Here is a 72,089-nt window from a genome sequence, read left to right as displayed (position 1 = left end):
TCTAGCACCCCATGAATTTTTTACCAACCAGTACTTCATGCCAAAGCTGTGTATATGATGTATTCACCATCACCACAGACAACAACATACCTCCCATTTGGGTTGTGCTTCAAGCTCTGTGGAAAAATAGAAAAGTCAAAGTCCATATGGTTGACTATTTTTAGTTTAAAGGAAGGTAGGAACAAGCATAACTCACTTGTGGATAAAGATCACATGTTCCCAGTTCTTTAACTGCTAAAGGCAGCCTTTCTCCATCAGAAACCCGAATAAAAAATAGATTTTTATTTTTCCCATTTCATTGTTAACATAACATAACATGTATATGGGCTTTAAAGTCCAAACCTCATGATCATCTCCCACACTCTTGATGTTAACAGTTTGAAATTCATTATGTTTAGCCCATATAATTTTTCCACTATTGTCCATGCTGGCTACAGGCTCTTCACGTCCAATTTTCACCATTATGGTTCCTTCATCATAGCCAATAACAATCCTGTAAAAACAGTAATTAAAATAAATCCAGATGAATGAAGAAGCATCAAGATTCAAGACCCACAAAACAAAAAACAAAAAGTGCTATACAAACTTACCGACGTGAACCTTTCATGTGTCCAACAGCCCAAACCCTTTCAAGTCCATAGTTCAAGGTGTTCTCAAGTCTGAATAAAAAAAAGAGTGGCATAAAGTCAAAAAGTTTACATTTTTAACATATGTATAACGAGGGTATTTTGGTCTTTTGATAGGAAATGAAGAAAGAAATTGAATTCCTTCCATCCATCAAACATGGAATTTGAAGGAATCCAACAAAAATTGAATTCCACCCATTTGGAAACCAAACACACCATGGAATGGAATCTAGCATTCCGATTCTTTCAGAATCTACAAAACAAACACACCCTTAAAGGTAAAAAAAACAAGAGCTCACCTGTAAGTGGTTGAATGCCATATACGGACAGTACCATCTTCTGAACCTGTCATTATTATTGGAAGCTCGGGATGGAAACATACAGCAGAAACATTGTGTGTGTGACCTTCTAGAGTTTGGACACAGGTTTTAGTTTGATAATCCCATACCTATTTCAAATTATTTATAACATAAAATGCAAATTGTAGACACATTTATACACATAGCCAAAAAAAAGGGGGACAAACCTTAGCAGTGTGATCATCTGATCCAGTAATAAGATAAGGTTTATCACCACTAGTAAAGTAATCCACACAGTTCACTCCCTTAAGATGTGCATCCAGTGTGAAGTTAGGATCAGGTGAACCAATATTCCAAATCTAAAATTAAAAACATAGTTTTAAACTGTTGGTTATCACTGTATCAGTTACTGGTAGACAATTAAGCATGTTCTAATTGAGATTACCTTTATAGTGCGATCAGAGGGTCATCTAATTCCTGTAAAAACAGAGATGTTGTCAGATATTAGATATATGACAACTCATTGGTAACAGAAGAGGCAATTTGTAAATACTAATTAGAGGATAAGTTCCAAAAGCCATATCTTTAACTGTTTTTTTTAAAATATTCCACCTGTAGTGTAAACAATCACACATTATATATATATATATATATATATATATATATATATATATATTTTCAATCAAGATGAAATCTCTTACCATTTTTTCACTGAGGGGGACAAGTTCTCCATCAATGTTCATGACCTTCAGAATCAGGCTGTTGAGAAAAGAAAAAAACAGAATCAAAAATATATTTTTTATGTGAATTGAGCCATTTGAAGTCTTTTATAAATATTCCCAAAAAATTACCCTTTTTCACACTCCCATTCCCCCATTCCCATTCCACTGTTTTCCTTTTCTTCAATATCAAAAATAACACCACAACCAGAACCAGATGATTTGAACGATTGGTGTAAACAGTCAAATGTCACTCCCAATACTTCAGAAGCATCATTTTGCTAAGCTGCATTTCTGAGAAAGTGAGATGAAGTAGGAAAGAAAGAGATTTTAATCCTTTTTTAGTGTAAAAAACAAAATCTTTTTATAAATGTAACTAACCTCGACAGACAGCTGTTCCTTTTGTTTTTGGATTGCAACTTCTATGCAAGAATCGAACTGATGGAGAAAGTCGTTCACCCTCCAACTGTCTAATTGTGGAGGGTGGCGACATAGAAACACGCCGACAGCCTAGGCTGCCGACCATGGCGGTAGATGGTGCTTGGCGGGGAAAACAAAAAAGAAGGAGAAGAAAATAATAGGAATCGATAGATTAGGTTGGAGAAAAGTTTGTCTCGAAGTCCTATTCCCCCTCTTCCCTCGACGGTGACTCATAAATCCGACAGACCCATACAAAAACCTTGAACAATTCCCTCTCTAGCCTCCAAGACGAATGAACAGGAGATTAGGGTTGTTTTGCGATGCTAATGGTTTGGTTAGAGGGGATGTATGAACTAAATATGAGCAATCGTCCCTAATAGAAGATCTCAATGGGACCCTGATTTCAACAGAAGGCTTTCATCCAAAGGATACCTGATGTCAAAACGTGGCCGCCAATTAGGGTTTTTTTTTCATGTGGAGGATGTAGTTGGAGGTTTTCATGCAGAGAAAGCCCGAGTTGTGTTAGATGAAGGACTAGGGTTGGAGGCGTTGGAGGTGGGTGAAGATGAAGTCGATCCCTAAGGCTTCTTTTTTGCTAATTCAAAGATTAGGGTCGATAGTTGAGAAAGGATCGAACAGGCGGGGCTTTTGATTTTTATGGATTCCATTTCCCCCCTGGTTTTGATTTTTATGGATTCCATTTCCCCCCTTAGCTATTAAAACGCGCGTTTCATTAAAATTATAAAGCGACAGCCACAGACGACGCACGTTTAAGATAAAGCACCCTCCGTGTTTTTAATTTTTTTTCTTTAGACACTAATTCAAGGGCACGCAATAATGCGTGACCTAAATCCTTAAATTTTTTGAAGAGATGACACTTTTTTAACGTCACGCTCTTTTGCGTAACATAAATATCCGAGTGTCGTTGTTTGCGCGTCGTAAAAGGGTCTTTTTCTTGTAGTGAATCTTTGTAACAAATGAGTTAACTAGCTCAAATCCGTGAAACCATCGTGTTGACAAGATCAACACGAGGGCATTCAAGGTTTTATCGGATTATGAGTCGGTAGATAAAAGTAAGACTCATTGTTTTGATGGTTTCCCCTTGCACACATAACAATCAGTGGAGCATAAAGAGGGAATTATCAACAAGAAAAGGACATGATGCCACTATTCATCTCAACACCAAGAGCATTTAGAACATTTTGGATGAATGATCTTGCAAACACTGGAGGAAGGAGGTGCTTATAAATATTAGATAGGCCTGAAGATAGATAAAAGAGAGAAAAGAGAATGCTTGTAAATATTTAGAAGCAAAGCTTAAGCAAACTATGCAAATATCTTTAAACATAATAAAAGAAGCACTTGTTTTTGAGTTTTTGTGTTTTTTAGAAAGCAAATAGAAGCAATGTTAATTTAAACAAGTTAGAAAACAATTAAGTCACTGAAAGCATGCCAAGATCTGCAATCAATTTGTTTAGTGTCTTCTCGTCCAATGCCTTGGTGAAAATGTCAGCCAGCTGATCATTGGATGGAATTCAGGATAAATCTACTTTTCCCTTTTGAACGATGTCCCTGATGAAGTGATGACGGATATCAATGTGCTTGGTCTTTGAATGTTGCACTAGATTCTGTATCATCTAAGTGACACTAGTATTGTCATAGCAGATGGGATCCTTTGAGAAGTTTAGACCATAATCCAATAGTTGAATCTGAATCCATAGAATATGAGCACAACATCTTCCAGCGGCTACATATCCAGCTTCAGTGGTAGAACAAGCCACAAATGTTTGTTTCTTGTTGGACCAGCTCACTAATCTATCTCCAAGCATTTGAGCCCCTCGTGAAGTAATTTTACGATCAATGCCACAAATACCATGGTCAAAGTCAGTGTATCCCACCAGCTTGAACTCAGAATCACGAGGATACCATAACCCAAGATTGGGTGTATGCTTTAAGTATAAAAAATCGTTTTTACATCGAGAAAATAAGATTCTTTAGGACTGGCTTGATAACGAGCACACAATACAGAAGCAAACATAATGTTAGGACAACTGGAAGAAAGACAGAGCAGAGAGCCTATCATTCCTCAATACATAGTTGCATTCACATCAACGCCATTTGGATCAACGCAAATGGATGTTGATGAGTGTTGGATTAGATGTCTAAGCCCATAACTATTATTGGTATGTACTTGACCCGAAAGTAGCATGGTCCATTTGGGTTTCATATCATCAGGACAATTTGTTAGAATGGACTTTTGAGAGAAGGTTATATATGATTTATTAATATATTATGAGTACTAATATATTAATATGAAATCATATGGTTTTAATTAGTATTGATCAATAATTAATTTAGAATTGATTTAGTAATCAAAAAGAGGCTAATTAAACATATGGGGACTAATTATGTTAATTAGTTATATTCATGTGTGTTGGGCTTATGATCCATGTTGGACCAAGTTTATGTATGGATACATAAAGAGTTGGGTCACATGAACCATGAATCATAAAAACCATGGGTATGGATTTGGGTTATATCCATGACCCTATAAATCCCACATATAAATACATACTTCAATGCCCAAAGTCGACACTTGTGTATTCTTGGAGTTCATGGTGGTTTTGGGTGCATGGAGATTCTCTCTCAAGTTCCTCCTTTGTCCATGATATGTTGTGATTCCACTTGAGGCTTCCACACTATTGGGACTAAGCTCTTAAGGCTAGATACATCGACACTTCAATCTCCACCATAAGGTATGTTATCCTAACTAGATTCTTGTGTGGTATATGACAATTGTATGCTAGTCATAGGTTTAATACCTTGGAAACTCCATTGCATGTATAATTAGTGAAAACATAGATCCAAGGTATTTAGGGTTGCATGAACACCTTAGGAGTGTTAGAATGCTCAAAACCCATCAATGAGGACATCAAAGTCTTTGTCGGCTTGCAATCAGAGAAACCATACTTCTTCAACATGTCTACAATATATTTATCATGAAAAACAAAAATTCCATCAGTTATTTGTTTAAACTGTAAACCTAAAAAGAAAGTTAGTTCACCCATCATACTCATCTTAAATTTCATGGCCATGATCTAAGCGAATTCTAAACTTACTTTCTCATAAGTGGATCCGAAGATGATATCATCAACATACACCTGAGCAAGAATGATGTGAGATCCTGAATGCTTGATGAACAAGGTGTTGTCAATCTTTTCTCTTTTGTATCCACTTGCAAGAAGCTAGTTCTCTAATGTGTCATACCATGCTCTCGGTGCCTGCTTTAAGCCATAGACAGCCTTATCAAGACGATATACATGACTTGGAAACTCTTCACTTTCAAATCCTGAAGGTTTCTTTAGAAAAACTTCTTCTAGAAGATCTCCAGGTAAGACGACAGTCTTAACATCCATTTGATAGACTTTAAAGATTTGAATGAAGAAAAAGCAAGAAACAGACAAAGTGTTTCAAGTTTAGCAACCTGAGCAAATGTTGCATCATATATAACCCTTCTAGCTAATAGAAACCTTGAGCCACAATACATCACAAACTAAGCTTCTTCCTAGGTCTCCAAGTTAATCAGACCAACATATGAATCTTTATTCACCAAGAAAAATAAATTTCTAAGCTTCTCAAAAAATATTCGATGGACACCTGTGCCTCTGCAAAGGTGCCTATGGGTTTCCGACACACGATCTTCTCAGACCCATCTGGTGTTGCCGTTGATGAAAAGAAGTATAGAGGAATGATTGGATCGCTACACTACCTAAAAGCAAGTTGTCTAGACATCATATTCTCCACTTGTTTGTGTGCAAGATTTCAAGTCATTCCAAATATGTCTCATCTTTTGGTTGTTAAGCAAATATTCCGATACCTCAAATGTAACGTCCCAAAAATCATGACCAAAAATTTCGTTTGAAAAACATTACTTAAACCACGATTGTCAATCCATAACATAAATACTAACATAAAATCAGAGTGTTAATTCAAAACATCTTCTTATTATCAGAGTAAAACATCCCAGGCTGACTAACTATGGTGTGTGCCACATGATCATCCCGAGCTCTTCCCTCCGCTACCAGAAGTACCTAAAACCAAAATGAGAACTGTAAGCACAAAGCTTAGTGAGCTCCTTCAAACTACCACATACCATACAATATCATATAAAGCACATATTGGGCCTTACCCACTACATGGGACCGAGGTCCGGACTAACTGGGGCCTTGCCTCCTGCATCGGACCGATGTTCGGTCTAACTTGGGCCTTGCCCACTGCATCAGACCGAAGTTCGGACAAACTGGGGCCCTGCCCCCTGCATCGGACCGAAGTCCGGTCTAACTTGGGCCTTGCCTGCTGCATCGGACCGAAGTCCGGTCTAACTTGGGCCTTGCCCGCTGCATCGGACCGAAGTCCGGACTAACTGAACATAGCATAACATGATCATAGCATATAACATAAGCACATATACTGCATACTGCATCGGACCGAGGCCCAGACTAACTAACACATAAACATGCTTGAATCACAGAGACATCAAGCATACTGAACTACTGCATCGGACCAAAGTCAGGAACTACGGCTATCTAAACGGGTCGGCATTATGGCCGTAGACCCATTCCTCTTGGAAAGGAAAACTCACCTCGAAGAATTGACTGCAGAATGCCTGAGTAAAGAATCCCTGACTGTTGTTCCGGCTGTTCCCCGGCTATCATGATCAATTAAGACACTAAATTAGAAATAAGGATCCTTCTATGGGTAAAATGACTATTTTACCTGCTATGGTGTGGGTCAATCATGGACCAAACCCTTTAATTCTTTCTAAGTCCATCAATGACCCACTAGAGGCCCGCTTATGGCCCATTTTTCTACATTGGGCCTAACTCCTCATATGGGCCCTTTACAAGCCCAAAAATGCCCTTGGCTCACAGGATGACTTCTGAAAGGCCCCATCACTAGATAGGCTTCCTAGCCCATTCTTGGCCCATTAAATGGCCCAATTTTCTATGTTGGGCCCCATTCCTTTATTGGGCCTTACCGTAAGCCCAACACCTATACTTAGCCCATATTTACTAACTCCTGATGGCCCACTTATCCAAAAACCCAAAGCATGGCCCAAAGCACAAAACCCAACACAGACAGATTACACAGGGCGTACTCTAATGTATGCTTAGCGTACAGGCTTGATGACACGTACGCTCAGCGTAATACCCTGTTAAGCCAACTTTCTATTAAGTGCTTAATACCTCGATTCAGAAGCTACAAACTCAAATCCAAACCTTATTCCATGTCTTAAGCCATAAAGTCACTGACTTGGTGACTTTATATGGCCCAAACCAACTCAAACTCCCAAAATAATCTTCTACTTCCATAAAGGGGACTTGATCTAATGCATGGACTTAATAGGACCATAAAGGTTGGAACTTTACTGCTAACGGAACTCATATGACTCTAAGGAAGGCAACCCTAGTCTTAGAAACGTGCTTAAGTCTCAAAGGCCCAATCTTGGGATGAAAAAGTCCATAAACTTGAACTAAAGAAGATCTAAGAGATTAATCATCAAGCTCAAAACTTTTTACCTTGAAGAGGTCCGAAATGAAGCACTTATCCTAGATCTACAAGCTCTAGCTTCCAAAGTTCCTCCTTGCCAACCTTCTTCTTTTCTCTTCCAAGCTTTAAACCACCAAAAATGGGTTCTCCAAGGTCAAGATCTCACAAAATGAGAGTAGGGACGTTCTAGGGGTTCTTCTAAGGTTGGGGAGGCTGAAAATGGGGCTAGGATTGAAGCCAACATGTCCTTTATATAGTGCTCAACCCAAAAAAGTAGGGTTTCATGACTTTTAGCGTACGCTGGGCGTACGCCTTGAACATCCACGACCAAGTTGCCCCATTACGTTGGGCGTAACCCAGCTTATGTTGGGGGTACCCATGCGTGTTCCAAGCATGCATGCATGGCCTTCCATGCGAACTTTTCTCCGTAAGGGCCATTATTGCCAAATCTTCAAAGTGTCATAACTCCTTCATTTTAAATCCGTTTCTGACGAGCTTTATATCCACGAAAAGGTGGCGAGAAGCCCTACGCTTCTAATAACACACCCCGGCCTGAAACCTTCTCGAATAATACCTCTAAATTTCATAAATGACTAAAACTCCCTTGACCTTGGCCTCCGAAATCCATAAATGAATATTCTAGAACAGGGCGTTACATCAAAGGTACAAAGAGTCTCGGAATCTGGTACCCAACAAATGAGAGTTTCCTTCTACAAGCGTATTCTGATTCGAACTATGGTGGTCTTTAATTTAATAGAAAAAGCACCTCTGTGGCTGTCAATTTTTGGGTGGAAGACTGGTTAGCTGGTCATCTAAGAATTAGAACTGCATTGAATTATCAACAACCGAAGCGGAATACATTTTTGTTGCTAGTTGCACTTCTCGGGTTCTCTGGATGAAATCACAGCTCTTGGATTATGGTTACCGGTTTCAAAAAATTATCATCTATTGTGATTCTCAAAGTGCCATTCCGATTTCACACAATCCATCTGACGGTGAAATTGTTGATGTCTTTACTTAGGCATTAGACGAAATCAAATTCAATGGTTTTCTGAACAAAATGGGTATGATGTTGCCTGATCCTCAATTATTTCAAGAGTCTTGCACTCTCTGATGTTATCATCATAAAGTGAAATTATCCCGAAGTCAAATCTATTTTTCATCTCGGAATCATTTCCTCTCAGAATAAATAAGATCGTTTTACGTGTCTTTTTATCTAACCTCTTCTTCTAAATCATAAGTTGTAGAACTAACTTAATCTTTGGAAGTTCATGACCAACATAGTCACATTAGTATCTTGTTTGATTTCAATTTGGAATCTGTATCAAAAAGTGTGTTATGAAGTTCATCTCAGAATTCCATTCTGAAATGGTAATGTGCTTTCGTCTCTTACCTTGTACAAGATCAGTTCCTTCTCGTCTCGAAACTTCAAAATCTGTTTAAATATGTCCTCTAAGATCTTCCTTTCTTTTACCTCTGATTTTCAGCCTGAGACTATGCAATCTTGTACTTTATATCATGTACAAGTATTTTCTTTTTTCATCTCGGAAGTATCTTATGACAATCCATCTCGAAACTTTCATGCTCTGAAATCACATTGTAAATCCTTCTCGGAACCTTCATGCTTCGAGATCCATCGTCAAAACACCTTGGAACTTCCTAGGTCCGAGATCATTCTTTTGAAAAGAAGGTCAAAAGGTTTTTCGTCATTTTTTGAAACGTTTTTCTTAATAACTCAAACGGTTATATTTTTTTAATAAAGATTATCCTTTAATCCTATAAAATCACACATTTTTGCACACGTCTCCGTAAAATAAACATCATGTCAATCAAATGAAGATTTCCGTTTTGCTCGTCTTGCCATAGTATTCTTTTGTCCTTGTAGGTCAACTCATACTAAATGTGACAACACATTTAATGTGGTCCATATCCATATCCAGGTATCATCATTACGCTTTTTCAACTCGACCCACTTCTGTTGAACCTATAAAAAGCTTCTAAAACCCCATTTGTCACTTTATGCTCTCAAAACCTTCATCTCTTACTATCCATAAGAAAACTGTTCTTCGAACAATGGCTTCTTCTCAATCCGCCCCCAAAAACACCAAAATTGCTCCCAAGAAGAAATCCTCCAAAGGTTCTGCCTCATCATCCTCAATTGAACTGTTTCTCCATGATACCACTCAACTCTTCTCCTTGGATCCCATGGACTTTGACAAAATCAAGATCGAAGACAAACTCCTCAGGGTTTTAAGGTTCAAGAACTGTCGTCTAAAGAGTTTTAGACGTTTCTTAACCACATTGAGTACACTGAAGAGTTTAAAGCAAATAAATTCAAGAAATCTATAGTTCTTGGGATCTGGACAATCCTTATGCCCTTAATCCTTCAAGTTCTATATGGGAAACATGGAGGTACAAACATAATGAAAAAGGATTGGCTCTATGTCGTCTATAACATCTTTTCAGGGAAGACGAACACTGTCGATCTAACTGAAGTCTTGTGGTAAGACTTTCGGAAGTTTGCTGTGAAGAGAAAGCCACAAGAAATACCTAGTCCGAGAGTCTGGGCTCTTACCATCCAACAACTCTACCGATATAAGCAAGAACCAATCCCAATTGACACAATTCCAAAAGAGGTATTTCTATCCTTCAAAATAATTAAGACTTACCGCCTTCCGAACCAAGCATCTTTCAGACCAATTCGTAGATTTCCTGCATGTTAGACACTCTACCATCTGAGTCCCCTCATTTAAAACAACATTTTGAGATTTCGATTGTGTATAGCCCTACACAGTCCACCCCAGTCTCTGTCGAGCCAATCTTGGGTGTGGCCAAGCCAATCTCTACTGGCGGAAAGGAAAATAAGTATGCTAAAAGAAATACCTCACCCTCTAAACCTAAAGCTAAAAAGAGAGCCAAAGTCAATATTCCTCTCAAAAGGAATATGTCAAGGAAATTTTGACTAACTTTGGTCATCCTCTAACCCCACCTGCCCACTCGTATGAAGTACCCTTTAGAGAGTCAAAAACAACTGCACACACTCACGAGGAGTCTCCTCATAATCCACCCTCACCTTCCTAATAAGGTGATGTCGGTGTTGAAAAAAGTTCCTTGCATCCCCTGGAACACACCCATGAGTCATCTCAGATATCCCTCATTCTTCTTCCACACAAGCACGATTTGAGACCCCTGTCTCGGATCCTAAGCATTCCAAAGCAGAAGTTATCCTTTATGCCTTGGATACCACAATTGGTCTGATACCTGACAAAGTTAAAGGACGACCAGGTACTGACCATCCAGATTGGTTAGACTTTGTTAGCAGGGCTCATACAAGGCATCCGAAGCTCACCAGATCACGTGTTGAAGCAACTCTCATTTCCATGAGAAACAGAGCCATTCAACATCATCTCGGACAACCCTCCGAAGTCTCCCCACCATGATGCACTTCACCCTAATCCTGATAAGAAACATTCGTCCAAATTCATGTTCGATGACGACAGTGCTACCATTATTGCTCCTCCTGTTCGTTCATCTATTCACCTTTCTCAGAAACCATCTTTATCTGGGCCAGCTTATGACTTCAGACTCTCATCGTCCTCGTCCGAACCAGTTGATGAAGAAACTAATATTGACGATCAAGCTCACAACAATATTGAAGGAGAAACTGAAACCAATCTTCCCAAGGATGATCAACCAACAACTGCCAACAATTCTGGCCCTTCCGAACTTACTGTGAATAAAGAGCATGATAAAGCCAATACTGTGAGTTCCTCCTCGGACACAAGATCATCAGCTGGAAATTATATTGATCCCTTTTCCTTATTGGAACTACGAGAAAATGTCTCTGCTGCAGTTTCCAAGGTTGAATCATTGGACAAGTTGGTTGCCCAACTTGACTCCAAAATTGATGTAAAGTTTCTGGCTTGACACTAAGCTGGATGCAATTCTCCAATCTCTCTCGGACATCAAGAAGAAAGGGCCCTCAAATGAAAAAAGAGCTCACCAGTTGGATCAACTCATGTCCCTCCGTCTCAAGCACACCATTGAGGAGGTTGAGCATAAGTATAGTTCAAGCCTTGATCATTATATTGACACCATCACCACCATGCTAAAAGTACACGATGACATGGTCAGTGCCACCAATGATTTGATCAAACAGACGCATGTCCTACATGAGAAACAGATTCAAAGGATGGAGAAGGAGATTAAGAAGAAAGATGAGATGAATCTCATCATGCAAAAAGTTCTCATCAAACTCCTCCGAGCCTGTTGGAATATCGTGGACGTTCTCATCAACAAGTTCGATGAAATGTTGTCTATCCTCGCCTCTTTATTTGACCACCTTAAAGCTCTGGCTCCGACTGCTGAAGCCTATAACGCCCTTACCTTGCAGATGAGCACCAACTTTCAGAAGGTGTTTAATCGTCTCTCGGAATTTCAGCACTATGCATTTCTTTCCTAGGTTTCCAAGCCATCCAATGCAAGAGGGGGAGAAGACCCAAACAACAAAGATCATTTTATCTCCTGTAAGCCAGCCTCGGAGTTCAAACTCCGAGATGAGTCTGATGATGAATCTGTTTAGATTGTTTCCATAGGTACTCCATATGAAGAAGAAGAAGAAGAAGACAAGTATATCACCAATGTTGTGATAGGAATTCAATCTCCAAGGAAGTTTCCAGCCAAAATTCTTTCCGAGGAAGAGCAAAGGATATGGTTTGTTGTCTCATGGACATCATCCTTAGCCGATGTTCTAAAACGAACACGTGAAACGGCTAAGGCAAAGACTGAACGCATAGTTGAAGCTTTTCGAGACACTCAATCGATGTTTCCTCCGGTTCCCTCGCCTAGAATTGCTCCATTAGATGAAGGTTCTCCACTTCGGAAACTTGATAACATTTCTGAAGAGCCACTGATTCCTCCTCCTTCAGAATTTACTTTCGATGAAAACATGAAACATATCATATCGGTCCTCAACAAGCAACAAGACAAGGGAAAAAAGCCCATCTTGGAATTTCAAAGCTCCGAACAGACCACCAGGAAGCCTAATGGTTGGTCTCTGGAACAAATCGCTCAAGCTCTGGAAGAGAGCATCCAGATTCAAGCTCTAAAAGACAACCCTAATCCGATGTTAGGGATTTCCCCACTCTATAGAGAAGGAATAATTAATGACCTGGATATTGTTCTTTTCATGTATTATGACCTCCCAACCCAGGATTCAGACCAACTTGATCTTCCCATCTCTCCATACGGCAAGTTCTATATAAAATTCTCTCTTCTCCACCCAAAAGATGATCCTCAAATGATCATCAGAAGCGAAAGAGAACGTTTGAAAACTTTTTACTCCTTGAATGCACGTCACCAAATGGGAGTGTGGTCTCAGAAGAGATACCAAGTATATATGGGTTTGAAAGGAAGGTTTGGACGAAGTTTGATTTGGACTGTCTTTTGAATCGCTTCTATGTTTATCGGAACAAGACAACACAACTCACCATCACGGATGCTGGCTTCCCAGCCATCAATCCTAATGACATTTTAACCATTGTTGCTCACTTCTGAATGCATCAAGATAGTCAGATGAGCATGGCTGCATATAACGTTGCAATGAGTTACTTAAAGGATTATGTCGTTGAGTTTTGTAGATGCGACTTCGAATTGACTCACTTGTTCGGAACTGAAAAGTTCTTGGCAAAGATAGACTACAAGTTGCCAGAAGCTGAAATTTTGGTAGAAGGGCCAATTGATGAACCAGTGTTGGGGTACGCCTACTTTCAAAAGAAGACAAACAAGAAGGACTTCTTCCGAGTCCTAGATAAGCATCTTTTCCCCTCCAAAGTTCTTAAAAAAGTTCATAAAAATGCAGCTAAGTCTGATGCCCCCGAGCATGTGAAGTCCAAGTTTATAAATCAACTTCAATGGTATCTTGAAGTCCGAGATTGGTTGTTTAGCACTCATATGTTCATCCGAGAGGAAGCCAACTAAGATGACTAGATTGTTAAGTTCACTTAGGGGGAGATTGTTGGGACCTGAAAAGTAAACCTCTATCAATCACAAGTATTGAAGATACGAAGTCAGAAAGTTCTGAAGTAGAGATGGAGTCCAAAGTGAAGACCATTCCGAGTTGATGCAAAGATCCCAGATTGATAGTATGTTTATGCATTTATTGTTTCTTGTCTTTTTAGTGATGTAACATTTCATAGGACTTAGCTTTTTGTATCTATTAGATAATCAGTTGTCATAAGTTGTTTCTCATCCAGTCCTAGGAACGTATTGAAGTTTATATGATGTACCTCCTTTTCCTATATAAGGAGTGATTTTAGTGACAAGAAATACACGAATTGTTCCTCTAAAGAAAGAAAATATTCCTCTTAATTATCTTTCACTTTTCTCTCATGTGAAAACCCTTCACAACATTCTTCTTGTTCATTAATTGTATTTACATTGATTATACTCATATTTTCTTCATTTAATACTTGTGTACTTTGTTGAATCTTTACTAAAAGTCTCGACTGGTTTACCAAACTTGACTGGAACATCAATTAAGAGTAGACATTGATCTTTAAGATTAACTCAAGGTTTGAGTTTTCAAACCTTGTCCTTGCATATTGATTCCTGTACTCACAGTGTGTAACGCCCTGTTCTAAAATATTCGTTTATGGAATTTCAGAGGCCGAGGCCAGGGGCGTTTTAGTCCTTTATTAAATTTGGAGTTATTATTCGAGAAGTTTTCGGGCCGGGTTGTGTTGTTAGAAACGTAGGGTGTCTCGTCACCATTCCGTGGATATAAAGTACATCAGAATCGGATATAGAATGAAAGAGTTATGACACCTTGAAGATTTGTCAAGAATGGCCCTTATAGAGAATAGTTTGCATGGAAGGCCCTGGATGCATGTTTGGAACACGCGTGGGTACGCCCAGCGTAAGCTGGGTTACGCCCAGCGTAATGAGGTAGTTTGGTCGTGGATGTCCAAGGCGTACGCCCAACGTACCAGGAGGTACGCCCAGCGTACGCTAAAAGTTATGAAGCCCTAATTTCAGATTGAGCACTATATAAAGGACATTATGGTTCCAACCCTAGCCCCCATATGAGCCTCCCCAACCTTAGAAGAAACCCTAGAATGTCCCTACCTTCATTTTATGAGATCTTGACCTTGGAGAACCCATTTTGGTGGATTAAAGCTTGGAAGCAAAGAGAAGAAGGTTGACAAGGAGGAACCTTTGAAGCTAGAGCTTGTAGATCTGGGATAAGTGCTTCATTTCGGACCTTGGCAATGTAAAAAGTCTTGAGCTTGATGATTAACCTCTTAGATCTCTTTAGTACAAGTTTATGGACCTTTTTGGTCCCAAGATTGGGACTTTATGACTTAAGCCCGTTTCTAGGACCAGGGCTGCCTCCCTTAGAGTCATATGAGTCCCATAAGCAGTAAAGTTCTGATCTTTATGGTCCAAATGAGTTCATGCATGAGTTAAGACCTTCTTTCATGGAATTAGAACATGGGTTTTGGAGTTGGGACTTATGTAAGTCATGGAAGCCATAAAGTAAGCAACTTTATGGATTAGGGCATGGAATAAGACATAGATCTAAGTTTATGGCTCTTGAGTCGGAGTATTAAGCACTTAAATGAAAAGTGTCTTAACAGAATGTGTATGCTGAGCATAATTGCAGGTACGCCCCGTGTACTCTCTAGCAAGCCAGTACGCTAAGCGTACATTAGAGTACGCCCCGCGTAGCACAGTCAGTTGGGCTTATTGCATTTTGGGCCTCGGTGTGGGATGTGTTGAGACTTAGGGTCCTTGGGCCTTATTGGGCCATCAGAATTCAGTTGTTAAGGACCAAGTATTTAGCATTGGGCTTGAGTAAGGTCCAATAAAGGGCTTTGGGCCCAAAGGAGCAAATTGGGCCATTAGTGGGGCCATGGATGGGCTTAGAAGGAATTGAGGGTTTTTGGGCCATGTTGTGACCCATGCCATAGCAGGGGTAAAATGGTCATTTTACCCATAGGAGAATCCCTATTCTGAATTAGTATTTTATTTTCCCATGATAGCTGGGAAGCAGCCGGAGCAGTAGTTGGGGATTTCTCATTCAGGAGTTCAGCAGTCAGCATCACGAGGTGAGTTTTCCTTCAAGTAGGAACGGGTCTAAGGCCACAATACCGGCCCGTTTAGCTAGCAGTAGTTCCCGGACTTCGGTCTGATGCAGTAGTTAGTATGTTTGATGCATTCGTGGCTCAGACAGGATTTATGTGTTATGTGTTCCGGGCTACGGACCGATGCAGTATGCAGTATATGTGTGTTCATGCTAGTTGATATGTTTATGTTATGTTCTGTTCAGTTAGTTCCGGACTTTGGTCCGATGCAGGGGACAAGGTCCTAGTCAGTTTCCGGACTTCGGTCCGATGCAGGGGGCAAGGCCCCAGTAAGTCCGGACTTTGGTCCGATGCAGAGGACAAGGTCCCAGTCAGTTAGTCCGGACTTCGGTACGATGCAGGGGACAAGGTCCCAGTCAGTTTCCGGACTTCGGTCCGATGCAGGGGGCAAGGCCCCAGTTAGTCCGGACCTCGGTCCGATGTAGTGGGCAAGGCCCAGTATGTGTTTTATATGTTATTGTATGGTATGTGGTAGTTTGGGGGAGCTCACTAAGCTTCGTGCTTATGGTTTTCAGTTTTGGTTTCAGGTACTCAGTTTTCAAAAGAGGAGCTCGGAGAGATTGCGGTGCACACACCATAGTCAGTTAGCCTGGGGAATGTTTTACTCTGATAATGAGATTATGTTTTGAATTTAATACTCGAAAGTTATGTTATGACTTATGATACGTTTTTATAAATATGGTTTTAGTAATGTTTTAAAAAGAAATTTTTAGTCATGATTTTTGGGTCGTTACAAGTTGGTATCAGAGCCTTGGTTTGAGGGATTCGGACATACTTGAGAGTGTGTCTGGACTCAAACTAAGGAAAGGGTAAAAGGTTCTCAAAAGAAAAACATTTTCGAAAGGAAATTTTGGGTAAAAAGGAGTTTGGGAAAAGAAAGGAGTTTTAGAAAAAGGGAAAAGAATATTTAGAAAGAAAATAACTTGAAAAGAGAAAAAGGGTGTGGTGCATGCAATCATCCGAGCTCAAGTAAGTACTCCCAAATTACCCATACAAGTTTATGATTATCAGTTTCAGTTCAGTTTTAGTTCCACTTTCAGTTCAGATTCAGCTTCAGTAGAACAACATGCTAGTATAAGACTAAAGATCTAGGAGGATGCCTTATGTGTCTACTTATGTGTTTCAGCCTTATAAGAATTGCATGCTAGTAGTGAGTAGACAGTAGTAGGATAGCCTATTTAGGTTATGCCTGATAGTATGAGCTTAGCATTGTATGCTAGTACAGTTTCTCGTTATGAGAGTAGATTTGCTTGAGTAGTTTCATGTGTCCAAATGCTGCTTGCTTTGTGCTTTGTGGGACTCTGAATGATGGGAGTTAGCCATTAGGTGAATACGTCACATCACATGTAAGCAGGGTTGAATAATCTCAGAGTGCTGAATTTGGCCCTATTGCGCAGCTCTTGTATGAGTCCAACCGTTGTAGGGACGAGTCTTTTACTCGAAGGATTATCCGAGCCTCATTGCATGTGGTGGTATTCAGGTGGTGGCTAATTGGCATTATAAGGAGGCCTTCAGCAGCTGAGGACTGGTTTGGGTGGAGTCAAAGGTTCCCTAGGGCAAGCCTAGGAAGGTAGTAGCAGAGATCAGTAGCAGGAGAGTGACTTGATGGAGTTGAGGTAACTCTAGAGGAAAGTACGGATATATGTGGAAGGTAGTATGGGCCCGTGCTACTGAAAGTAGAGGATCCGTACTCGATCAAATATGCATCAATACAATAGAAACCAATCACGGCTCTGATACCACTGATGGGTTTTCGCCATAAGAGCATCCTATGTGCTCATACAAACCCTAATGCTTGGATCTAGGTTTCTATATTGTACATGCAAGTTATCCAAGACTATAAACCCTAGATCTAGCATACGATAATCAATATAACATATAAATTAGGGTTTAGATCATACCTTGATTGTTATGTAGCAATAACAATCTCAAATCCTTCTTGTATTGACTTTAGAAAGCTTAGAGTCACAAATGTCACTCCTCTAATGGTTCACAAACACCAAGAGAAAGAGGATGAAGAGGAGAAGAGAAGGAGACACCCAAAAACCGTCCAAAACCCTAATGAGTTACTTGCCCACATTTTTGGTGCTCTAGGGATCTTTAAATAGTGCAGCTATTAGGGTTATCAAACAAGGAAACCCTAATTTGGATGCTTAAGCCCTAAAGCAACCCATGAGCTCCTTCCTTAAAGGCCTAGGGACGATTTCTAATGGGTTTCCCCATAGAATTCATCCACTCCTTTAATATGGAGTCCATTAGCTCAATATTCAACTATCATACAATTGACAGTTCCAGTCCCTTAAGTTTAATTAATCTCTTTTAGTCACAAACTTAATTCTTATTAATTCTTGACTAATATTAATTAAATAATTTGATTTCTCCTTTAATATATTATTCTCATAATATATTAATAAATCATATTTAATCCTTTCTCTCCATTATTCATCCTATCAAGTTGCTTTGGTGAAGGCAACCCAAAAGGACCATGCACCATCGGGTCAAGTACATACCAAAATAGTTATGGACTTAGACACTAATCCAACAGTCTCCAACTTGGATAAGTCTAATAACTATTCTGCGTATGACTTCAGATCCTGATCTACAATCGTAGCTTTCCAGAGCCGCTGTCAACTCTGATCATATCAGATACGCGTGTCCTTAAGATAAGGGATCATATATTCCTCCATTATAGATATCGTATAGACTGAGACATGGATCTAAATCATTCTCTCTGTCTATGTGTTGTTTCCTGAATTCAGATTTATGACGACTAACAATAGACTACAATTGAACATATCAATTAGTCCCGGCTTGGCCAAGCACTTAAGTGCCATCACTAAATCATCGAGGGGCCCACAGATATCGCTTTTATCCTACTTTGAATAAAAGGAACGGATAAACTTTGACTCAATGCTCGCTTGCACTCACTTACCGAATCACACACAAAAATATGTTTTATAACACCAAGTTACTGGTGCGTTTTCATATTATCAATGTGCAACCGACTCGCAAGATACAACTCACACATCTCGGTTTCAAGAATATAAGATGTTATCGTCTCACCAATCACTCATGATACAATCCATGAAGTGATCCAAGTGAGCGTGGGTTTAATCCAATGCTCAAATCATATTCATAAGCACTCATGAACGTTGCAGCAAACATTTGCTTATGTCTAATGCTCTTTAGACAATCCACACACTAATTCACGATAGTCTTCATTCATATCTACTTCCAACATATGAACGACTGTGGCCCGTTCGAATAATTTGACCGTTCTCAACCAATTAAGTTATTCAGGAAGTCAAAACATGCAAAGTGAAACACAAGAATAATACTAATCTCATATGGCCTCAAACCTTTGAGTATAAATAAAACACCTTGTATTTATCACCATATCGATTACTCATTATTTGTCGTTTCGGGTAATCGACTTCTTACTTGAATTATTACCACACTTGTCCCATGCTCCTAACATGCACACAATGTTTACCTATGGTTCTTACTTTGTGAAATGGATCAAATGAACACATTCCCAATCATACTCATTTCACAACTCCTAATCCTTTTCACAAGTGAAAGAATATCAAATTCTTGCCACTTATAGAATTTGTTAGATTCTAATATTTTATGCAATGATCCTTTCGTAATGTCACTGCACTAAAGTCACAATGACTATTGCCAATGAAATTACAAAGTCCTCTATTGGAGATTGTTACAAGACAATTCCTTAGATATGATGTCTCTCACTCAAAGTACATTCCTTTGAACATCTTTTTGCATAAAAGTTTCTAATCTAGACATTGATTCTCAATATCCAACTCCCAATATGGAAACTTTTCCATACTTACCATATGACAACTCATTCTCAATAGAATCTTTTCTATTCATAATAAAGTCGATATGGTCCATCCAATACTATACTTCCAACTACTCACAAGCGACCAATCCTCGACGAACTTTGGATTGTCCTTTGATAGTTGTTTAATTATCTTAGTCAAACCGATTCTTGTCCTTTTCCCTCTAAATGCGCTAGACATTTGGAAAATTTTAGAATGGTCAAATATTATAGCATTTGCAATCGATCCTATACCCGAAGTGTATGGGACACGATGCATAATGTCTTACATGAAGATTTAATACTTTATCAATCTTCTGGCATAATATTTTATGTGCTATGTTCTCACAATTCGAATTATGAAGAGGAATGCCGTAATCATAATCGAAATCTAAGAACACACTATGTATCCTTGACTAAGTTTATTAACATTCCACAACCTAAGCCTTTAGATTTGAAATGAAGCATAATATTCTCTCCCTTAGTTATAGCAAAACAACTATTCAACCCTTAAAACTTTACAAAGTATGACTCTTGTTTTCTATAATTAATATTGCTAACTTGCAATACTTGCCTTAATAATCATGTAATAATAACATTTATGCTCCCACTATCACGATGATTATTACAAACATAACACTTATGCTCCCAATAGCTTTGACATGTATTCAGAAACAGCTTAACTTTTAGATAAACAATGCCTATTGAATTTCTTTAAGTTCATGTTTCTAATACCTAATGTTGTGATAATCTTTTATCAAGAATTCTTAAACTTATACACCTTTGTCTTAGACAGCTCATATGTGTGTCTAAACAATTCAGACTAATTGCCAAATCTCACAATTCGAATCATGGAAAGGGATACCGTTACCATAATCGAATTCGGGAATCCAATTTTCATAATCACTATCTTCTTAAAATCTTTCTTAGTGAAAGCATTTCCTCATAATCATTTTCATGAAGGAGGGAATCTTATGACACTTAGATTTTAATGGTGTATGTGTTCCTATCCATGAGAATTTGTCAAAACCAAAGTTTACGACAAATTCAAACTCATATGGACCGAACTTTCTTAATCTTGATTTCTTGCCTTATGGTAACACAGCTGCCCACCATGTCTTCCAAGTAGTTAAGCAGCTCACCCTTTCCTATCAATGTACTTTTCATTGATCAAGCTCCTTGCCTTTTATGCATTCAAATGAGAACTCATAGGACCCACATGCATAATTAACTCAATTGGAATGGCATAGAAACAAGATAGTGTCAACACGATAGGTTGTAAACCTCAACTCGTGTGCTAGTGATGATCGATAAGGTTTATTCTTGATTTGTTCTTGAAACCTTTCAAGACCATTAAGACTCCCACTGACTCCTTGACATATAAGATTCTCTTGTCAATGACATTTCTTGACAAACAAATATTCAAGAGTTAGTGTAGCCTTTATCAAGACAAAACATTTCATAAAATTGGTCCTAGTTGGTCTTTGTCTTATCCAAGACATCACAACTTACGAATTTCAAATGTGCAAGAATAAGAAAACCTTTTTCCAAATTCTACATTTGATGATTGTTATAAACCTTCTTAAGACTTGTCACTTAATATTACAATCTTAACTCTAAGACTTGTTTTGGAATGAAGTATGATTGACGTCTTGATTTAACCATTTCTCCAATTCTTGATTCCTCTTCTCCGACATACAATTGTACTAAGACTCACTTAGAGGATCAATTGAGATATGGTTCTTAATCATTAAGACCTATCATAAAACATAATAAAAGGTACTCTCCCTTCTTCTTAGAATAGAGAAACTTTTATCTTTCTGCCTACTTGATTCATCTTATTCGTTCTGCTATTGATTTAAACTCTTTTAATCAATTCAAAATTACACTTAGTCTTATAATATTTACTAAAACTTTTAGTAAATCATGACGAATATCTTTGTTACTCTTGTGGTGGACTTGATCAACACACAACTTTGTGTACTCGATCTCTTAGTCTTTCACTTGACACTTTGTCAACGAATTAGTCTAATTTCCAAATATGAAAGTTTTTCATTCATCATACACGTTGCTTGATTCCAGGTTTCTGTCCAATTGAAACTTGGGCGATGAGAAACTCTCCCTATTGGGTAAATTCTTGACATTTCCACTATTAACATAATTAAGAAACTTATCCATTCGTTGTAGAAATATGCAAACATCAATTTTTCATAACGATTTCATTGCAAGGAAATAAATAAATAAGTCAAATCAAAAATTTATTTTATTCATAAAAGCAGCGGAAAACATTTGTCCTTACAATGTAAAATCAACTGAAAACTATGTAGTCAAAAGAAAAAATTTCTAACAACTTTATCATAACTTTCTAAGCTCAAAATCTAATCTTCAAATCCATGCGATCGAGATCCATTTCTTCGTGATTAGACTCATCTTGCTTTTCCATCAAGCTTCCTCTCTTTTCACTGATCCTACAAAACATTCAAATGTAATCTCATCACATTATGTATTAAGAATCAATAAATAGGAACTTAATGGAGTTAGATAGTGGACTTTACTTGAAGCACAACCATACTCTTTGACTCTCCCATCTTCTGGACTCTTCAGGCTCTTAGGGCAGGCTTGTATCCAACGCCCTTTCTCTTGGCAGCAAATGCAGGCCGGTTCTCCTAGAACGTCCTCGGAAGCATGGTTGGTTGACTTTCCCAACAAATACGCTCCATTGCTTTGCCAAATCATTTCTGATTCAGCAGCAATGAGCATGTAAGTTAGGTCAATGAGGTTTTCGTCATGATCCATTATATAATACTTTCTTTCGAACTCATTATATGATTCAAGAAGCGACTGCAGAACCCAGTTCACAACCAACTTATCAGATAATGACGCACCCAACATTATCAACCTATCGATGTGTGATTTCATTTCTAGAACGTGGGAACACATGGGTTTACCATCTTCATGTTTCATTTCCAATAGGGCTTTAGTGACATTGAGCCTTTCAATTCTTCGATCTTGTGGGTTAGGGAGAATGATTGGAGGAGGAGGAAGTGAAGCATAATTTCTTGTTCCTCGATCGAATCGTGGAATATCATCTTCATGTGGAATGCTTGTTCCACGGGATTTGGGAAGACCATAGTTGTTGAACTTTGACATCTACAAAACGGGAGAAAACAAATTCAAGTTAGTTGATTGATTGAGTCCTTAATAAATCACCCAAATGAGATATTAAGGCTAGGACCCAACACAATACGCTACAACCTAGAAAAGGGATGCCGCAATCTAGTTGCAGAATATTTGAAGGTAAGTGAATGATGATTCACTAATTTCCACCATGAAAAACGAAAAATAAATTTAAGTTTTAAAACTATTGAAAATTCCTAGATCTTTTGAGATTCATTGAACTTTTCAATGGCATGTTTAAATCTCGATATGCCCCTCTAGTTTGTGACTGGGATGCCGAGGATCACAAAGCGGGTGTGAATAACCATGCAAACTTACATGGTGCCCCCACATGTTACAGTCACCTATTCGATGTGCCGGTAAACCACACACGCTCCACCGAACTATGACAAACATTGAGTCGCCCTTTGTTACCTTTGCTTAGAACCATGTAGTGTGCCGGTAAACCACACACGCTCCACTAACTTCTTCGCAAGGGCACAAAGTGTAATTTCATGGAATTGCATCAATTCACTTTTGCCTAAATAACTAAGATTGGGAATTTGTAAAACATTTAGTTACTTTCGTACTTCATTATACTTATAATGGAAGGTTTTGTCCTATCCTACCCGTTCGGCTAACGACCCTCCACTAGTCAAGAGTGCGGTGGGTAAGAGTGGATACCCATTCAATCGCCATTTTATAGGCAATTTCCGTAAACACCCCTTATAGACTAGCTTCGTGAATGAGGCCTACTAACGGTAAGACTGACTTTTACTCATACATATATATAATGTTAGAGTTTTAATGTTATATATAGTATAGGGTGTATTTTACACTTTTAAAATACTAGGTGGTCAAATTTAATAATTATACTTTTAATTCAATTAATTTGTAAACCAAAACATTTATGGATTTATTAAACCTCTTTTAATTATACACCTTAATTAATTAATAAAAACCATAAGGGTGTAATTTGAACTTTTCAAAACATCACTAGGGTTTTAGAATTTAACATTCCTAAATTAAACTTTTAATCAACTTTTAAATTCCAAAACTTGAGGGAAATTTTTGAAACATTTCAAAACATTAGGGATTAGAATTTAAATGTACATCAAAATTAAACTTTTAATCAAAATTTAAATTCCAAAACTTGAGGGCAAGTTTTGAAACCTTTTCAAAACATTAGGGTTTCAACTATTTAAATTTCAAAACAAAACTTTTAAGTTCAAATTTAAACTATAAAACCTAAAGGGGAAAAATTAAAACTTTTTCACAAGATAATTCAAATCTAAATTACAAATAATCAAACTTTATCTAATAAAACAAGTGATTATCTAAATTTGACAATTATCTTCTATTTAGGTAAGTATAATCACCAAATATTGATAAAATTCGGATTTAACAAAAACATATTTATGGTAATTATCCAAAGCCAAAACAGGAAGAAAATCGCGAAAACGAGCTGTCAGACGATTTGACTCGTCGAGTCTGGACCTGGACTCGTCGAGTACAATTGACTCGGCGAGTGCACCAAGTGACTCGGCGAGTCAAACACTCAGAAGCCAAAAAATTCGATTTTCAGTGCCGATTTCGATCAAATATGCATCAATACAATAGAAACCAATCACGGCTCTGATACCACTGATGGGTTTTCGCCATAAGAACATCATATATGCTCATACAAACCCTAATGCTTGGATCTAGGTTTCTATATTGTACATGCAAGTTATCCAAGACTATAAACCCTAGATCTAGCATATGATAATCAATATAACATATAAATTAGGGTTTAGATCATACCTTGATTGTTATGTAGCAATAACAATCTCAAATCCTTCTTGTATTGACTTTAGAAAGCTTAGAGTCACAAATGCCACTCCTCTAATGGTTCACAAACACCAAGAGCAAAAGGATGAAGAGGAGAAGAGAAGGAGACACCCAAAAACCGTCCAAAACCCTAATGAGTTACTTGCCCACGTTTTTGGTGCTCTAGGGATCTTTAAATAGTGCAGCTATTAGGGTTATCAAACAAGGAAACCCTAATTTGGATGTTTAAGCCCTAAGCAACCCATGGGCTCCTTCCTTAAAGGCCTAGGGACGATTTCTAATGGGTTTCCCCATAGAATTCGTCCACTCCTTTAATATGGAGTCCATTAGCTCAATATTCAACTATCATACAATTGACAGTTCCAGTCCCTTAAGTTTAATTAATCTCTTTTAGTCACAAACTTAATTCTTATTAATTCTTGACTAATATTAATTAAATAATATGATTTCTCCTTTAATATATTATTCTCATAATATATTAATAAATCATATTTAATCCTTTCTCTCCATTATTCATCCTATAAAGTTGCTTTGGTGAAGGCAACCCAAAAGGACCATGCACCATCGGGTCAAGTACATACCAAAATAGTTATGGACTTAGACACTAATCCAACAGTGGCGATGCCGAATATTTCAAGTGCGGCTAGATTGTCCATTTTAGCAAAGATTGTATTGTTACCATTGCCCATGGACTTGATCCGTTATGTTTCCATTGCAGTCAGGGGGGACCACAAGAAGGCCTATTGTCCGAGTTTGTATACAGCAGGGCAGGTGCCAGCTCCTGCCCCTGGGACTTCAAGTACCGCCAGCGGTTGCCGAGGCCTGGCAAGGGCGCCCACGACTCGGAGCCAAGTTTTCCGGTTGATTTCAGCAAGCATTCGAGCATCGCTGAGTGATGGAGGTATGTATCTTTTACCTCCCTGTCAATTATTATTCATGATATTATTGTTATGTTGCTGCATTGATGTCAATAAGCATATGTGTTGGGGTATTGTATTACCTGCTTGTGACGAAGTTTTATGCCATCTGCATACCTTGGGATTAGAATGGTGAATTGGAGGTCGTCCCCTCTAGGTCATGTTACTTTGGATACAGTAACTGTAGCATGTATGTGTAAGATTCAGTAGTGCCTCACTACTTGCGGAGGGTGTTAGTCGGGTAATGATCAGTTATACTCTCAGTAGTGACAATCTAGAGCTTCTAGTGAGGTAGCCAGCGGTCAGTAGAGAAGTGGGTTGGGGATGTGCACCCCAAACGCAGGTTCTCGGGATGTAGTCCCTAAAGCAAATACAGCTAAGGATTGAAGGGTGCTCAGTTAGACAGCAAGAATGGTTCGGATCTGGTAAAAGTTAGTTGGAGCGCCGACAAAGGTAAACGTTGGCGGTCAGCAGATCGCCCTTTTCCTGGAAGGAAGGATAGGGAAATCCTTTCGACCAGTGAGCAGTAAGGAGTTAGCCGGATCCAAGTGGGGGAGAACCCTCCGAGTATACAAGGATAAGAGCACGTAGACCCAGCATGAGTACAAGACCTCTGAGAAGAAAAGATAGTAGCACAGCGATGGATGTATTGAGGAGTTCAGGATTGGGAGTTGAGGAACTTCCCAACAGTTAGTTCATGAAATCGAGATGGTTAGTAGCTGGTTGGGAATCCAGGATTGGAGGATCGCCTGTAGGACTCTAGTGAGTCGGAATGAGGATCTTGAGAAGGGTTAACAAGAGATGCTTCAGTGTTAGGAGCCAGTGGCCGAGATAACATGCAGGGTTGTGTAGATTTAAGAGTTGGGAGTTTGGAAACTTAACAACAATAGTTCATGTATCCGGAATAGTAGACGGTTGGTTTGCGAACCAAGCTGAAGAATTCCTCGACAAAACGCTAAGTATATCAAGGATATAAGATGTCGAGGTTGATGCAGTATTCAATGACTGAGGGCTGGTTTAGAGAAATCAGAATGAGGAATCACTAGCAGGACTAGGAATAGACAGGATGTCCTCGGAATAGTAGTAGAGTGTTGTAAGTCTGCGGGGGTAACTGTAGCACTCACAAGCAGTCGGATAGTAGTAGAGTGTTGTAAGTCTGTGGGGGTAGCCGTAGCATTCACTAGCAGTCAAATAGTAGTAGAGTGTTGTAAGCCTGCGGGGGTAGCCGTAGCATTCACTAGCAGTCAGATAGTAGTAATAGTAGTGTTGTAAGTCTGCGGGGGTAGCCGTAGTATTCACTAGCAGTTAGATAGTAGTAGTAGTAGTGTTGTAAGTCTGCGGGGGTAGCCGTAGCATTCACTAGCAGTCAGATAGTAGTATAGTATTGTAAGTCTGTGGAAGTAACCGTAGCACTCGTCAAGTTAGTAGATAGCATGAGCGCGTTATTTGTGTTGGATTAGTGTCTAAGTCCATAACTATTTTGGTATGTAGTTGACCCGATGGTGCATGGTCTTTTTGGGTTGCCTTCACCAAAGCAACTTGATTGGAGAGATAACTAGAGAGAGAGGTTATTATGATTTATTAATATGTTATAAGAATAATATATTAAAGGAGAAATCATATTTGTTTAATTAATATTGGTCAATAATTAATTAAGAATTAATTTTGTGGTCAAATGTAATTAATTAAACTAGAGGGGCTGAATTGTAATTATGTGATAGTTACAAAATAAGGTAAGGATTATCTTAAGGATAGTTTGGACGAATTTGAGGTGATAGGGCCTTATAATTCGACCATGATAAGGATTCAAGGCTTATCTTATGGGTTGCTTGGCAAGCAAGCAACTAGATAAGGATAAGGACTGAAAACCTATCTCTACACCTATATAAACCCCCTTTGGCTCATGATTTCGTCCAGACCTTCCCAAGGCTTCTTAGGGACGAAATCTTATACCTCTCCTCTCTCTTTATACCTTCTCCATTAGCTCTTGGTGTTTGTAAGCCATTAGAGGAGTGACACTTGTGACTCTAAGCCTTCCAAAGTCAATACAAGGAGATTTGGGATTGTTATTGCTACATGACAATCAAGGTAACACTATAAACCTATTCTCATGTTAATATGATTATTTGAATGCTAGAATTAGGGTTTATAGTCTTGGATAACTTGCATGTACAATAGAGAAACCCAGATCCAAGCATTAGGGTTTGTATGAGCACATAGGATGTCTTATGACCAAAACCCATAAGTGGTATCAGAGCCTAGACTGGTTTCTATTGTATTGATGCTTGATATGATTGAAAATTTTGATTTTTTGGTTTCTGGAGGTTGGACTCGCCGAGTCCATGGTGACTCGACGAGTCCATGCTTGACTCGACCAGTCAACTCGTCAGATGGTGTATATCTCGGGATTTCTTGTTGTTTTTGCTTTGGGATAGTTACCTTATCATATTAGATCAAAATAAATCTAACTTTATGATATATTTGACTATATTCTTGATCTAATTGAAGATATTTATCAATTAATAAGATAACTGTTTCCTTATGTGATAATTGATTAATTATTTTGACTAAATTGATAAATTGTTTTGCAATAAATCATTAAATAAATCAAATATGGATAATTATGTGATTAAATGTTAATTAAGATTATTTTTTATTTGATCCTTGTTGTTTTGAAAAGTTTCATATGTTTCCCTTTAGGTTTTATAGTTTAAATTTGAACCCAAAAGTTTTGTTGTTTTGAAATTTAAATAGTTAAAACCCTAATGTTTTGAAAAAGGTTTCAAAACTTGCCCTCAAGTTTTGGAATTTAAATTTTGATTAATAGTTTAATTTGATGTATATTTAAATTCTAAACCCTAATGTCTTGAAATGTTTCAAAACTTGCCCTCAAGTTTTGGAATTTAAAAGTTAATTAAAAGTTTAATTAGGAATGTTAAATTCTAAAACTCTAGTATTGTTTTGAAAAAGTTCAAATCACACCCTTATGGTTTTATTAATTAATTAAGGTGTATAATTAATAGAAGTTTAATAAATCCATAAAAGTTTAGGTTTACAATTTAATTGAATTAAAAGTATAATTGTTAAATTAGACCACCTAATATTTTAAAAGTGTAAAATACACCCTATACTATATATAACATTAAAAGTCTAACATTATATATATGTATGAGTAAAAGTCAGTCTTACCATTAGTAGGCCTCATTCACGAAGCTGGTCTATAAGGGGTGTTTAAGGAAATTGCCTATAAAATGGCGATGGAATGGGTATCCACTCTTACCCACCGCACTCTTTACTAGTGGAGGGTTGTTAGCCGAACGGGTAGGATAGGACGAAAGCTTCCATTATAAGTATAATAAAGTATAAAAGTAACTAAATGTTTTCATAAAATTCCCAATCTTAGTTACTTAGGCAAAAGTGAATTGATGCAACTCCATGAAATTACACTTTGTGCCCTTGCGAAGACGTTAGTGGAGCGTGTGTGGTTTACCGGCACACTAAATGGTTCTAAGCAAAGGGTGACTAAATGTTTGTCATAGTTCGGTGGAGCGTGTGTGGTTTACCAGCACATCGAATAGATAACTGTAACATGTGAGGGCACCATGTAAGTTTGCATGATTATTCACACCCGCTTTGGGATCCTCGGCATCCCAGTCACAAACAAGAGGGGCATATCGAGATTAAAACATGCCATTGAAAGTTCAATGAATCTCAAAGGATCTAGGAGTTTTCATAGATTTAAAACTTAAATTCTATTTCGTTTTTCATGGTGGAAATTAGTGAATCGTCATTCACTTACCTTCAAATATTCTGCAATTAGGGTTACGGCATCCCTCTCCCGAGTTGTAGAATATTGTGTTGGGTCCTAGACTTAGTATCTCATTTGGGTGATTTGTTAAGGACTCATTCAATCAACTAACTTGAATTCGTTTTCTCCCGTTTTGTAGATGTCAAAGTTCAACAACTATGGTCTTCCCAAATCCCGTGGAACAAGCATTCCACATGAAGATGATATTCCACGATTCGATCGAGGAACAAGAAATCATGCTTCACTTCCTCCACCTCCTCCAATTATTCTCCCTAATCCACAAGTTCGAAGGCTTGAAAAGTTCAAGCTCACTCAAGCCCTTTTGGCAAGTAAACATAAAGAAGGAAAGTCGGTGTGTGCACACGTCCTAGGGATGAAGTCGCACATTGATAAGTTAAGAATGTTGGGATCCGTTGTCTGTGAGGAGATGGCTGTTGATTGGGTTCTTCAGTCACTTCCTAACTCGTATAGTGAGTTCGTAAGAGAGTACTATATGATGAATTGTGACGTGACCCATATAGATCTCACCTATATGCTTATTGCTGCTGAATCAGCAATGGTTTGGCGCAATAGAAAAGAAAAGTTGATTGGTAAATCTGCCTTCAAGAGCTCTATGAATATAGACAATGGCAACGAAAGACATGAAATGATCGAAAAGTTTGATCATAAGAGAAAGGCGATGTCTGAAGTAGTTCCATGTGCTGTTCCAAAAGAGTCGATTTGCTTTTATTGCCAAGAGAAGGGGCATTGGAGACGAAGCTGCCCGATTTACCTAAGAGATCTAAGAGATGGGAGAGTCGAAACGTATGACTCTAATATAGGTAAAATCCATTAACTAACTCTTTTAAGCTTCTATTCTAGATTCTTAATACATAATGTGATAAGATTACAATTGATGTTTTGTAGGATCGAAGAAAAGAAAGGAAGCTTAAAGGAAGAAGTGAGCAGAATCTAACCGTGAAGGAATGGATTTCGATCGCATTTCTCGAAGATTAGATTCTTGAGCTACTACTTAGAGTTACAATTAGATTGCTAAGAAAGATGTATTAGCATAGTTTTTCAATGAATTGCATTGTAAGGCCAATTTTTTTCGCAATAAAATAAATTTTGATTTTAAATTTTATTTATTTATCCTTGCAATGGCGTGTATGAAAAATTGATGTTAAAATGTTTCTATAATGGATTTGGTTCTTATTATGTTATGGAATGTCGAGAATTTACCAAGTAGGGAGAGTTTCTCATCGCCCAAGTTTCAATTGGACAGAAACTTGGAATCATGCAACTTGGTTGCACGATGAATGAGAAATTTCATATTTGGAAAATAGACTAATTCATTGACAAAGTGTCAAGTGAAGGAGATCGAGCACACAAAGTTGCGTGTTGATCAAGTCCACCATAAGAGTAACAATGATATTCTTCATGATTTACTAAAGGTTTAATAAATATGATTATACTTACAAGATTAAGTGTAATTATGAATTGATTGAAAAAGTTTAAATCAATAGCAAAACGAATAAGAAGAATCAAATAGGCAGAAAGATAAAAGTTTCTCCATTCTAAGAAGAAGGGAGAGTAGCTTTTATGCTTTATGATAGGTCTTAATGATTAAGAACCATATCTCAATTGATCCTCTAAGTGAGTCTTAGTACAATTGTATGTCTAAGAAGAGGAATTAAGGATTGAAGAAATGGTTAAATCAAGAAGTCAATCATACTTCATTCCAATAACAAGTCTTAAAGTTAAGATTGTGACAATGAGTGAAAAGTATTAAAGGTTTATAACATTCATCAAATGTGGAAAGTTGTGATGTCTTGGATAAGACAAAGACCAACTAGGATCAATTTATGAAGTGTTTTGATAAAAGATACACTAACTCTTGAATATTTGTTTGTCAAGAAATGGTTATTGACAAGAGAATCTTATATGCCAAGGAGTCAGTGGGAGTCTTAATGTTCTTGAAAAGTTTCAAGAACAAATCAAATAAACCTTATCAATCATCACTAGCACACGAGTTGAGGTTTACAACCTATCGTGTTGACATTATTTTGTTTCTGTGCTATTCCAATTTGAGTTAATTATGCATGTGAGTTCTATGAGTTCTCATTTTGAACGCATAAAAGGCAAAGCACCTTAATCAATGAAAGGTACATTGATAGGAAAGGGTGAGCTGCTTAACTACTTGGAAGACATGGTGGGCAGCTGTGCTACCATAAGGCAAGAAATCAAGATTAAGAAAGTTCGGTCCATATGAGTTTGAATTTGTCGTAAACTTTGGTTTTAACAAATTCACATGGATAGGAACACGTACACCGTTTAAATCGAAGTGTCATAAGATTTCCTCCTTCATGAAAATGATTGTGAGGAAATGCTTTCACTAAGAAAGATTTTAAGAAGATAGTGATTGTAAAATTGCATTCTCGAATTCGATTATGGTTACGGTATCCCTTTCCATAATTTGAATTGTGAGGTTTGACAAATAGTCTTAAATGTTTAGACACACATATGAATTATCTAAGACAAAGGTGTATAAGTTTAAGAGGCCTTGATAAAAGATTATCAAAGCATTAAGTATTAGAAACATGGACTTAAGAAATTCAATAGGTATTGTCTTTCTGAAAGTTAAGATGTTTATGAATACATGTCGAAGCTAGTGGGAGCATAAGTGTTATGTTTTATAATAATCATCATGAAAGTGGGAGCATAAATGTTATGATTGTATGATTATTAAGGCACGTATTGCAAGTTGGCAATATTAATTATAGAAAACAAAAGTTATACCTTGCAAAGTCGTAAGGGTTGTAAAGTTGTTTTGCTATAATTAAGGGAGAGAATATTATGCTTCATTTCAAATCTAAAGGCTTAGGTTGTGGAATGTTAATAACTTAGTCAAAGAAACATAGTGTGTTCTTAAAATTTCGATTATGATTACGGCATTCATCTTCACAATTCGAATTTTGAGAACATAGCAAATAAAACATTGTGCGTCGTGTCCCATACGCTTCGGGTACAGGATCGATTGCAAATGCTTTAATGTTTGACCATTCTAAAATTTTTTCAAATGTCTAGAGCATTTAGAGGGAAAAAGAACTAGAATCGGTTTTGACTGAAATAATTAAACAACTATCAAAGGACAATCCAAAGTTCGACGAGGATTGGTTGCTTGTGAGTAGTTGGAAGCATGGTATTGAATGGACCATATCGACATTATTATGAATAGATAAGAATAAGTTGTCATATGGAAAATGTGGAAATGTATCTATATTGGGAATTGAATATTGAAAATCTATGTCTAGATTAGAAACCTTTATGCAAAAGGATGTTCAAAGGAATGTACTTTGAGTGAGAGACATCATATCTAAGGAATTGTCTTGTAACAATCTCCGATAGAGGACTTTGTAATATCACTGGCAATAGTCTTTGTGACTTTGGTGCAATGACATTACGAAAGGATAGTTGCATAGAATGTTAGAATCTAGCATATTCTATAAGTAGCAAGAATTTGATATTCTTTAACTTATGGAAAAAGGATTTAGAGTTGTGAAATGAGAATGATTGGAAATGTGTTTAATGTGATCTATTTCACAAAGTAAGAACCATAAGTAAACATTGTGTGCATGCTAGGAGCATGGGACAAGTGTTGTAATTCAAATAAAAAGTTGATTACCCGAAATGACAAATAATGAGTAATCAATATGGTGATAAATAAAAGGCGTTTTATTTATACTCAAAGGTTTGAGGCCATATGGGATTAGTATTATTCTTGTGTTTCACATTTTCATGTTTTGACTTCCAGAATAATTTAATTGGTTAAGAACAGTCAAATTATTCAAACGGGCCACAGTCGTTCATATGTTGGAAGTAGGTATGAATAAAGACTGTCATGAATTGGTGTGTGGATTGTCTAAAAGAGTATTAGACATAAGCAAATGTTTGCTGCAACGTTCATGAGTGCTTATGAATATGATTTGAGCATTGGATTAAACCCACGCTCACTTGGATCACTCCATGAATTGCATCACGAGTGATTGGTGAGACGATAACATCTTATATTCTTGACACCGAGATGTGTGAGTTGTATCTTGCAAATCGGTTGCACATTGATAATACGTAAACGCACTAGTAACTTGGTGTTATAAAACATATTGTAGCGTGTGATTTGGTTAGTGAGTGCAAGCAAGCATTGTATCAAAGTTTATCCGTTCCTTTTATCCAAAGTAGGATAAAAGCGATATCTTTGGGCCCCTCGATGATTTTGTGATGACAAACGTAAATGCTCGGCCGAGCTAGGGCTAATTTGATTTGTTCAATTAGTCAGTCGTCATAAATCGGAAATCGAGGTATAGTACAAAGAGAATGATTTGAAATCATATCTCATACGATATCTAGAATGGAGGAATATATGATCCCTTATCTAAGGACACGCGTATCTGATATGATCAGAGTTGACAACGGATTTGGAAAGCTACGATTGCAGATCAGGATCTGAAGTCATACGCAGAATAGTTATTAGACTTATCTAAGTGGGAGACTGTTGGATTAGTGTCTAAGTCCATAACTATTTTGGTATGTAGTTGACCCGATGGTGCATGGTCCTTTTGGGTTGCCTTCACCAAAGCAACTTGATTGGAGAGATAACTAGAGAGAGAGGTTATTATGATTTATTAATATGTTATAAGAATAATATATTAAAGGAGAAATCATATTTGTTTAATTAATATTGGTCAATAATTAATTAAGAATTAATTTTGTGGTCAAATGTAATTAATTAAACTAGAGGGGCTGAATTGTAATTATGTGATAGTTACAAAATAAGGTAAGGATTATCTTAAGGATAGGTTGGACGAATTTGAGGTGATAGGGCCTTAGAATTCGACCATGATAAGGATTCAAGGCTTATCTTATGGGTTGCTTGGTAAGCAAGCAACTATATAAGGATAAGGACTGAAAACCTATCTCTACACCTATATAAACCCCCTTTGGCTCATGATTTCGTCCAGACCTTCCCAAGGCTTCTTAGGGACGAAATCTTATACCTCTCCTCTCTCTTTATACCTTCTCCATTTTCTCTTGGTGTTTGTAAGCCATTAGAGGAGTGACACTTGTGACTCTAAGCCTTCCAAAGTCAATACAAGGAGATTTGGGATTGTTATTGCTACATGACAATAAAGGTAACATTATAAACCTATTCTCATGTTAATATGATTATTTGAATGCTAGAATTAGGGTATATAGTCTTGGATAACTTGCATGTACAATAGAGAAACCTAGATCCAAGCATTAGGGTTTGTATGAGCACATAACATGTCTTATGACCAAAACCCATCAATTTGGACGCAGGGGAAATAGTAGTACCCACCAGTTCGGGTGCAGCAGTGAAGATATGGGAATCCACGGGTTAGATTTCGGATTTCCCAAATGGTTCAGTTATGGTTAAGTCGGCGATTTGACAGTCGGATCGTCACCGTAGTTGTGAGATCAGAGTAGCAGTGGACCGTTGGGGTTCGGGTATGTTAAGGACTACCGTTAGTCTGGGAGCCATCATGTTGCTAGTCGTGGAATTGATGATGTCAGGATGTGACGTTTGGACCTGATCGGTGGATCGGGAGGTTGATAGAGCCACAGTGACAGGATAACTAGTGGAAACTAGTTCCAGAGAAAGATTCGTTCAGAAGTCATGGGAGTGACTAAGTGAGGAGTCTTTGGACTCCACAGTTGAGTTGGAACTCGGTGTTGCAGATAACCGATGAATGATTGGAGACCAGGAAGGTCTCAAGATATTTTGGGAAGCGGCCATAAGGCAAAGCAGTGTTTCAGACAGTTCAATGTTTCAGGCAGATCAGTGCTTCAGGCAGTTCAGTGTTCCAGGCAGTTCACTGTTTCGGATAGTTTCAGTGTTATGGATAGTATTAGTATTCGTGTTGGAATGCAAGTGCTGATAGTATAGTTGGTTGATTTGGAAATGGCAAGTCTCTCACAGCAGGGTCAGTTGAATCATCTGCCAAGTATAAGTGATCTGCGAGGATAATTAGGCAGGTAGCCTCTCTTTCAGGATGGAAGACTCGAGTTATTGGAATTCGAGTAGTCATATGAGAGATAAGTAGGCTGGTTCCGGCAGCAACGACTTAGTATGAGTGCCAGAGTGGATAGAACAGTTATAGATAGTCAAGGTATCTTCAAAAGTCGCTGGAAGCGACTAGGAGATTGCGATGGGGTGTAGTGACCGGTGGGAGTCCGGTAACCCAGATATCGGCAGATTAGTGGACCAGGGTGGTCTCAGTGCATCCGGTCGGCAGATGAGAGGCATCATAATTTTCAGTCAGCGGCAGTAGCGATAAAGGAAGTATGGTAAGAGGCAGCAAGTTGATAGAGGGTGTTACGCCTCTCACAGCAGGGTTGGATAATCTCAGAGGGGAGGGTTTTACTTTGTTGCACAGCTCTCGTATGAGTCTTAACCATTGCAGGGATGAATCTTTCACTCGAAGGATTGTCTGATCCATTCGCTGGGACGGGTGCTCAACACTAAGTTATGGAAACAAGAAGCATTTAGTATGTTCCAGCAGTAGTGATCAGCACTGAGAGTGGCTGGGGAGATGGAAAAAAGGGTTAGAGTCACCAGACAAGGTGTGGTGAGATAATTAGTCGTAGCGGACTTCGAGGACGAAGTCTAGTTTAAGTGGGGGAGAGTTGTAATGCCCTGTTCTAAAATATTCGTTTATGGAATTTCAGAGGCCAAGGCCACAGGCGTTTTAGTTCTTTATTAAATTTGGAGTTATTATTCGAGAAGTTTTCGGGCCGGGTTGTGTTGTTAGAAACGTAGGGTGTCTCGTCACCTTTCTGTGGATATAAAGTTCATCAGAATCGGATCAAGAATGAAAGACTTATGACACTTTGAAGATTTGGCAAGAATGGCCCTTATAGAGAAAAGTTTGCATGGAAGGCCCTAGATGCATGTTTGGAACATGCGTGGGTACGCCCAGCGTAATGAGGTAGCTTGGTCGTGGATGTCCAAGGCGTACGCCCAGCGTACGCTAAAAGTTATGAAACCCTAATTTCGGATTGGGCACTATATAAAGGACATTATGGTTCCAACCCTAGCCCCCATATGAGCCTTCCCAGCCTCAGAAGAAACCCTAGAACGTCCCTACCTTCATTTTATGAGATCTTGACCTTGGAGAACCCATTTTGGTGGATTAAAGCTTGGAAGCAAAGAGAAGAAGGTTGACAAGGAGGAACCTTTGAAGCTAGAGCTTGTAGATCTGGGATAAGTGCTTCATTTCAGACCTTGGCAAGGTAAAAAGTCTTGAGCTAGATGATTAACCTCTTAGATCTCTTTAGTACAAGTTTATGGACCTTTTTGATCCCAAGATTTGGACTTTATGACTTAAGCCTGTTTCTAGGACCAAGGCTGCCTCCCTTAGAGTCATATGAGTCCCATAAGCAGTAAAGTTCTGATCTTTATGGTCCAAATGAGTTCATGCATGAGTTAAGACCTTCTTTCATGGAATTAGAACATGGGTTCTGGAGTTGAGACTTATGTAAGTCATGGAAGCCATAAAGTAAGCAACTTCATGGATTAGGGCATGGAATAAGACCTAGATCTAAGTTTATGGCTCTTGAGTTGGAGTATTAAGCACTTAAATGAAAAGTGTCTTAACAGAATGAGTACGCCGAGCATAATTGCAGGTACGCCCCGCGTACTCTCTAGCAAGCCAGTACGCTAAGCGTACATTAGAGTACGCCCCACGTAGCGCAGTCAGTTGGGCTTATTGCATTTTGGGCCTCGGTGTGGGCTGAGTTGAGACTTAGGGTCCTTGGACCTTATTGGGCCATCAGAATTCAGTTGTTAAGGACCAAGGATTTAGCATTGGGATTGAGTAAGGTCCAATAAAGGGCTTTGGGCCCAAAGGAGCAAATTGGGCCATTAGTAGGGACATTGATGGGCTTAAAAGGAATTGAGGGTTTTTGGGCCATGTTGTGACCCATGCCATAGCCGGGGTAAAATGGTCATTTTACCCATAGGAGAATCCCTATTCTGAATTAGTATTTTATTTTCCCATGATAGCTGGGAAGCAGCCGGAGCAGTAGTTGGGGATTTCTCATTCAGGAGTTCAGCAGTCAGCATCACGAGGTGAGTTTTCCTTCAAGTAGGAACGGGTCTAAGGCCACAATACCGGCCCGTTTAGCTAGCAGTAGTTCCCGGACTTCGGTCTGATGCAGTAGTTAGTATGTTTGATGCATTCGTGGCTCAGACAGGATTTATGTGTTATGTGTTCCGGGCTACGGACCGATGCAGTATGCAGTATATGTGTGTTCATGCTAGTTGATATGTTTATGTTATGTTCTGTTCAGTTAGTTCCGGACTTTGGTCCGATGCAGGGGACAAGGTCCTAGTCAGTTTCCGGACTTCGGTCCGATGCAGGGGGCAAGGCCCCAGTAAGTCCGGACTTTGGTCCGATGCAGAGGACAAGGTCCCAGTCAGTTAGTTCGGACTTCGGTCCGATGCAGGGGACAAGGTCCCAGTCAGTTTCCGGACTTCGGTCCGATGCAGGGGGCAAGGCCCCAGTTAGTCCGGACCTCGGTCCGATGTAGTGGGCAAGGCCCAGTATGTGTTTTATATGTTATTGTATGGTATGTGGTAGTTTGGGGGAGCTCACTAAGCTTCGTGCTTATGGTTTTCAGTTTTGGTTTCAGGTACTCAGTTTTCAAAAGAGGAGCTCGGAGAGATTGCGGTGCACACACCATAGTCAGTTAGCCTGGGGAATGTTTTACTCTAATAATGAGATTATGTTTTGAATTTAATACTCGAAAGTTATGTTATGACTTATGATACGTTTTTATAAATATGGTTTTAGTAATGTTTTAAAAAGAAATTTTTAGTCATGATTTTTGGGTCGTTACACAGTGACATGTATCACTTTCTCGATCTGCGTGCCATTTTCTGACTAAAATGACATTTCTTATTTTTTTTTAAAACACTAGTTTAATGTCCAGGAAATTACAGTTTAGAATATGTAAACATATTTTCCTAACAAAAGACGTAACTATGTCAAAAACGTGTTTAAAGTAGTAAATCAGGTGTTTTCCGGTCTCAGTGTTTCGACTGAGTACGATCTTCGTTTTCAACGTTCTTTATATCCACAAAATCATATTTTTTTATGTTCTATCTGTTTGAAGTGTTATTTATACATAATAATACTTAATACATAAATCATACTTTTAATGCATTAGTTCATTACTTATGTATTGTGAATAATGTTTTTTCATCAACGATCTATATCCATCGAAGACTAAAGTGGCATTCTGAATGCATTTCTAAGTGTAAAACTTCAATTACATTAAAAAGGTGTGGAATATAATACATTAGGTCTATTATATAGTGGGTTCGCGGTGGTTTTGACAGGCAAACGGTGAGCTAATTTTACCCTTTGCCACACACCGTGACAACCATTGCTTTTTAAAGATCAATATTTTTGATCCAAATCGTTCTAGACCCAAAACAAACCCCCATTGGGGTGTTTTGCAACCACTAGGATTATGGATGAAGTTCATACCTCTTGGAACTCCAGAAAACTCAAGGAATACGATGATAAGGAAGAATGCCAACACGAGACCACAAATTTCACCAAAACATTCACTTGATCACTTCCAAACTCCAAAGAAAGAAGCTCTCACACAAACACACTCAATCTAGAAGTTATTGGCTGCAAATAAGGGTACAACACAAGATTTTAGGGTTAGTTTAGCTTAAAAAGTCCATAAGTTACAATTTATGCAATCAAAGTGTGTCAAAATGACCCCTAAACTCATGTATATGTTCAAGGTTCATTTTATTAGACTTTACCCCCATAAACCAACTTTAAACCAAAAAATGTTATTTTAAGAAAGGAAACTTAACGAAACACTAAACTCGTTAACCGTCGACGATTTGGGTCGTTACACCTCACGACAATTTGAGGCCCAAGCAAACTAAGAAATGGGACCCTTCACGATATATATATATATATATATATATATACACACACACACACACACACACAATAGTTTGGGATTCCCCGTCGTGCTAAGCAGGACCCAAGAGTATAATAAACAAATAATGAAAGTAAGTTGCTATTTCTACACTATATGTTCTCTTACAAATGCATTTTAATTGACATAACATATAAATAATGAATGAAAAAACTAATATTGCCTATTTCCCAAATAATTTCTAGTTTAAAATTGTTGTATTGTTTAATATGGGGAGCCTCAAGAGCATGAAAGAACCGACACAAATCTATACTAGTTGACATCATCGTATACAACCCACAAAAATAATGGGCTAACTATTCACAAACCATTCAAAGTTCTTGATTATCATTACTTCCCTTCAAATTTTCCAGAAATCCTGAAAGAATCAATAATCACAAATTGTTAATTGTTATTCATTAAGCAATATATAATCTATCAGTAGGGGTAGGGACTGCTCTTCCTTTCATGGTTGTTGGTTTAGTGCATTCTTTACTTTATCCTTGGCACGAATCACTTTAAGAAAAGAATATTAGATCCTTGTACATTAGCTTTTGATATACAAGGTGTAATAATGTTCTCCCAATTAACCCTTCTTCAGTTATCCTATAAGAAAAGCTAACTATAAATATTAAAACTTTAGGTTTTCTATTATATCTTATGGTTGAACATTCATCATGGGAGGTATCCTTGTGTTTACAATAACAACCGTTCTGAAAATTTTAATATAATAAATTCACAAACTTAAATTATCAACTACATATTGTAAATAATAATTGAGTGAAATATGAATCGATGGATCATACTTAAACCATTCTTACAATTCTAATATAGTAAATAAATGTGACCCAGTAAAATAACAAATTACCTTTCAGTCAACCTTTACTAATTCAAGAACCTTCAAGCTCCATCGATCTTGATGTTAATCACAATCGGTCTTTCAAAGCAACCTTATAAAGAACACAAAGACAAATGCAATGATAATAAATTAGTATTCCTCGATATGAAATATGAAAACCACGTCATAAATTAGAGGGGGAGAAAGAAATCGTCAGATAAAAATCAGAAAAAGAAGAAGGGTGATAAGAAATCGACAAATCGCATAAAAAGAGAAATCGAAGTAACTATTATTGGCTAGAGTCAGGAGAAGTGGAAGCGTTGCCGATGTAGTTGAAGCTTCCATAGAAATCGTTGATGAGCCTAGGAAATCAGAATTCACATTGCATACTTGTTGAAGCTACGTTTCTTACTCCGCTTCCTCAGTAATTAGCACTGGGTCTTGAACAAGTGGACCAGGCTTAAAAATAGTGGGCTAACTCAATACAACTAATAATAAAATGGGCCCTTTGGCATTTGGGGGTCCAGGACACTCGTCCAGCTTGCCCTGGCCCATACGCCCACCCTAGTAATACACATCAAAGCCTTGCAAAATGTTTTGTGTTGGATTAGATTGAAAAGAAAGGTCAATGATTATCAAATTGGAAGCTTATCAACTTTTACAATTATACATATTTAGTGACTAATTTTTATATGCAATCTACCATTCAATTTGTTCAAATAATACCAATATGATTGTCTAAATCCACTATACCCGGTCATATTGATATTTTTAGAATAATTTGAACAAGTTGAATAATAGATGGTATACAAAAAAACTTAATGATTAAATACAAATGTAAAAGTTTTGTTACATTCTTAAATCATTATCCCTAAATAAAAATTTAAGTAAATTTTCGGCTAGTTTTGAATTTATTTTATTTTTAATTTTTTTTAACAATAATGTTTTATTGATAAAATAAAATTTTGAAAAATAACAAAAATTTAATTAAAATTTTACTATTTGCGATTATATCTTATTAATAATGGAATATATTCGTTATTTAATAGACACTGAATAAAATGAAACAGAAAAAGTAATTTATTTTGTTGTCAGAAATAATATTGTAAGATATGATATTCAAAAGAGTGATCTTCATAGTAAAATTGTTGAGATCTTGAGAAAATTAAATCTAATTCGTTAAAATTTTTTGGAAGGTTGAAACTTTGATTGCGCCATTTAATCGAAACCGAAAAAAGCACAGAATTAATGCAACAGAGACAATGGAGAGGTATTTTTACAGAGAGAAAAAGAAAGAGGCGACGCAATTGTAGGGTATACCCCCTCCCCACAGACATACATTTACAGACCACCCCCTCACCTTCTCAGCCTACGCTATTTACTTCTACTACTTCTTCTTCTTCTACTTCTCTCCATTTCTCGTTTCTCGGTCCATTCCTTCACGAATATCAAGATCCTTCTCATTTATTCTTCTTCCCACTTCTCCTTCTCCCCCCCCCCCCCCCCCCCCCCCCCCCCTTTTTTTTTTCCCCTCAATTACCCTCTTTCCCCTTTGGATTTAACTCCCTTCTCCCCTTTCCCCTTTGCTTTGAGAGAGAAGAAAGGTATTTGATTATTGCTTCCCCACAAATCGATCATTCAGATTCATCTCCGCACTTCCTCCGATTTCTTTGTTTCACACAAACAAATCTTTCTTGGTTCGCTCCTTGTAACATATTTTCTTGATTGCATCAAAGGGCAAGTTTCAATTTTTGATCCCGGTTTCGATTTTGATGATTATGTAGTATGAGGTATTCCCTGTCGTCATCATTCTCCAAATGGGTTGCTTATACTATATACTATATAGTGTATACCCTGGTTCAATTATCAATGCAATACATGGATTTTGACTTTGATTCTTTTAAATATATGAACTTGTTTTTGGGGTTTCAAAGGCAGGTTCAATGGGCGTTGGATCTGGGATCCATGACAAATTGTTCATTTTTTTTTTAAAAACCTTGTCAATATGTTTATCTATTATTATTTTTTTATTGACAGTTATCCCTAGCTGATCTGGGTTATCGTGATTAATATCTCTTTTTTAAGGCTTTGATTCTATCTTTTTAATCAGGTATGTTTCTTGGAGACGGAACAAGGCACATTGCCTAGGGCTTAAAAAGTTGGTTTGTTGAGGTTAGGTTTCATGGGTTGAACACAAGGAACCATGGTTAGCTTAAACCAGGACGAAGAGGAATATCGATTTTTTGATGCCCAAGATAACATTGCATCCGTGTCTTATTCAGTTTCTAAAATTCACGACACTCCTACTCCTGCTTCTAACCATGATTCGGAATATGATGTTTGGGTCAGGACTCCAACAAGTGTTCAAGATCGGAAAAACCAGTTCCTTAAACATATGAGTTTGAGTTTAAGCTTGGATGATGAAATTCAATCAAACGAATCAGGGGGATTTGATAAAAGGATGATGGAGGCTAGTGATGCTGTGTTGAGAAGCCCTATTTACGAAGAAATGTCCTCAAGTACTTCCTCTGTTTCCGATTCGTCAAGAATTCTCGATTCTAGAGAGGATTTCGTTTGTAGAGGTAAAAAATTTAATTGCGGTAAATCATGTAAAGAAGAAGAAGAAGAAGAAGAAGAGGGGGGATGTAAAGAGAGTGATTCGCCTCCTTTGGTTCAGAAACTTGTAGAGAGACAAATCAAGGTTGCTGGCACAATGGCTAGAACGATGAACAGAGTAAAAAGTCAATGGTTGAGTAGATTACGGTCAATGACATGTGTTGTCGATCCCCATGGAAGTGGAAATGGAAGATGTGATGCCGATGGTCAGGTTCGCAGAACCAGGGTTGAACGAGTGAGAGTCCGCCAAAACAAGAAACGATTGAAAGAACTGTCGGCTGTTTTCATCGGGCAAGATATTCATGCGCATCAAGGTTCGATTTTGACCATGAAATTTAGTCAAGACGGGCGTTATCTTGCTACCGCTGGAGAAGATGGGGTTGTTAGGGTTTGGCAGGTTGTGGAAGACGATAGATCAAATGACATCGACATTCCCGATATCGACCCTTCCTGCTTATACTTCACCATGAATCATCTTTCTGAATTAGCGCCTTTAATGGCCGAAAAACAGAAGATGAGTATGCTCAAGAATCTGAGAAGAAGTCCGGATTCTGCTTGTGTTATTGTTCCCCCAAAAGTGTTCCGGATACTAGAGAAGCCCGTTCATGAGTTCCACGGCCACAATGGCGAGGTCTTGGATCTTTCATGGTCAAACGATAACGTGAGTAAATTATTCATTATTCATCAACCATCTCTACTCATAATAAAAGATTTATTGATTGATTGATGTTTTACATATTGGTAATGGTAATGATTGCAGCTTCTTCTATCTTCATCTGTTGATGAGAGTGTTCGTTTGTGGAGAGTTGGGATGGATGAATGCCTGAAAATGTTTCCACACAGTAACTACGGTATGTGAGTGTTGGTTTAGAAGATCAAATTAGTAATTGTTTATTTTTGATGTTTTAAAGCTTTAAACATGATATGAGGATATGAATGGCAGTGACGTGTGTTCAGTTCAACCCTGTGGATGAAAGTCATTTTATAAGCGGGTCAATTGATGGAAAGGTTCGGATATGGTCAATCGGGTCTTCCCAGGTTGTAGATTGGACAGACATACGAGAAATAATCACTGCGGTCACCTACAATCCTGATGGCAAGGTTGGTTTCGTTTGGCAATTTCCTGTCCATTAATTATATATATATATATATATATATATATATATATATATATATATATATATATATATATATATATATATATATATATATATATAAACGTCTTCTTTCCTTCCTTTATCTTTAATTTTAGGGTGGAATTATTGGATCCATGACAGGCTGTTGCCGCCTTTTCACTTTGTCAGGTAAGCTTTGCTTCGTTTTTGCTATATGCCATACATACTACATTCATATTTTGATATTTGATACCCACGACAACTTTAATGTAACAATGTTGACGCTCAATCAAATGTCTAAAATACCATTTTAGCAGGAGTTTGAGTTTGAGTTTGGTGGACCACATTCAATAATTAATAATAGGTGTAGGTGTTTTTTTTTTCTAATAAATATACTTTATCAATGGGCAAACTCATTCTAAATAAATTTACTGTATCTTTCCTTGAAAAATCTTGTGGGTTGTCTTTGGTTCAATGATTGATGATATAAAGATTGGGGTTTACTTGAATGTAAGGTTGTTTTCACATGGATTGATTGATATGTATATGTATAGATATAATATATATATGTATGTGGCTATGTGTTTGCTAGTACCGTATCCGATTTGAAGTTCTTTTGTTAGTTTAGTTGTGGGGCTGGCTTGAGGTTGCTAAAAAGATATCATTCTCAACTTTCTTGAATCAGATAATCACTTCCAACTTGAGGCGTCGGTTTGCTTAAATAGTAAAAAGAAGTCGGGTTGCAAACGGATAATTGGGTTTCAGGTTGATATTTATTTGGCAATTTCTTGTTTTTTTTTTGTGCTCATAATATAATTGAGTAATTACCATATTATCTTATTATCTGTAGTTCTGTCCACAAGATTCAACCAAAGTAATGGTGACTTGTGCGGATTCCCATGTCAGAATTCTTGACGGGACCAACGTCATTGGCAAATACAAGGGTGGGTTTGTCTTAGAATCTTTACTGTTTATTTCTTCTGTACTATCTATATATTTACAAGTCAGTCAGTCAGTCAGTCAGTAGTCATCAATGTTTTTTTTTTTTTTTTTTTTTTTTTTAATTTTTAATTTTTTGAAACCAAAGCAGGTCAACGAAATGCTGGAAACCAATTCTGTGCATCATTCACATCAGATGGGAAACACATAGTGTCAGCATGCGAGGATTCCAATATATATGTCTGGAACAACAACTGCAACCCGCAAGAAGAACAACAAAAGACGGTTAAGTCGTTTGAGTGCTTTTCGAGCGATGCCTCGGTTGTGTTGCCATGGTCGGGTCTGAAAGTGAGCAGTAGAAGCTCATTGTTGCCATTTTCTTCACCGAGTTACTTCTCACTGGGTCACGAGTTCTTTCTAGAATCGATTCCAAAAGGATCCGCAACTTGGCCTGAAGAAAAGCTTCCAACTTCCAATCAACCTTCTGCTGCTGGTTTATGTAAATCTCAATACAAGTTTTTCAAATCTTCTTGCCAGAGCTCTGTTGGGTGTCATGCATGGGGTCTGGTTATTGTTACAGCAGGCTGGGATGGCCATATCAGATCATTTCTCAACTATGGCTTACCAGTAACCCTTTGAAATTTATTTTTTTTATTGAGGGGGGATAGGATATAGGATATATGTCCGGTGGCCCAGGAAGGAAGAAAGTGAGTGATCTGACGGGTGGTTGGGTGGGGGTGGATATGGTCTGTTTGTGGGACCCGACTGGTGCTGGGGCTGGCGCTCACCTCTTCCATTTGTTGTTTAAAAATGGGATGAAGAAGATTCAAGAGTGTTTGAAGGGAAAGGAAGGGAAAGGGGTGGTTGTGTTTATGGTTTCATTTTAGGGGGGTGTTAAATTTAAAAAGGGAAGTCCCTCCCATTTATGGTATGGTGTTTTGGGGAGTTGCGATTGATTGATTGAGTTTTGTCTGCCATTTTTGTACAACCTGGAAGTGGGCTCCAAAAACTTAATTTTTCAAGATATGGGCAGCAAAGGCCATTTTCTGTGCTCTTATTATTATTATTATTATTATGGCTCTGGCTCTGGCTCTGGCCCTTTCAGTTTTAATTTTTCTTTTATTTGGTTCTTGATAAGGTTACAGCCAAATGCCAAATTCCAAAAACCAACCTCTTTCTTTCTTTATCTTGGTACAAAGTTGAATTCTTTTTCTTCCACACTGACATATGCTATAGCGCCAAAGGGGTAATACCGTCTTTTCAGTTACCTAACCAACTTGAAAGGCCATTATTGTGCTCATCATCTAGTCATTATTATTATTATTATTATTATTATTCTGTCTTTTTGAGTTATTTATCAGGGACAGGGATGCCTTATTTTTGTTATAGTGATGTATATAATTTGACCATGTATTTAAATTTTAATGGCTTCTTTACGTCATGATTTGTCTCCAATCCACGATTAGAAAATGGATATAAATACATAGTCGCTTTCATGTGTGAATCACCCCATTACCATCCATAGATGGTTGCCGACAATTCTATATTTTTCTTAAATGATTTTCCATAAAATTGTTGAGATATTTACTTTCACTATCAGGCTCAGGCCCATTTCATGTAAATTGTTTTTATACGAATTTGGACGGCATTACATCTCTTTCAATCAGCTTAGGTGTTTTCTGAAAAGAGAGACAACACCTTCTTCATTAGTCAAACATACGGCCTCATTGATTTTATTGTATTGTGTGTATTATGTTAGTCACACCAACTTTAATTCGTTTGGTTACCGCTATGCTTCCATTAGAAAGGTTGACTTTTTTTTTTTTTTTTAATAATTATATTTTAAGATTGCAAATATTTTAACATGATAAGGACCAAATATAAACTTGATCTATTTAAATATATTCTTTTTGAAGTTCGGCAAGACCCGTAAGTAAATACAAAACCGGTTGGCTTGAAATAAAATATAGTGCCAAGAACTGAATCTGCTTCTAACCCATATTCGTTTACGAGTTTTCGGCTTTTCCCAATAAGTGTTTGTCATATTTTGACCTCATATTCTTGGAGGCAAGTGAGACTGGAGGCCCAGATATTACTGTTTGTCATATTCTGAGTTCTGACCCGTATTCGTGAAGACAATAAGAGACCAGAGGTCCAAATATTGTGAGATAAGCCCTATTAAATATAAATTTCATAATTATGTTAATCAGGAAAAGTGTATATCATATTTTGACCAGGTTTTAATACGAGTTCATGTTACTATCGATTAACAGCATTAGTTGCCAGTCTCATTCCCGTTCCCCAATGTTATCGTACTACACATCTTGTTCCTTAGTCCTTTTGGTTTGGATTTTGCTTATTCTAATGAAGGTGTTGAGGTTTAGATACAAGATGAACACGACGGTGAGAGCAAACCAAATCAAAACACCAGTGATGGCAAGCCGTTTAGAAGATGGTGTGATGTTGGCATAATATTCTTTGCCATAAACATGAGGTTCACATGTTCATTGCCGGAGAGGGACGACGATCAGATGTTAGAAACTTATGGGGTTGAATTTTGAAAAACCAAGAATCTCGATATCTCAAGGATTGTTTAAGACCACTTTTCGTATTAATATTTATCCCCATACATGGATTACCGTGTAATTCAACTTTGGATAAATTGTGAGAAACACTCGAAGTTATAAGCAAAAAAGTAGGTTTTTGAAAAGTATATATGGATTGTTTGATTTCGTAAAAGAATTCCAAAAAATCAAAATTTGAGTATATGTACTCCTATAGTCCTATATTCGAAATTTGGATAAGATCAAAAAAAACCGTGGAACTTGCAATTAGAAAACAACATATGGAAAAACCGTCAGACAACTTAAGTTGTCTACCAAAGCTTCCTAGACAGATCACTTGGGTTGTCAAACAACTTGGCTATTTGGCAATTTGAGTTGTTCCTAAGAAGACCCAAACTTATCTGTTTTTCAAATTTTCTTCATCATAAGTATATTTTCCAATGCATCTTAGGTCCAAAATTTTGTAGAGGTTTTGGGGAGTTGCCCGTCAACCCTATTTGCAGAACCATTGCCATGGGGATTTGCCCCATTTGACACTAACCTTTCGTCGTGTTCAAGATTAAACTCGACCTATATACAAGTATGTAGTATGAACCACCTAACTTATATTATTGATCACAATATAAACCTTCATTTATATACAAGTTTGTAGTATGCACCACCTAACTTATATTAGATCACAATTGGATTTAATTATCGTATATTTATTTTAAATATATTAGAAATTAGCATTGGGAAAGGAAACAATTTGATTCTTGGATTCACTCGGAAGATTATCATTCTCGACCATCAGAATTGGTCAATAATATAGAATGGTGTTCAGTCTCTTCTTCACTAATGTTTTCGGAGTAAAAGGTGGCGATCAAATAAATTTAATGTCACAAATTAATTTTTATCTTTTGACTTGTTGAAAGTAGCCATATCCTATCATTCCCATGTATGAAAGTTTGAATTTGGTTGTTCAACAAAGTATCTTCGGTTCTTACTCTTACGCATTTATTAGTTAGCCTAATTAGGTGGTAAAAAATTACAATTATTGAAGTATTGTATTATGTTTTTTAACATCGTCTTAGAAAAAGTTAAACCAATAAAGTAAACTGAACAATCTTTTAATTTAATGTTCAAAATCTTTTTTTGTGAAAACCGCTATAAAAACCCATGTATAGTATTAGTATATGCATGCTTGCATAAATAATAAAACCATAAGCAAGTCTTTTCCCCTTTGTCTTTTACAAGCAAATTAACACCATGGCTTCTCTTTCTTCATCTATGATGGCGATCTTGAATGTTATGTTCATTTTCACATTGGTATCTTCTTCTGGCTATGCCCGACCTTTTATTTCTCCAAGATCAGGGCCGACAGATACAAATATTCAAAACTTGAAGGTGGTGGAAGATCATGAATCCGATATCAAGAATTCAGAATCATCTCAGGAATTCTCATTCGACTTCCCTTTTTCTCAAGATCCGTTCCAATCCCCACTTCCAAATTTTCCTTTTCCGAAGATACCCGGCTTCCCTTTTCCAAATCTGCCTCCTTTCAATATCCCAGACATCCCTACCATTCCTTTTCCTGCACCTCCGCCCATGTAATTATAGTCAAGTATTTCAGGATATGTGATCGGTAAAGCTATTAGATTTTTATAGGCGTTAAAGTAACAAAATGTTTATAACATATGGTTATGTCTCATGTTAAAAAAACCACATCGTAACATTAAATTAATGATACTATATAATATTAGTGAATCTGTGAATGTTGTGATAAACATGAACTGTTTTTTATACGTAATTTTTTTGCTTATTTGCTCATGCTTATATAATATTTAGTGAATATTGTTATAACCATGCATGGTTGAGACGAGTAAAACTGACTGGTATAAAATAAACAACATAACCAAAGTAATTGTATGAACTATATTACAAAAATATATAGAAACAAACAGGCAATTAGAATTTGTTAAACTAGCATTTAACATAATGTTTTTAAAACAAATTCATCCCATTGTTGGACATTTGTTTTTCAAGATACAACAGCTAAAGACGGTTCTTCAAGACTCTCTAAACCAAGCAAAACCCATATGCTATCTTGGTAGAAGCAAGAAACACAACACTAGAGGGAGAGGATGAGATGTTTTAAATATGATTTCTTGTGTCTATATACAGGGCCGGTCCAAACATATATGAGGCCCGGGGCGAAAAGAAAAAAAAGGCCCTTCAAAGACAAATATAATAAAGATTCAAAAAAATATCATTTATTTTTCAATATAGACGTGTTCAATTAGCAATAACAAACAAACTAAATTGTTTATCTTTTGAGCTAAATTGAGTTTCAACCAACTTTAGGCCTTAAAAATCATTTAGGTAATATATATATATATATATATATATATATATATATATATATATATATATATATATATATATCTCATAAATTTTGGGTCCCCTGGAGTCGTGGGCCTTGGGCGGTCGCCCGGGTTGTCCACCGTCTGGACCGGCCCTGTCTATATAGTTGGAGAGGAGGTGTCTTTATACATTAACTTTGTAAATGACAACGATAAAAAATGAATTAAATACCGAGATTGTAATCGACGAGTATCTAATTCTTGTTTTAACGGGTTTTAAAATTGAGATTTTAGTTATGGAAAAAAGATTTACAACGGAAATCCTAGCAAGGGGAAATATGAGAGCAAACTTTATGTATGAGGAATATCACAATATTATGTCCAACCAAAATTGTGTTCTTGTCCTTAGACCTCTCGAGGTCAAGGTGGTACGTTATATGTGGCTTTTCCGCCACAAGTTTCACACAAGTGGTTCTTTGGCTAGTTACAAGGCTTGTCTGGTAGCCAACAGACGCAATCAACAACCTATGATAGATTGTGATGAGACATTTAGCCTAGTTGTTAAATCGGTAACCATAAGTATCATTATCAGCCTTGTAATGTCTCGACATTGACACATTCACCAACTCGATGTGAAGAATGTTTTTCTTCACGACCACCTACATGAGACAATCTATATGTATCAACCTCCTGGTTTTCGTGACCCTTACTAGATCATGTTTGTCTATTAAAACGCTCTCTCTACGGCCTCAAGCATGCCCACTGATCATGGTGCCCTCATTTTGATCAGTATTCAATTCATATATGTTACCAACATACTCGGACGTACTCATATTTGTTTATACGACACTCTCAACACTATATCAGATATCTTCTTCTATACGTTGATGACAACATTTTGACAGCCTCTTCTATCACTTTTCTACAACAAATTATAATTAAGTTGGGACACGGGTTCATTATGACAAATATGGGTGCTTTCAATTAATTTATGGGTATATTTGCCGTCTGATCTTCTACACATATTTTTCTATTTTTTTTTAAAGAAGTATGCAATTGAGCTTCTAGACCATGACAACATGCCCAACTACAACCCAACTCGCACATCTGCAAATCTAGTTTACAAACTAGATTCCACAGTTACCCTAATTTTAGACCCCACTTTATATCATAGTCTCGTCGGGGTTCTTCGATACCTTACTTTCACCTAATCAAATATTACTTTTGTTTTTCAACATATATACTTATACATTCACTATCCAAGAGAACAACATCTTAATGCTCTAAAGTGTATTTTACACTACATCGACGAAATGATTTCTTACGGTTTACAACTTCATGTATTACCCTCCATTGGCCTCATAGCTTACTCGGATGTCAGTTGGGGGGGGGGGGGGGGAGGGGTCAACCAATCAGACACTCCATTTATGGTTACTTTGTTCTTATAGGGGGTAACCTGGTCTCATGGTCCTCCACACATCAGGGGGTTATATCTTGTTTGAGTGTGGAAGCCAAATACAGAGGGATCGCTAATGTTGCAGCTAAAACTAGTTGACTCATAAATATCTTTTGTGAAATTCATAAACCAATGAACAAAGCCACTCTTGTTTATTTTGATAATGTAGTGCAGTGTATAAGTATTCCAATCATGTTCAGCATCAAAGGACGTAACACATCGAGATTGACATTCACTTTGTTCGGTACAAACTTGTCGTTGGCCTTGTTTGAGTTCTTCATGCTCAATCATCATCCCAGTATGCCAACATACTCACAAAATACGTGCCAATATCACCTTTTTACAACTCCAAAGACAGTTTGAACGTTCGACAACATCACAAACAAATTACGGGGATGTTAAATATAATCTTCTTTCATGTATTTATTTGTGTACCACTATTTTTGTATAGGATTGTATAAACTTACCTTATTATGAAAGGCACATACCTTTGTAATGTTGGATTAAGGTGTCTAAGCTCATAACTAAATTGACATATAGTTGTAATTAGAAGCAAAGTCCTTTTGGGTTGCCCTCATAACTAGTAACCGAATAGAATGTCATTGGGATAGAGAGGATAATTTATTAATATATTATATGATTAACATATTAATTGGAGATAACAATAATTAATTAAGAATTAATCAGAATTAATTTGGATTTAATTTTGGGTTAATTAGAATTAATTAAAGGTGTGATGACTTAAGTTATAATTGTTCAAGAGTTGAACAAGGAAGGATTCTATAACCTTCCTTGATGGGATAGTTTTGAGGAGTTGAACAAGGAAGAATTAATTAGGGTTTCTGTAAGCCTCTGGAAGATAAGGAAACTGGATAAGCACCCGAATTTGAAATATTGCTATATATATATATATATATATATATATATATATATATATATATATATATATATATATATATATATATATATATTCAAGATTATGGTTTCTAGGGTTTTCCTTTCAGCTATAAATATGACTCCTTGGGTGCTTATTTTTCCCACCGCTTCTACCAAAAGGATAGTCGATTTTCTTCTTTGCTCATCCTATTTCCTCTTGTCTTCTAGTTGCTAGGATTTAGGTACAAAGCATTAGAGGCACTAAGTTTTTGGTGCTAGCTCAATGAAGTGAAAAGGAGGGAATCAAGATATCTATTTGCTATAATAGATCAAAGGTATGTAAACCCCAAGTCCTTGTTTTGGAATTTTGCTAGGGTTCATGTTAGTTTTTTTAATTCAAAGTATGTTGCCTTCAAGGTGTTGAGACTGCAACACATGTTTTCCAAGATTGATTAATTTGGGGTGCTAAGGAGTCAAAAGTTTGATGATTGGATGCAAGTGAGAGTGTTTAGATGTGAAAGGAGGTACCCTGGATGCGATTGGATGTGAATCAAAGTGTTTGGATGTGAAAGGAGGTAGCCCAGATGCGATTGGACGCGAATGAGAGTGTTGGATGTGAAAGGAGGTACCCCGAATGTGATTGGATGCGAATGAAAGTGTTGGATGCGAAAGGAGGCACTCATGATGCGATTGCATATGAATGAGAGTGTTGGATGCGAAAGGAGGTACCCCGGATGCGATTGGATGCGAATGAGAGTGTTGAATGTGAAAGGAAGTACCCTAGATGCGATTGGATGTGAATAAGAGTATTGGATGTAAGAGGAAGTACCCTGAATGCGATTAGATGAGAATGAGAGTGATTGGGACGTGGCTTTTTAATGATCTATACTGGGCGTACCTAGAGTACGCAGGACGTCGAGCCACAACATTCAAACCCTAATTTTTAAGGTTTAAACCATATTTAAAGGACTTTAAGTCCTTGAGGTCTTCCTTATTTTCTGCCTGCACATCCCACACCGGTCATTTCAAAACCCTAGCCCCATTTGTGAGAGTTTAAGGCCTTAGTGTGGTTCTTATGTGTTCTTGAGGAGAAGAAGTCCACTAAAGAGAATTTGAGGAGCTTCAAGCCTTGTTGATCTGGAACTTTCATCTCTCTAGCAACCTCCAGAAGGTATAAAGTTCTGAACTGGATGGATACTTCATTAGATCTATCTAGTTCTTTATTTTTTTGTGACTTTTGGTCCCATAATATATTAATATTGTATATTTGAGTTTGGCATAACTCTAGACCAAATGAGTTGTCCTTTCAGACATTTTTAAGCGTTTATAGTCATAAATATGATAGGTTTTATAGGTTACAAGATAATATGTGGCGGAAAAACTTAACCCTAAGTTCACATGCAACCTATTGGATCTAAGTTTTCTCTATTGATTGCAACAAACAATTTAAACATCAAGAATCCTAGGAATACTCTACTATTTTTGAAAATACCAAGAGGTTTTTAGGGTTTACATACCTTTTGATTATTGTGGTAAATAATCAAACACTTCCTTGTTGAACAAGCTTCAAAAAGCAAGAACCAGAAATCTCGTGCCTCTGATGGTTTGTACCCAAACCCTAGCAATAGAAGACTTAAGAGGATAGACGAGGTAGGAGGTGATTTTTGGCTTTTTTCTCTTAAGAAGGAATGACCAAAATTATATATCATATAAGGGGTTTATATAGGTGAGTAATGAGTCTTAGATAAGGCAGGTTTCCTTAGACAACCCTTATCCCTTTTCTTTCTCTCCAAGGCTTCCAAGAAGCCCTAGGAACCTCCAAAATCATCCCCCTCATGTGGGAAGATTCTAGAATCCTTCAACGCTCAACTTTTGAACATTATCACATTTAGTCCCTATACTTTTAATTAATCCAGTTAATTCTAATTAATTTCTTATTAATTATTAATTAAACAATACTATTTCTAATAAATATGTTAACCTCATAATATATTAATAAATTATTTATTGTTATTTACCAATCTTATAATAAACCAATAAATCAATCTCTCTCTCTCTCTCTCTCAAAAGGACTTTGCTTTCAATTCAAGTATATACCAATTTAGTTATTAGCTTAGACACTTAATCCAACAGTCTTCCACTTGGAAAAATACTAGAGCCTTCTTTTAAAATCTCACTCTGGTTACTTTAGGAAAAAAAAAGTGAAATGTATGCTAATCAATGAAAACACACATCATTGTATATAAGTCGTTAGTGGAACGTGTGTGGCTAACCGGCATACTAATTTGGGACCATAAAGTTAAATTGATGGAACAACTCAAAAATTATCATTATTGAAGGAGTGTGTATGTTTTACCAACACATCAATTTGGGATGATAAATGACATCGAGGTTGTCGAGCGGGTTTGCATGGTTATTCACATCTTGTTTGTGATCATCGATATCCAAGTCACAAATTGAAGAGAATAATCTGATATTAAACATGCTATTGATATCACTCAATGAATTTCAAACGATCTAGAAATTTAATATTTGATTGAAATTGGTGAATCCTTTTACCTACCTTAATAAATTTGCAATTAGATTACAACATCCCTCTTCTTAAATGTGAATTGTATTTTGGATCCCACCCTTGAATACTAAATTGGGTTAAAATATTAAGGATTCATATCAACTAACTAAAACTATCTCTCTTATTATAGATGTTTGTAAATGATGACGCTATTGCTGCTCGAAACTCCACTCAAAACTCCAACTTCACTCTCTTGTCAATTTTGTCAACAAAAAAAAGAAGCCGACAGGTCCTAACTACATGGCCTGGATGCGAAATTTGAAGATGACTCTTCGTTACAAGAACAAAGAGTATGTTCTCGAGAAACCATCTATAAAAAACATCATGACGACATCAAGAACAAAGAGTATGTTCTTGAAATCGATGAGTCGACTTCTACTTCAGATGAAATAACTTTCTATAAAAAAAACATCACGACGACACCACTAAGGTCGCTAGCACAATGGTTGCAACTATGGAACCTAAGCTGTAGAATTTTTGTGAGCACTACTGGCCATATGAAATGTGCCTTAATCTGTCTGAAAAGAGTCACAAGAAGGCAAGACAAGAACACTATGAAGTGGTCAAGTCTCTTATGGCGTGCAAGTTGAAGGAAGGAGACTCTGTTTGCACTAATGTGCAAAGAATGCAGAGATGTGGATTAGATGGAAAAGGTCAATGTGTCGTTTGACAGAGATTTATCCATTGACACGATCCTTAACACTTTACTTCCTAGTTATGATTAGTTTATATTTACTTGTCAATTAAACAACACGAAGACAACATTGACCCAACTACACAACTTGTTGCAAACTACTGAATCGGGAATGAAGAAAAATCATGTCCATTCTATTATAAGCGCTCATGTCCTGGCCATTGGTCAAAACAGAGGAATGAATAGGAAGGCATCCTGCCAATAGAATTAGAAGGGCAAGTCCCATGATTGAGCGTTTGGAAGTGAGTCTAAGATAAAGCCTTAATTTGATGTTCATGTTATTAGTGACCCAAAAGAGGCCACTTGCTTTCATTGTGGCAAAAAAGGGCATTGAAGAAGAAACTTCCCAAAGTACCTTCAAGAGTTGAAAGAGGGTAAGATCAAGCCAACTGGCTCCTCATCAGGTACATATACTATTCATATCAATAACACACATTTTTTTATGGCTGGCTCCTTGATACAGGATGTGGTTTTAACATTTGTTCTGATAAGCAGGGTGTTAACGTATCCCTCAGAGGGGACGTCAAAAAGAGAAGTCAAAACTAGTACCGAGCTTGGCCTGAGCTGAACTCAGTTGGACCAAGTCCGAAGCCAAGGTCGGGCCTTCGCCAACGCGAATGACATAGGCGCGACAGTTATGGTGCAGAGTAGAACTATAATCTCCTCACCAAGGGATAACATCCTGGCAAGCGTGGGACCATTCAGAGTGTCCCACATGCTCGTTAGATGATAGCCACGATCTCTGTAATAACTGAAAGATACTCCTTTAGCTAATGAGGAGAGGATGCAAAAAGGACATGACGAAGGATCTTCTAGTAAAAGTCCGCCACGTCACGCCCCGCGAAGGAATGTCCAACAAAATCAGTCGAGGTCCACATGCCTATGGAACCAGGTATAAAGGGATCCTTCTTCCTTGTGAAGGAGGACTCTCTTTCCAGTGAATATTTTTTCTCTTCTATGAGAACAAACACTAACTAGATTGTCGGAGCTTCGTTCGGGAATCCCTCCCGGACGTCAACTACCGATTTACTTTCCATTTTTAAACTATGATATCAGAAGAGGGCATCTACACTAAACCCACCGACAATCTCAGCACTACCATCTCCAACATATCACAACATCTGGCACCATCCGGGCGTATCTCTAGAACGATACTCTCACAAAACAAATCCACAGAGCAACAATGGCAGGTGAAATCCTAATAGTGTCCGGAATACTAGAGAAAAGTCTGTTGCATCCGATGCACTCACTAGAGGGAGGACTGTTGGATTAGTTGTCTAAGCCCATAACTATTATTGGTATGTATTCAACCTGAGAGTAGCATGGTCCATTTGGGTTCCATAACACCAGGACAATTTGTTAGGATGGACTCTTGAGAGAAGGTTATATATGATTTATTAATATATTATAAGTTCTAATATATTACTATGAAATCATATGTTTTAATTAGTATTGATCGAGAATTAATTTAGTGATCAAAAGAGACTAATTAAATCTATGGGGACTAATTATGGTAATTAGATATATTTATGTGTGTTGGGCTTATGATCCATGTTGGACCAAGTTTATGTATGGGCACATAAAGAGTTGGGCCACATGAACCATGGATCATAAAACCCATGGGTATGGATTTGGGTTAAACCCATGACCCTTGGAATCCACCATATAAATATGATGCTTCATGACCAAAAACGCGTGCTTCTTTTCTTAGAGAAATATGGAGGTGTTTTGGTGCATGGAATTCTCTCACAAGTATCATCCTTTGTTCTAGGTGAGTTGTCATTCCATTTGAGGTGCAACACTTGGGGCACTAAGTTCTTAAAGGCCAAGTATTTCTAGCAACACAAATACATCAAGACTTCAAGCCACATAAAAGGTATGTTACTCTAACTAGTATCTTGTATTATTTATGTCAAATTGCATGCTAGTTATAGGTTAATGCCTTGGAAACCATTTGCATGTATAATTAGTGAAAACATAGATCCAAGGTATTTAGAGTTGTATGTGCACCATAGGATGTAGTATACTAAAACCCATCAAGGACAACCTTTTGTTTAGGAAGAACACGCATCAAACCTCACATCAGTTTCACAAACGCTACCGAGCTCCACAGTAGTGACGACAACAACCCCCACGGCCAATGTATGGTTACCTGCAACCAACCCAATCCCATAAGTTGCAATCGTAACTGCAACTCCACAAATCGTTGCAACACAACCAACAAGGACCCATGTCCCACAAAAACAGTCTCTTCCGCACACCTCCGACACTGGGAATTGGATCCCCCATACCATCCAACCACAACCACTAATTTACTGCATGGTCTACCCACACACGACCATGGCAGGCTTACCCCATATGATGCTCTACGTAAAACAGCAGCCGATCTTCAACTCATCAGTGCAGCAGATCCCAAGTTTCATCCATACACCGACTCAACCACAATTCGCAAGCACGTAGATCTTGGCGGGTAAGGGATCCAGTTCTTCCAGATCTGGCATTCAGTTCCCAGTTCAATCCGAATTGAATCCCCTCGTAGCATCCGCTCAGCCGTTCAACCCGAATACGCAACAATATGCGGGAGCGCACTCATACATGCTTCCCCTAATAGGGCAGCACGACATCCAACAATTCGGGTCGATACCAGACCTGCCTTTGTATCAGCCATATATCTCGTCGGCGACTATGCATAGCCAGATGAATGCAAGCTCGTACCAAATACAACAACACATGGCTTACAACGGGATGTTATCCTTATACATGGACAATCCCATGCGAAGCGCCAACTCTAATTTCAATCACGAGCTGCTTCAATACGAGATTCCGCACACGACGATGATCCCACACATGCCCAAATATGATGGTACCACAGATCCAGACGACCACATTGACAATTATGAATGGACAATGACTTCCCTCTAGATGTATCTTCGCTTCACTTGCACTTATTTTCCTTGCACCCTCACTAGCAACGCTGGCAAGTGGTTCAAATCTCTGAGGCATGCAGCATCTCCAGCTTTGAGCAATTGAAATACATTTTCCTCAACAATTTCATGCAATTGAGGAAAGGCAAGGGGGATGTAACTCTGTAATGGCATGCAAGCAGAAAGAGGAGGAATCAATCCGTGAATATTATGACCAGTTCACGCTGGCGACATTGAATCTTCTAGGACATGAAGAGTTCTTGGTAACAGGTGCTTTCAGGGCCCCTATCGAAGAAGATGCAGGGAACCGTTCCTCGATCCCGGGATGAACTCAAGTTATGTGTTGAAAAATACCTGAGGCAAATCGAAGGGGAAGATCAAAAAGAGGTCAATATCAAAGCTATAGAGAATGCATATGCAAAGCAGGAGGATGCGGTGTCGCGACCAATCTCGGCCTAACAGGGAAGTGAAGATAGCGACCAATAGCAACACAATTGTCACCCCGACAATATGGCTAGATGGTACAGACCGTTCTACAGGGACGATAGAAAAAGCGGTCATACCGACATTCACACGATCAACAAGGCCCCAACCAAGGAAAACAAAGATAATCCCAAGTTCTGTGAGTACCATAAAATCAAAACTCATGATACAAACGAGTGTACAGTGCTAAAGAGGGAGATTGATGAAAAACAAATAGTAGGAATCATTGTTGATATAGCAAAAGACCTTAGGGAAAAGTTCGACGAGGATAAACATCAGCCCAAAAATCAAAAGGATGAAGGAAGAGACCGAGAAAAAAGGGCAAAGATACTCAGCATCACCGGGCCTCGCCCATGCACAAACCACCAAATCTGATATCCTGATGCATGACCATACCACCAAAACGTCCTCAACATAGCATTCTCGATGAATGACCCAAGATCGGAGCATTGGGATCCCAACGATCCATTGCACATCACCAGTTTTGTTAGTCGACACTGTGTTGAAGAAGTTTACATCAACAACGGAAGCCGAGTCAACGTGATCTACGAGCACTACCTTAGCTAACCGCCCATCGAATGGAAAGAGTACCTACAACCACCGCTCCAGGGCCCGCTAGTCGGTTTCACTGGTCACCAGATCTGGCCAACGGGAATAGTCAGACTCCCGTTCACTCTGGTTAGCCATGACGGGGAAAAGGAAATAACAAGGGTGCTCGATTTCTCGGTTGTCAAGTGTCCGATTGAACACAACATTCTCCTAGGACGCCCTGCGCTTTTCTAGTTGCGAGAAATTCCATCTACCATCTATGGCGTCATCAAATTCAGCACAAGTGATGGATCAGCCACGATAATAGTGACTAAGCCAGCCAACAGGTGTGATGATCAACGAGAAGCAAGGCTGGAAACCCAATTGCTTCAAAATGACAATCACCAAAAGACAGAGACCTCCCGCTGGAAATTTGCTGAAGCACGAGTGCCGACCCAAGAATCAAGGAAGAGACGGTGAGACGTGGTTACTCGGCTCACAACCCCTCTTCCACTGGAAGAAACTAATACCAATCAAAGGATTGCTCAGCCAAAATACGGGGTGCAAAATACACAGTGAAGAAACGCTTGCCCACATGTGAATGCACCTGCCTAGCTGATTATTGACACCCGTGCCAAGCCTCGTACAAGAGCAATTTTGGATCCAGAGCAAACCTTGTCAGATGGAAAACGTGAACCAAAGTTCCTCAAAACAGAGGAGGCGAGCACAAGAAGCACCACCAATAGGAGCAAAATGTCGTTCCTTATGGCGCGCAACTCTTCCCAAAGAAGAGCACCAGCAAAGGCCTTCGGAAAGCAAAATAGCTCCTACGGTAATTCAGCACACTACCTAGGGAGTAGGTGTACAAAATCGCATAAATTAAACTCTCACCCAACCAAGGGGAGGCGCCTTCTATGGTTGCAGTGCTCGTCGGATCAAAGAGAAAGGAAGGCGACAACAACCCCATAGCACGTAAAGCGACACATTGTTCCCCCACACCAAGCCCCACCAGGGGAAGTAGGAGGAAAGATCGAACCATGAAGGCCCATCTACATCAGGTGAAGAAAGCATGTCACCGCCCAACAGGGAGCATGGTCTAACTCCGCACAAGATAACCATACTCCTGGTGCTGACGCAAAAGTCGGGCATGCGCCCTGGCGCTTAGATACCAAGTATCTATCTACTTATGTCCTTTCTTTCATTCTAAAAAGATTAATACAATTTTCATTTTGAATGAGCTTTCCAGAATTCTATTTAAATTGCAAAAAAGTAAAGGACGTCACCACCCAACAGGGAGCATGGTCTAACTCCGCATAGGTTAACCATGCGCCCTGGCACTTAGATACCAAGTGTTTATTGATTTGCGTCCTTTCTTTTATAATTTGCATTTCGAAAGAGCCTTCCAGAATTCTGTTTAAATTGCAAAAAGTAAAGAGGTTGTGCATATTTTCCAAGTAGCAACGATGGCTGATCACCTACGCTACTTGAGCAAAATCTATGCAAGAATGCAACCGTAGATCTAAAAAGAGTCATAATCTTTACCTACAATGTGTTGATAACATCTCAGAGCTGAGAATGTACAAATTCCAAATAAAGGCACGAGAAAAAGGGGTTATAAAAGGTTCATAACCTTTCCCTTGATAATACAACAGTATAAGGCCTCTAGGTGACAATCTCGGCCTATGTATTGGCAGCTAGACCATACAGTACAATCCTCAGTAGTGGCTAACATCTCGTGGCTTAACACATTAAGCTCGACTGAACACACGAATCAATAAATCACAACTCAGTAGTAGCAACTATGCGACGTTTGTGGCACACTAGCCAATACGACGTAAACCCTAGAACAAGGGAAAGTATACAAAAAACAAATCACAGTAGAAACGTCGAACAACCATAACTTGAATTTATTACAGGTTAAATCAAAATGTACATACATGCACTTACAACAAAAGTAAAAAGGAAGAGAGCACTTCCATGAAAATGCATGACAAAATGTACAATCCCTTCGCTTGCAAACAGTGCATGGGAAGGCACATCCATTTCAAAACCAACAAGAGGCATATACAAATCAGCCCTCCGAGTCTGAGGAAGAACCTCCAGGGCTCCGCTTTCCACAAAACCGGTGGAAGCCATCATAATCAAACTCCCCTAAACGGAAGAGGCCATCAAAATCCATCTCGAAAAAAGACGTAAGGGTAGTGTTGACTTCCTTGGCTCTGCTCGCTACTTGGCCATGACTCGTAACTTCAGATTTACCGGAAGACGTGGAGCACTCACTCAGTTGTCTCCCCTTCCCGAACCCAAGTACTTCACAAGCCTCATAAACATCCTGGACCCTTTTGGCGAATTTAGTGCTCTCAATGACTCTGTCGATCGCACGAACTACTCCTTTCTCTAGCACCTATTTCAATTCACCCCTAAGCAATGGCACCATCAACACGTGATCGAGCCTGTTGACATTGGCACGGGGCCAATTTATTCGCCAACACGTTCTTTTTTCAGGTCAGAAAGCTTACTTGATCCTCGAGGCGCTCTGTTTGGTCCTCCGAAGTGAGCACATGTGTAACATCCCAAAAATACGGGTCAAAAATTTCGTTTTTAATTAAGCGATTTGAAAAGTGTTTGTAATAAAACATCATATGATCATAGTGTTTAATAAAACATGTCTCGTGGCTGTAAACCAAAACATAAAACATGAAAATGTCAGAGACAAAATCCCAGAATGACTCTTGGTGCGGAAATCAAAAGAGTGTGTGTGATGTGCCGCTACCGCGCCAGCTCCTTCCCCTTGCCAGAAGAGGTACCGGAAACGACAACTGAAAACCGTAAGCACGAAGCTTAGTGAGTTTCCCCTACTGTACCACATACTAAATAATCATATAGCATACATACTGCCAGACAATTCTGGGGTGCCCGACCTACCCGGTACGGCCATTCTGGGGTGCCGACCTACCCGTGTCAAGCCATTCTGGGGTGCTGACTACCCATGTCAAGCTGTTCTGGGGTGCTGACTACCCTTCGGTCCTAACGACCGCAGCCTCGGGGACTGCTCCCCTCCTACTACCTCTAACACATATAACAGATCATACTGGCATATAAGCATATCATCACATGCTGTCAGACATAGCTGAGGTGTCTGAACTACCCTTCGGCCCTAACGACCGCACTCTACTACTAACACATATCATGCCATCATATAACGAACCTAGATGATATAACAAAGACAACCATCTAACATACATCTCCTGCTGGCGGGCCGGCATTATGGCCGTAGGCCCACCGCTACTGGAAGGTAACTCACATCGAAAGTAGCTGCTGAAGTCTGCTTGCTAAGCGCCTGACTGTTGAATCAAAAATCCTCTGGCTATAAATCATAAACATAGGTTAGCCTCTCATTCACACCCTTAGGTCAGATGACTGACCCTCCCTTCGTCCAAGGTCAACTCCTTAGTCAAGGTCAACTTCCAATTGACTAGACTCGCCGAGTCATGGCACCGACTCGCCGAGTCCTTCTCCACTAACCCGGTTCCACTCTACAAATCCCTTCTTCCCACTCACCGAGTCGTCCTTAACTCACTACTCGGGATGATAGGACTGGCTCGCGATCCGACTCGCCGAGTCCATGAACAACTCGCCGAGTCCATGCGAGCAGACTTCCCACTCGCTTCCAAATCCTTATCCGAACATCCTTCATGAGAATTTGGGGTTTATGGGACTATCGGAACATGTTAGATTGCTAATCCTACGTGCAAACACGAAGGGTTGGACTTCTGACAATTAAACCCTTGGTACACAATAACAGTTCATACAACTCACCAAGTTTGAAGAACAACTCGTCGAGTACTAGACAATCTTCATAGGACTCGCCGAGTTGTTCATCCAATTCGCCGAGTCTAAGGCCATATTCATAGAACTCGCCAACTTCCACCTTGGGACTCGCCGAGTCCCTTGACCCATTTCCCATATGAGCCAAATCTGAGACATGCAACTCTTCAAAACCACAGATCTATGATCCTAGGGCATGCTTAACACGTAAAGTTGCAAACTTTACGTGCATGCATGGCCCTATAAGCTCAAAAATGCAATTCCAAGCTCTTTAAGAGGTCATGCACTCCATGGGGGTCCTCAATCACTTCAACCACAACAACTTTATGCTTCTAACACGTCCATAAAGTCTAGATCTAAAGTCCTTTCGGATTATTAAGCACAAACACATGGAGTTTGGTGTTTTAGGGCTTCAAAACCACCAAATTGGGACAAAATGGGATCTAATGAACTAAATATCAAGGTAGAGACTTTACTACCTGAATGGAAGCTTCTCCCAAAGTAGATTTCGGATCTACTCCCTCTCTTGCACTCTTCAAACTCTTATTTTCTTCTTCTAAGCTCCAATTACCTTCACCAAGCAAGAACTCACTCACAAGCACAATATGGGGGACTAGGGACTCTCATTACAACTCTCTGGAAGTGTTAAGGACAAGGGGCCGAGTTAATGTGCTTAAATAGGGTGACAATGCTCAGGCTAGGGTTTTTGCCCAAACAGGGCCTACTCGCCGAGTCCACGGCTCGGACCCCGTATCCCATCCCGCTCCTACTCGGCGAGTTGGTCCTTCAACTCGCCGATTCCGAGGCAGAAATGCAAGAATTAAGAATTTAAAATTACAAGAAGTACGTACCGGGAACCAGGTGCTACAACATGCTCATCCAAAATGGCTTTCTAGCAGGCCACAACACAATTATGTTCAGAGAGAATGCGACACTCAGCCTCTGCATCATGGAGTTCCTCCTTCAGGCTTACAATGGTATTACGCAAAGGTCTCAGCCGCGCTTCGGTGACCCCGACACGGCAAAGCCGATTGGCGGTTGTAACCATCAGAGCAGAAGCCTGGGCCGCAGCATAACAAAGGTCACCAACAACTTGAACCCCAAATTTGCATGCAAGAAATCTCATCGTAGTCGGGAAATAAGGATAGACAGTCTATTCTTGGGCATTAGTATCATCCTACAGTAAAGAATGCCCAGTAATCGCCAAACCTAGGGCATAAGCTTTGGAACATGAGGAGCTAGGCCCAGTTCCTATTCCGCCCTCCGCTAAAGGCTTCTTTGACTAAATGGAACCCCCGGGGAACCCAGTGCACTCCCAAATGTGGATTCATAACTAAGATTAATCGGGAAGGATGTAGAAAACGATAGAGGAGGTGACGTTGCAGAATCAGGGATCACCACTTTATTTTTCTGCACAGACATCGAGAACTTGTTGCCCAAAACATCCTCGATGCTTCCAAGAAACCTGCTCATAGATACAATCCTGCGCTCTTTACGAAGATAAAGACCCACATCATCGGATTCTGTCTCCTCGTCTGAAGACGACACCACACACGCATTTCGCCTTTTTCGTACAGGAGCAGTAACCCTCCCAGCTTGTGCGCCCACAAATGAACAAGAAAGGACAGAATTCAGTGGACGAGCTGGGGAAACCACTCCAACGGCTTGTCGGGAAGGCAACACAGGCCCGCTAGAACCAGCATTTCCCCCTTCCATGGAGAGCAACCCAACTAGCTCTCGCATACACCTGTCAGATACGGGAGGGGGAAGAGCCTCTACAAGATCGGCATCCCGATGATAGAGCCTACCCCGATAGTGTCCGCGCAAGGCTATCTCTGAAGAAATCTCGACTTCAACACTTGCACAAATAATAATTGAATATAAGGACTCATCAGACACTCTGCTCCTCCACCCCTTTCCTTTTAAAAAAAAGGGGGGGGGGAGGGAAGGGAAGAAAGAAACAAAAGAATAGTGCATCTCACGAAGAACAATTGAGCCATCTTCCCGCGGGGTCACCAAGCGGTACTCATACCAGCCGCAGCGAGAACGGAAACCTCCCAGTTCCCTCCAACAACGGTAACTCCGCCTAGTCGCTTGCCGAGGGTTAGGTTGCTCCTGAACAATTTGGGAATGCGATCAGGGAAGTCTCGTGTTTTGCGATACCCATGCCCCACAAGGTCCCGGTTAACCCAGAGCCATTGCCTTTGCCAATTTTTCTTCGGGAAGTCTTGTTCAGAGATTAGCTGATGAATGCCCCGCCTTTTTGCCAAAGTACGAACACCAGAATTCGTAGTCGAACAAAAGAAGTAACTGAAAACCCAGAAGGTGGGGATACAACCCAAAGATCGACAAATCAGTTCAAAACTGAAGATTTTATTAACGACGCTTGCAGTCAACTCGTCGACAGAGAAGCCATAATGGTCCACGATCATGTTGAAGAAATCAGATGTCAGCAAGCGTAACCCCACTTAGAATAAAGGGATCGAAACTCCCACCTTCCCTTGAGGGGAGTCATGGATTAGTAACCCCTTTGTCGGAATCATTACACCATGCTCCGACATGAAACCGAAATGATCCTACAGAAGCTGAAATTCCTCCAAAGTAGGGTCTCTACCATGACGATCCATCGCCTAGAACAAACAAATGATAGAGAAGGAAAACTCGCAGAATACCTAAGATGAGGCAGAGGAAATAGAGATAGATGATAAGGATGAACGATCTTGGAAGGGGGGAACTTTAACGATAGAACTGGCAGCACGAACCGTCCCCATTTTCTCGGGGTTGACATATGATGACGACACTGTCAAAAACCCGTTCCAAGTTAGAAATAATCCAAGGCGTACACATATTGAGAAATAGGCTTGAACATCGATGTTATCAGGCCAACGCAAACGCCTACAAGCCTAAGGGACTTCTTAACGTATCCCTCAGAGGGAACATCAAAAAGAGAAGTCAAAACTAGTATCGAGCTTGGCCTGAGCTAAACTCAGTTGGACCAAGTCTGAAGCCAAGGTCGGGCCTTCACCAACGCGAAAGACATAGGCGTGACAGTTATGGTGTAAAGCAGCACTATAATCTCCTCACCAAGGCATAACATCCCAGCGAGCATGGGACCATTCAGAGCGTCCCACGTGCTCGTCATATGATAGCCACGATCTCCATAATAACTGAAAGATCCTCCTCTAGCCAATGAGGAGAGGATGCAAAAAGGATGTGACGAAGGATCTTCCAGTAGGAGTCCGCCACGTCACGCCCCATGAAGGAATGTCCAATAGAATCAGTTGAGGTCCACATGCCTCTAGAACCAGGTATAAAGGGATCCTTCTTCCTCGTGAGGAAGGAGGACTCTCTTTCCAGTGAATATTTTTTCTCTTCTCTAAGAACAAACACTAACTAGATCATCGGAGCTTCGTCCCGGGAATCCCTCCCGGATGTCGACTAACAATTTACTTTCCATTTTTGTATTGTGATATCAGGAAAGGGCATCTACACTAAACCCACCGGCAATCTCAGCACTACCGTCTCCAACATATCACAACACAGGGGCTAAGAAAAAGTGACGAAGTGGAGCATGGAAGGTTGAACCTGATCATTGCGAATAGGCCTTTTTTCACATGTTACCAAGATTGGGACCTATGAGCTTGTGCATGATAGTGGTGTTAGGTTTGATTTGATTAATTTTTTTTATTCGTCAGAAATGAGAAGAAACGTTATTTAATTTCATGTATTATTCAGATAAGGTTTTCAATATTCATTTGATAATAACAATGGTTCAAGTTTGGTTTATAGAAATGGTATTTTTATATTCAAAGCTATACCTTGTAATGGTGTGTATGAAACTGTCACATGTATTGATAACTTAGACAGTAATTTATTCCATATTGATTCGTCTATTGATGTAGACAAGGCATGCGTGTGGCATTGTCATCTTGTACACATTAACAGGAAACCCATCTCCCAATTCCAAAAGGATTGAGTGTTGGAATCATTTGAATTAAGGTCAAATGATGGATGTGAGTCTTGTTGTAACATTCCGAATCCCGAGGTACCAATCTATTTATTTATTAGTTCAAGAATTGAGAACTTCTGACTTACACGGGGTGTACTAGCCATGTACGCTGGGTGTAAGTCCTTAATCGAGTCGGGACGGAGGTAGCGTATGCTGGACGTATGAGGGAGTACATCAGGCGTATGCGAGCTGACGCCAAACCCTAATTATTAGGGTTTCACCCCTATTTAAGCAGATTAAATCAACCTTGGACCTCCCATAATCAACCTCCATTCCCTTTAAACCCTATTGTTGAACCTTAGCTTCGAGAGTGAAGATCTTGGAGCTTTTAGGTAAAAAAAAATTTGCATTCTTGTTGAGGAAGAAGGTAATTGAAGAATGTGGTGTTGCATGGAAGCTTGTTGATCCAAAAACTACCTCACTTTGTGCATCTTTTGAAGATATAAAGTCCATACCTAGCCAATGTTCTTCCTAGATCTCTTTAGATAGGTTTTATGAGCTTTTTGTCCTAATGATTGGACCTTTGTGAGTATGTGTTACTCCAGATCATTTTGGTTGTCCTTTTAGATTTAAATGGTTGCTTGATTGTTTCCCTTGGCCCATGCATGAGTTAAGCGACTTAGAGTGTTGTAGAAGTCAAGGTTTTGTGTATTGTGCCCCATCTAGCCATGCAAAGGCTTGAAGTCAGTAACTTTATAGGTTAAGACATTGTATAGTGGTTAGATTTGAAGTTGGAATAAGTGTCTTAAAGGATTAAGACATAAAAGTTGGAGATTTAGGACCAGGCAGAGTACGCTGAGCGTACTCCTAACTACGCCCCCCACGTAGCCAAGTCCGTCCCTATTTTTGTTGAATCGAGTTGTACGCCCCACGTAGGAAAGTGTATGCCCCATTTACGAACGAGGAGGTTAACTTGTTGACTTTTGTTGACTTTTAACTTTTGGGTCAAAAGATTTAGGGTTTTGGACCATGGAAGGGAAAAATGGTATTTTTGCCCTTTAGGGGTGTAATTGTGGGATTGGACCTATGATTCAGGTTATAATCTTAATTGACTACGGTTACTTGTTGTGTTTATTAGGCGGAGTCTAGTTTTGGTAGTTCGGGAGTGAGATTTACCAATCATCAGTATCAAGTGAGTCCCCTCACTTATTCTTACTTGTGGGGTAGAATAGATCTACATATTTATATGCGATGACCATCTGGGTTTGAGTGTTGTTACTGTGTATGTGCGCATTATATATCTTGAGACTGACCAGCTAGATTTAAGGGCTATTACTATTTATGCGATGATTATATGTGTTGAGACTTCAGGTAGTCTTTAAGGTTATTGATAACCCATAGGGCGTGTTGTTTTCCGACTGAGACTTCAGGTGGTCTCCAAGGTTGTCGATAACTATTATATGTTTATTTATGTTGTGTTGTGTGTGGTATTTTAGGGAACTCACTAAGCTTTGTGCTTACAATTTTTGATTATATGTGTACTTCTGAGGATTGCGGGAAAGCGAAGGTCTGATTGTATAGACTCGCTAGGAGATTTTTTTACTAGGCATTTTGTGGGACGTTGATATTTGCAGTGACGATTTGTATTTGATACTTGTGATTTTATGATGGTTTGGTTTATGAAAAATATTTTGGGTAATTTAAAAATGAAAAGTTTGGTTTGAAATTTGAAGCGTTAAACTTGTCTTCTGAGCAAGATGATAAAATCACCTTTCACTGGAACATGTAAAATAGGTGAAGGATTATTGGACCTTATCCATTCAGATGTGTGTGGGCCCTCCAGATCTACAATAATGGGTGTTAATCGATACTACGTGATATCTGTGGATGGTTATAGCAGATATGGGTATATCTACTTGATCAAACATAAATCAGAAACTTTTGAAAGGTTCAAAGAGTTTAAGCACGAGGTCGAGAATCAATTGGGTAGGAAGATAAAGGTCCTTCTATCTGACAGAGGTGGAGAGTATGAGTATCTAAACGATTGTGGAATTGTTTCATGATCGACTCCTCCCAGAACACCGCAACATAATGGTGTTGTTGAGAGTTGTAATTGAACCTTACTTGGTATGGTTCGTTCCATGATGATTCGAGTTTATCTTCCATTATATTTCTGGGTGTATGCCTTGGAAATAATTGCTCATATCCAAAATCTTGTTCCCACTAAGAAGGTTGCCAAAACCTCATGAGACGTGGACAGGGAAAGTACCCTCACTCACACATGTTAAGGTCTGGGGTTGTGAAGCTCTCATAAAACGAGAAACTCGTGATAAACTTGATCCTAGAGTCGGGAAGTGTATTTTCATCGGCTACCCACAAAATTCCATTGGATACTTGTTCTACAGACCTAGTGAGAACATGGTCTTTGTAACTTGAGGATGATTCTTTCTTAAAAGAGATCTCATATTCAAAGAAGATAGTAGGAGTGCTATAAATCTAGAAGAAATTACATATTCAACTAATGAAGGAACCTTAGATAACACTAGCTCTGATTTAGAGGATGATACTCCTATTGATCCTATTACTAATTCATTGCCCCTTCATCGATCCAGTAGACTTAACATGCCACCTGATGTAACGTACACAAAATTCATGAAAATTTTAAACTTTTTGACAAACCCAAAAACCATCATTGTTTACAAATTGTTTCAAAAATGAGTTCAATATCAAAGTAATCCCAAAATCATAAAACAAAAGATGATGAGGTGCATGATCACGCCTTCGCCTTCCCACGATCCTATAAGGTGCTTGAAACATAATCCAAAACTGCAAGCCCAAAGCTTAGTGAATTCCCCCAAGCATAATAACAGCATACTATCATTGTTTATATAATCCAAAACTACATTGTTTACATAATCCAAAACTACAAAGCAAATAGCACAAGCATAATTACAACATACTGTGGGCCCAATCAACCATCAGTTTGGAATACCCCATGCCCATCAACCATCGGGATGGAATGCCAACATAGTATACGTCCAATCAACCATCGGGTTGGAATGCCAACATACTATGGGTCCAATCATCCTTGGGATGGAATACCCTAGGCCCTCAACCATCGGGTTGGAATTCCCTGACATGTTGGCTTACGCACAAAGTAGTAAAGCGTAAACCACCAACCAATCATGTACACATAGCACATGCTTAGGCCATAAACACCCTCTAAACTTGTTAAATCAAGTCTAAAACACTCCCAAACCACCCATAGGCTTAAGACATAAATTAGGGACTTGCTATTTCGGGTTTGGAGCAATCAAACACATGAAAATGAGGGGTAAAAAGGAGTTTACGGCCCAAGCACATGCTTAGGCCGTAAACACCCCCAAACCATGCCAAATGATAGTAAATGTCCCCTAAATGGCCTTATACCTTCACTAGAAAATGCTAGGGTTGAAACAAGGGCTTAAAATCAAAGTTTAAAGGGGTGCATGAGAGTTCACGGCCAAGCCAAGAGCTTACGGCTGTAAACTCCCAAGGAGTGGTCATTTGGACCGTAAACTCCAAGGGAGTGCACTCTTGGAACCCTAAACACCCCTATAGCCTCGGATAATTACTTAAAACCAATTCTAGAAGCACTTGGGACTTGAAAATACCATAAAACAATCCTCCCATGAGTTTAAGACCGAAACTCATGGGGAATATGGCCTCCCAACCGTGAACTCATATAAAGTGAGTTTTAGGAGAGTAAAGTCCTTATTCAAGCCATACACACCCTTAGATGTTACCCGGGACACCCCTAACGCTTAATTAAAAGTGTTTTCGCACTTAGGAAGCGTATATTTGTTTAATTAGTATTAAATGTACTAATTGTATGTGAACATATGTTAAATAGGTCACTAAGTGTGTCCAAGTCTTTACTTGACACCGAGCACCCAACCGGCACCTTCGTCGGATCCACTTACACCAGGTGAGTTCATACCCCTAAATGAACCTTTTAAATGTTTTTACATGTTTTATAGGGGGAATACAAGTTAAACATGTCAGTTATCATATCAATCACATGTGATTGATAACCCGCATGCACAAGGATTTACCACACTGTAAACTGTTTTACCAAGTAGGATCCTATAAATGGTTTTCCAAAAGGTTTTCACTTGTTCAAAACTCTTACTTATACTGTTTTATTAAAGTTCATTTTAAACTGGTTTATGAAAAGTTTCCAAAGAATTTCTAAAGGTTTTCAAACTTATTTTACCAAAGAACACCAAGTTGTGATTTTCTTAAGTATAAAGGTTTTTCCAAGGTTTTCATCAAAGTTCTCTTTCATGTCATATACTCTTATTTGTTAGACACCACTGTTTTGCTTTTACTTAGTTTAAACTCCTACTTGATAACGTTTCCACTTCGTGATACACCTATACCTGTTAACGCTTATACTTCATGATACGGTTATTCTACGCTGTTCGCTTATACTTCACGATACGGTTATTCCACACTGTTCGCTTATACTTCACGATACGGTTATTCCACACTGTTCGCTTATACTTCACGATACGGTTATTCCACACTGTTCGCTTACACTTCACGATTCAGTTATTCCACACTGTTTGCTTATACACCACGATTTGCCTATACATCATGATTCGGTTATACTTCTCGATACTTTTCCTCTTGTTAAACACTCAACCGTAGTTAGATGTATGCATGTGCTTGTATAGATGCATATAAATAATGATTGAAGGACTTAGGAAAGCTTGTTCGCCCTATTTCCTTTTCTTCGTTGAGATGTGGTCTGGTGGGATCGGATGTCCGTCCGAAGGTCATTTGATCATTAGTTATATATTATGTACACAAGCATAGACATATAGGTTTAGATTAGTCAGTTCAGTTATGAGTCTCTACCACTAGTTCAGTACTTATATTGGAAACTCACTACCCACTATTTGAGATGCATCTTCGGGACACGGCCTTCCCCGTCGTCTAGTTGGTAACCAGAGTCTCCTGTAGGGAGAGCGGATATTGTGTGTATAGATCTATACAGGATTGACACCCC

General features: G+C 38.6%; 1 protein-coding gene across 1 annotated transcript; it reads left to right on the top strand.

Annotated features, from left to right (window-relative positions):
* Positions 1–41,658: 41,658 nt before the first annotated feature.
* Positions 41,659–46,261, top strand: LOC145088945 (Transducin/WD40 repeat-like superfamily protein). Its single transcript, XM_079027440.1, has 8 exons — positions 41,659–41,940; positions 42,261–43,427; positions 43,527–43,617; positions 43,710–43,867; positions 44,019–44,070; positions 44,567–44,646; positions 44,732–44,825; positions 44,972–46,261. The coding sequence occupies exons 2-8, from the start codon at positions 42,354–42,356 to the stop codon at positions 45,457–45,459; spliced, it is 2,037 nt and encodes a 678-aa protein (XP_078883566.1). The 5' UTR covers positions 41,659–41,940; positions 42,261–42,353; the 3' UTR covers positions 45,460–46,261.
* The last annotated feature ends 25,828 nt before the right edge of the window (positions 46,262–72,089 follow it).

This window comes from Lactuca serriola, chromosome 2, assembly GCF_051521515.1.
Source record: "Lactuca serriola cultivar US96UC23 chromosome 2, Lser_US96UC23_V15, whole genome shotgun sequence".
Lineage (NCBI taxonomy): Eukaryota > Viridiplantae > Streptophyta > Magnoliopsida > Asterales > Asteraceae > Lactuca > Lactuca serriola.
This window is presented reverse-complemented; position numbering and strand designations above follow the sequence as displayed.

Excerpts from the sequence above, each read along its gene's own strand:
- LOC145088945 (XM_079027440.1), top strand. The coding sequence starts at position 42,354 with ATGGTTAGCTTAAACCAGGACGAAGAGGAATATCGATTTTTTGATGCC. Across the intron at positions 43,428-43,526 it reads TTTCATGGTCAAACGATAAC|CTTCTTCTATCTTCATCTGT; the intron begins GTGAGTAAATTA and ends TAATGATTGCAG. Across the intron at positions 43,618-43,709 it reads GTTTCCACACAGTAACTACG|TGACGTGTGTTCAGTTCAAC; the intron begins GTATGTGAGTGT and ends TATGAATGGCAG.